This window comes from Choloepus didactylus, chromosome 8, assembly GCF_015220235.1.
Source record: "Choloepus didactylus isolate mChoDid1 chromosome 8, mChoDid1.pri, whole genome shotgun sequence".
Taxonomy (NCBI): Eukaryota; Metazoa; Chordata; class Mammalia; order Pilosa; family Megalonychidae; genus Choloepus; species Choloepus didactylus.
Genome location: NC_051314.1, coordinates 82,980,548 through 83,046,889, shown reverse-complemented (window position 1 = coordinate 83,046,889; position 66,342 = coordinate 82,980,548). Strand labels below are relative to the sequence as shown.

The 66,342-nt window shown below is 48.7% G+C and overlaps 5 protein-coding genes across 5 annotated transcripts in view; all 5 read right to left on the bottom strand.

The window, feature by feature from the left end:
* Window positions 1–2,819, bottom strand: part of KRT84 (keratin 84) — a 7,777-nt gene extending 4,958 nt beyond the window's left edge. Inside the window, exons 1-3 of the mRNA XM_037845649.1 lie at window positions 2,271–2,819; window positions 569–777; window positions 30–90 (exon numbers count right to left, since the gene is read on the bottom strand). Coding sequence (XP_037701577.1) covers window positions 30–90; window positions 569–777; window positions 2,271–2,819 — 819 coding nt within the window. The remainder of the gene's footprint in view (window positions 1–29; window positions 91–568; window positions 778–2,270) is intronic.
* A 7,442-nt stretch (window positions 2,820–10,261) lies between these two features.
* Window positions 10,262–19,869, bottom strand: KRT82 (keratin 82). The gene is made up of 7 exons (XM_037846804.1): window positions 19,465–19,869; window positions 17,521–17,729; window positions 15,150–15,210; window positions 14,445–14,540; window positions 13,875–14,039; window positions 11,113–11,238; window positions 10,262–10,492 (listed from the first exon to the last, which is right to left on the bottom strand). The coding sequence occupies exons 1-7, from the start codon at window positions 19,867–19,869 to the stop codon at window positions 10,268–10,270; spliced, it is 1,287 nt and encodes a 428-aa protein (XP_037702732.1). The 3' UTR covers window positions 10,262–10,267.
* A 3,688-nt stretch (window positions 19,870–23,557) lies between these two features.
* Window positions 23,558–35,599, bottom strand: LOC119542221 (keratin, type II cytoskeletal 5-like). The gene is made up of 9 exons (XM_037846803.1): window positions 35,132–35,599; window positions 33,159–33,367; window positions 30,869–30,929; window positions 29,660–29,755; window positions 27,428–27,592; window positions 26,430–26,555; window positions 25,745–25,965; window positions 25,159–25,193; window positions 23,558–23,760 (listed from the first exon to the last, which is right to left on the bottom strand). The coding sequence occupies exons 1-9, from the start codon at window positions 35,597–35,599 to the stop codon at window positions 23,558–23,560; spliced, it is 1,584 nt and encodes a 527-aa protein (XP_037702731.1).
* A 2,213-nt stretch (window positions 35,600–37,812) lies between these two features.
* On the bottom strand, window positions 37,813–46,473 carry LOC119542220 (keratin, type II cytoskeletal 75-like). The gene is made up of 10 exons (XM_037846802.1): window positions 46,148–46,473; window positions 45,444–45,627; window positions 44,659–44,873; window positions 43,592–43,652; window positions 43,183–43,278; window positions 42,183–42,351; window positions 41,342–41,445; window positions 40,967–41,187; window positions 39,541–39,575; window positions 37,813–38,051 (listed from the first exon to the last, which is right to left on the bottom strand). The coding sequence occupies exons 1-10, from the start codon at window positions 46,471–46,473 to the stop codon at window positions 37,813–37,815; spliced, it is 1,650 nt and encodes a 549-aa protein (XP_037702730.1).
* An 18,787-nt stretch (window positions 46,474–65,260) lies between these two features.
* The window catches only part of LOC119542219 (keratin, type II cytoskeletal 6C-like), a 4,795-nt gene continuing 3,713 nt past the window's right edge, over window positions 65,261–66,342 (bottom strand). The window contains exons 7-9 of the mRNA XM_037846801.1: window positions 65,845–66,065; window positions 65,592–65,626; window positions 65,261–65,496 (exon numbers count right to left, since the gene is read on the bottom strand). Of these exons, the coding sequence (XP_037702729.1) occupies window positions 65,261–65,496; window positions 65,592–65,626; window positions 65,845–66,065 (492 nt within the window). The remainder of the gene's footprint in view (window positions 65,497–65,591; window positions 65,627–65,844; window positions 66,066–66,342) is intronic.

The following is a 66,342-nucleotide window of genomic DNA, read 5'->3' as shown; positions in this document are numbered from 1 at the left end:
GTTTGCCTGGATCTGTTGCTCTGTCTTACCTTCTTCAGAGCCACAAATTCATTCTCAGCATTGGCCCGGAATACCACCTCCTCCTCATACCTAGGATGGCAAGCATTAAGAAGGGAAGTTCTTACTCTGAATTGAGAGTCAAGGATAACTAACTCCCTAGTGAACCACTTAAGATCGCTCCAGGTGGAAGCATGGCTCTCTGTTGCCACCCCCATGCTGTCATCCCCTCTCTCCCACCTTTACGTACTTTTATGAGCCAGTGGCCCTCAGTTCTCCAGTCCATTTTACTTTCTCAAATTAGGATTTGGGGTGTGAACATCTGGACCATTGTTATGCTCCTCAGTTAGAAAAGAATTAGCATCATGCCCTTGATCACAGGGGAGGACACCCAATTCAATGCTGAACCTGGTCACTGTTTTCAAGAGCTACGTAGGAGGAGCCCCCCTCTCACCATACATTTCGCTGACCCCTGCCCTGTCCCAAGGCTGGTATTGTAACTAACATTCAGCCCTGATCCTTCCAGCTGCTCTCATCTGAGTTTAGTGGCTGCAGCCCGGATGTCACTCACTTCTTCTTGAAGCCCTCCAGGACGTCCTGCATATGGTTCCTCTCTGCCTCAAGCCGGACCTTGTCGCCACTCACTGATTCCAGCTGCCTCTGCAGCATGGTGATGTAGTTCTCAAAGAGGGGCTCCAGATTGCTCCTGGTGCATTTCTGCTCTTGGAGGAAGTGCCACTTGGTCTCTAAGAGCTTATTCTGCTGCTCCAGGAACCGCACCTAAATTCAAAGGGGTAAAAAATGGCAATTGAAGTGACCAGTGGGGTCACCATCATGTCTATCAGTTCTTCAGATGATTTCAGATGACCCTTAACCACAGGTTGGCCTCATTCTCTCCACTGTTGAGTTTTATCCCTCATCTAACTCGGTAGAAGATAGAAGGGTGGGTCTGTGACCCCCTCCTCATGCTCAACCAGGCTCAGTCACAAATAGAAGCTTTTGAACCCAAACACTTCACCACCACTTCCCCTTCTACCATCTAAAGAATGTGTAAGGCAGTCTGTTAAGAAGTTACAAAGATTCGTTCTGCTTAATCATATGCTTTGCCTATATCTAAAAAAACAAAAAATCAGCCCTAGCAGAGAATGAAGAGCAGAGTGAAATTCATTTGGGTTGGGATGGGGCTTCAGAGATTGTAAGTCATACCCATCATCTCAGATATTACTTTGGCTGTAAAGCTGGAAGAAAACATAAAGATCATTTGCTCTACCTTCCTACCCCCCAATTTTAGAGATGAAGAAACTGAAGCTCACAGAAGTTAATTTCCAATATCAAACACAATCAAAGGGTTCCAGCTCCATGCTCATGGCTTGTGGGGTGTCAGTTCTTTTGGATTGTCTACATCACTCTTCCTTTACATCAGACTGAAGATCAGCAGCTACCAATGACCATTCCCTATAGTGTCCCCCACCTGAGGCAACTCTGGCTGAGTCTTGATACCCCAAGTAGGTGGGGCTGTGGCTACTCCCCTTTGTGGACTCCAAAGTGAATTTAATTTAGGCCTGAAAAGGCTTTTTTGCTTGTTTCTGAATGATATGGTTTGCCTCACTACATATTCCCAGAGAACAAGCTCATTATCTGAGCTTCACAGCTTGGAGCAGTTTAAACTCAGCCTGTGTCTTCAATACCGTAAGCTGGCAATGAGAACTAATAATCTGGTTCTATGGACTGAATACGTAATGTCAGATAATTGACAACATTTCATTATTAAAAAAATTCCAGATTATTGAATGAATTCTTTGATTTGTATGTGAAATTACTCAATTCCATTCTTCACTCTCCTAAAGTTGTACAAATGAGGTTGCCAGCCTCAGAAACAGAAAATCTCAAAAAGAGCATGAGGATCTCAAAAGATAAAGCCTTTAAAACATATATCAGTCAACATTTGGCTAAGGTTCTATCATTTCTAATTTGGGAGATATTTTTAAGTCCAGATGCTAGGTCTTAGTTTGCCCAAATGCCATCCTATTTGGCTGGAAGGTCCACTTTCCCCCAGAAGATACAGCCCCTGCCTTAGCCTATCCCACCATGCAGTGTTTCCGCAAGCTTGTCCATACCCTGCAGCAGAGTGACCCAAAAATCACACCACGATGCCTTTGATTGATACCTGAAGGATATGGGGTTGAGGTTTTGATGCCCCAGGCCCGAGCCTGTTCTTTTTAAGGGAGAGAGGGCCATCATCCCAAACCCAGAGATTGAGCTATCATAGGTACCTTGTCAATGAAGGAGGCAAATTTGTTGTTGAGGGTCTTGATTTGCTCCTTCTCATCCCTCTTCACTCTCTGGGCATTGGGGTCAATCTCCAGGTTGAGAGGGGTCAGCAGGCTCTGGTTAACAGTCACAGCTGTGATAGATGGGGCTGCTGGGACTCCAAGTCCTCCAACTCTGTAGCCAAAGCCAGGGCCGCCGAAGCCATAGCCAAGGCCACCGCCGGCTCCAAACCCCAGGCCAACACAACTGCCAGCGCCATACCCTAGACCAACGGCACTTCCATCACGAAAGCCAAAGGCTGCCCCACTGCCAGCACCGAAGCCAACTCCACAGTGGATAGGACGAGGTCCTACAGCTGCTATCCGGGGTGAGCATGATCCAAAGGTGATGCTCCGACTACCAAAGCCACCAAGGCCACGGAAGCCGAACCCACTCCTGCAGGAGACAGAGCTGGCCCGAAAGCGGTTCAAGTTCTGGGGTGTCACTGCTGAGCAAGAGCTGAAGCCGCCCACCCGGCGACCAGAGCTGACTCGGTAGGAGCGGCAGGACATGATGGCTTCCTGTGTGGGAGCAGAGGAACGATTGTCGAGCGGGGAAAACCGGAGCTAGGAGTCCCTCTGAAGCTAGTGGATCCCTCTTGCCCCTTTTATGTGTGTAGGGATCTGAGGATTGGCCCCATAAAAATGAAAAATGCCGTTTGCTGGCATTTATGAGCTTGGGTGGTTAGCAGAAACTCTTCATGCCTGTAACCTCCTTAACAATGAGGAAACCTCAGACACACCTGTTCTCATCAGGAACAGGGCTATAACATCAAGCCTATAAACGTTTAAAACACATAAACATAAAAATAGTCCTATTTTTTCCCCACAAGTTTACCATAATTGCCTTATGGGGACATTAGTTTGCTTTGCTCATAAATCCAACAGGCTTTTTCACTGCAAATGTGGCTAACCACTGGAAAGTTAGGATGGTAACAGCTCCAGCAAGAGGATCTCAAGGAATTAGGGGGCAAAATAGAAACAGGTCTGCAGAGCTTGAAGTAAGAAATGATACGGGAAAAATACAGTTTACTGTGTCTCTGTAGATGAGATAAATGGTCAGAAAATCTTCATGGTGTTTTCCCTATCCTCCATGATCTGGTTGGCTGTTTATATGAGAGTTGAATCTTCAGTTAAACTCATTTTTTATTTGAGACACTCAAAGAATATTCATTCATTCATTCATTCTTTCTTTCAACAATTATTGAGTGCCTACTTTGTACAAGGCAGTGTGCTTGATGCTGAGGATCCAGAGATGAGAAAGATAGTCTCTAACCTCATGGCGTGGAGGAAGATTTATCTTGAGGACTTCCACAAGTCAGCACTTCCTTGGCATGATTTGAGGCCAAAGCATGCCAACGATTTGGCCATGTAGCTATGTGGCTATGTGGAAAGTTAACCACATGATTTTGAGCCCCCCAATAAACTGTGGAGCTGATGTATTGTTCTGTCCTTGCAGTTTCCTTGGATTATTGATGCATCTTTGATTAGGATGGAGAGCACCAAGCATCTGGATAGAAAATGAAAATTTCTAAGCCCCTGGATGTTGTTATCATGTGGGCTGGTGTTTCCCCTTTCTATTCTAGTGTGGAACATGGTTCATTCTGCCTGTCCTGTGCCTGGAGGAACTTGTGTTTGACCAGAAGCTGGAGATTCTTAGTGATTCTGTTTGGAAGGGGATATGTGCTTTTGACATGAGCTATCCAGCTCAGCTTTGCATGATTTTCCATAAAACCAGCTATCAGGAGTATGCCTAAGAGCCAGAAGAAGCAGAAAAATAATGAGAGAATACTTCTTGTCAAGGACATCTGTGTTTCTGAATCCAGTGGTCTGTTCTCAGCCCTTATTTACATACCAGCCACCGCTGACTTATCAGTGGTCTTTGACACATGGATCATGCTTGAAACACTTTCTTCTCTTGATTTCCAGGGCACCATACTCCCAATTTTCTTCTTATCAATCTTCTTGGAAAGTTCCTTCTCATATCCCCAACCTCCAGACACCGAGGTGCACCTTGGCTTTTCCTGTTCTCATCTTTGTCTACATCCTTCCCCTTATCGTCAATGTCTTTCCCTTCCTCTCTTTTCCTCCTTCCTGTCCTTTCTTCTGCCTTCCTTCTCTTTTTCACTCTCTCTTCTGGACAACCCTTCCTTCACTTCTGAGCAGTCACCCCTGTTCTTCTGCAGCCTCTTTTCCCACCTGAGTGGCTGTGGCATTCATTATCCCATTAACCATTCCCGGGCTGTCCCCTCTCAGCTTCCTTCAACCCTAACTGGGCTGGGCAGGGTGGGGGTAATTGAGAGCATTCAAGCAAACCCCTGTGCAGGGATGAGCTGTCTCCATCAGCAGTTTATTGTTCCGATGATGCATCATGCCACCCTCAGCCCCAGGGTTTTTAGTGGAGGGCAGGTGGGAAGAGGAAGAGGGATTGCCCGGGCAACTCTGGGCTGGAGGTTTCGCTGCTGTGACAGTTTCTTCTGACTATTGCCAGTCAACCTGGAGGTAATCCTGGAGATCTGTGGGCTGCGTCCAGCCTCGGCTCCTTGGGGATGTTACCGTCAGATGGTTGCTGTGTCATCATGTGGAGGAACGAGGAGAGGGAGGGGGAATGCTGACAAGTGGGAGGAGGAGGGGATCCTGGCTCGGCTGGCCAAGCAAGGTCTGGGAACCCTGTGCATACCATATCTGGGTGTCTCTCTCTGTGTGAGGGAGGGTGATAGGGAAGCTCAGATGCTGAGGAGGCTTTGCTAAAAGCCACCTTCTTCAGAGCGGTTCTGTTTGCCTGGGGATGAGTTTGTTTTGAGGAGAGGCACTTACTGGTGAGGTTTTCATGCTGGGACCTGCCCCTGCTGGGAAACGGAAGCTCTGGGAGTCCCCCAGCAGGAGGAAATGCAGCGGTGGCTGAATCTACCCTTGTCCAATACACCTGCCTCCCTGCCCCCTCAGACTAGTGAATGCTTATGGGGAATTCAAACACCTCCCCAGGAGAGGTGAAGCATCCCCCTTTTGTTTGGTCCCACACCCCTTCCAGGGCTGTCAGATGACCTTTGCAGATTTAATACAAATGCCTTATATTGCCTAAGGGCTCTCCCCTGTCCAGAGTGAAAGTGTTGCTCCTTGTGGGCTTAGCATTCAGTTTGCTTCAACAAGGGTCTGTGGGTTGCTAATGGATGCCTGGCATTGCATTTGGGTTCTGGGCTGGCTGAGATGCAGTCCTCGTCCGGTCAGACTCAAGGACCCCAAGTTCCCCTCCTGGGCTCATGGTGCCATTTCTGAAACCATTTGTCCCAATTCCAGCCCCTTCTGGGGCTCTTCCTGGGTAGTCAGTAGCCACGGGATGGAGGGTGGCTGTAGCTGGTAGTCCTGGGGCTAGTGACGTGACTAGGAGGGGGCAGGGATCCTGGGGAGACAAAGGCCACTGGGGACAGAGGCAGGGGTGCCTGAGGGAGAGGGCAGTGGAGGCAGGAAGGGCCCCATGGGGAGAAGGGGGATCTGGCCGAGCACTTAGGAGGAGGAGTCAGGGGAGGGACTCGGGAATGGGAGACGTTCAGGGGAGACAGATGCAGAAATAAGAGCTTCATTCCAGGTCCTTCCACACTTACCAGGCCTCTTTGGGATGGTTCCCTGTCCTGTCCTTGCTGGGGCGCCCTGGATTTGGATTCCTGAGGCCAAGTCGATTGCCAGGAGGAATTGTTCACCCTCCCTCGCCTATGGCCTGTTCTCCCCTGTACCCCAGCATCCAGGATGGGGCTGGTCCAGAGGAGCTCAGATGTTTGCTGAGTTGACTGGATGGTGAACCGGCTGGGCCTCCACCAGGAGGCACTTTTGTCCCGTCTGCTTTGAGTCATCCCTTCCCGTGGGGAGGGGTGAGGGTTGGGGTGCACTGGGCAGCACTGAGGGGGATTTCCTGTGGAAGCCTGGAGGGTGGCATTCCACCCCTGAACTGGGGAGCCTCTGCTATTGGGGTGAGCAGTGCTTCGTGGATGGTTCCAGCATACACTCCCTGGGGGGCCCAGGCACTCCGGACCCTGAAGTCGCAGAGGGGTGGCTGCCAAGCCCAGAGCCCATCTCACCATGGGGGCGTGGGGGTCTTCCTTCCCTCCCCTCCTTTATTCATAAGTCAGTCAAAAAACCTCAGAGTGTGTTTCCTGGACGTAATCTATGGGATGGAGGGGGGTCGCGGGCTCCTTGGAATCTCTTTGTTTCTACTGACTCCAGGCCAGCATGCACCTGTCATTTTTGGAGTTCTGAGTTATTAAGCAGCAGGGAGCACAACTGGCGTCAGGGGCCAGGGGCAGGGTGCTGAGGCTTCAAGGGGGAGCCATGGCTCCGAGGTCCCCACGGTTCCCGTCCTCCTTGCCCAGTATGTGGATGTGCTTCTGTTCCATCCCAGGCTCTCACGGGCCCTGGGCCTGTGCCGTGGGCTCTGGTTCAGAACTGCTGTTCCTTCAGCCTGGAACACCACCCCCCACCTGCCCACTGTGCTTCCGGCACCTGGCTAAGTCCTCCTGTCCTTGGGGCTCAAGCTTGCCTGTCCCTCTTCTGGGAGAGCTTCCTGATCCCTGGGACCAAAGTGGGACCCCAGTCATGCCCCACACCCCGTCCTTGTGCTGCCACCTCCACAACCATCCTCACATCTGTAATTTCGTGTCCCAGTTTATATTCCCTGTCAGCCCCAGGAGATGTGGATTGGGGCCAAGTCCCTAATTCTACTGTTGTGGGCCCCTTCCACCATAAAAAATTAGTAAAAATTCTATCTGATGGCTATCATTGATATAAGGACTCATATAATCCATGCTGAACTCATTATAATATATTCATTTTTATTCTCTGCATTTTTCTTCTCTTGGCCCTGAGCCTCCTGGAAAAGCCAGCCCTGACTGGGCCTGTCGTGTTCATCTCCGGCCTGACCCCGGGTGGGTGCTGGGTAAGTACACAGTGAGGGATGACAAACCAAAAGGATGGGATCTTCTGAATGCTGCCCCCAAGTCGGGAACTCTAGATTTCCTTCCAGACTTTGTTCACCGTCTTCTCTGTGAACTTCTCCGACACCCTTTCCCAGGCATAATCCTCAGTTGCTTTTCCTTGCTGGCACTTGTTATTGTTTATGACTGCTCTGGGGGTTCCAGAGCCCCTCGGGGTTCAAAGGGTGGCTCATCACCTCTGTATCACCAGCAGAGCTTGGCACTGAGTAGATGCCCTGGGTAGGATTGTTGGGGAGAGGGAGCTACACCCCAACTCTCAGGAGAAGGGGGAGGGGGTCCCTGAGGAGGGCCTGTGACAGGGGTGGGGAGGCAGTGAGACAACAGGGAGGAGTACTGGGGCTTCCAGAGGGTGGAGCTGCTGCTGGCTGAGTCTCGCTTCCAGTCTCGGGGATCCCTAAAGGGGGGAGAGGAGACTGGAATGTCCTGCTTCTCTCTTGCACAGTTGCCACCCATTTTTACTGCTTTCTCCAGGCTGGGGCTGGCTAGGCACGGAGAATGAACCAGGGTTGGGGGAGCAGAGCCCAGGAATTGGCTGCTGATTATAGACGTTACAGGGGAGCCCTGAGGATTTTTTCTAGGATGTATGTAGTGAGGTGGACTGTGTCCAGTAGGCATGTGGTTTTTACCTGGCAGGTGACTGGCAAACTATTAGGGTGTCATATGTGGGTTTTTAGTGTGATTTGTGTGGATCTGTATTTATACCCCAGGCCACTTGTAAGTCATTCATATATAGTTTTCCTACTGGTATAATGAACTTCATTTCCACCCCCAAGCCCCCCTCACCCGTATCCCCAAAGGCTGCTCCTGGGCTCCCCGCAGCCTTATGGCAGCCCACACAGCAAGGGGAATAATCCTGAATACTGTAGTCGTTGAGCAAGAGTCAGTTTATTGGGAACAGAAAAGCCCAGAGGCTCAGGGCAGAGACCTTGGCTCCCTGGGGGTTAGGAGGGACATCTGTAGGATGCAGCGCTAGGGGCGGGGCCTCCAGGAGGTGGGGTCAGCTCAGCACCGCCTCCTGCCAGTGAAGGTAACCCCGCCCAGCCCCTGAGCCAGAGCCTCCAGGTGTACTGGGGCAGCCCCATGTCACGGTCTCAAGGAAAACCCATTCATATCAGACACAAAGCAAGAGAAGCCAAAGAGAGACAGAGCAGGATCAGAGGTCTGTCCAGTAAATATTCCCGTGTCCCCTTGCCCTTTGTTCTAGGCAGTTCCCCGGCAGCCTCCCTCCATCAGCTGCCCGTGGGAGCTCAGAAAAAAAGAGTACTTTTCATAGTTTGAGTTCAACAGACTTGAGCAGGTAAATTTGATTCTTTGTGCTAAGGAGAACACTGTCAGGTCTTGAGTGACCCCCAAATCCTGGCTGTTGGCTTTGGAATTCTGAATGGGATTTTGGGTGTCTCCTTTTGCAATAGCGTGTTTTCGGTGGGTGTTAAAAGAAGTTCACTTTTCTTAAGTGCATGAGAGCTGGAGGGAAGGGGAGTGGGGAGCCTGGTGGGGCAGGGGAGGCTGGCCTTGTGGAGAAACTTCTGAAGTTCAAACTGTGACCCTGGTCTTCTCATCCTGAAGAGAATTGCTTGGGGGCTATTGCCATTCTCTTGGTCACACTAGGGCTGGACTGTCACCAGTCCTGGGGACATGGGTGATGCATTCTTTCTTTGCACTCGGGCCCCTGCCCTCAGGGCCTAGCTCAGGGTCTGCACACAGCTAAGTGAAAGGTGACAATTGAAAGATGTGGGTGGACCTGAGGTGCAGCTCCCGGTGAAAACCCAGGGGAACCCTGGAATCAACACAGGAAGGTGGGAATTTTGGAACATCCTTGTCTTCTGCTCTAGGGGGCAGGAGGAGGGTGCAGAATACAGGGCCAGGGATCTGAGGCCTTTGTTTCCTGGGCTTCCCAGCCTCTGGGGAGTTGCTAACACTTGTGGCCGCAACCCCCAAGCCCTAGCTTCATGCTGGAGCTCTGCCCGCTCCCACAACCGAGCTGTCCCTGGGGCTCACAGGGAACATAGAGTTCGCTGGTGCCCATGAAGCTGCAGCCTGTGCCGCTCTGGAGGACGCTGGTACCCCCTGGGCAGTGCTCCGTCTTCAGCATGGGTGTGCTGACCACACATGGTTCGTACAGGACAGCACCTTTGGTTCTGCTCACAGCTGTAGGAATAGGAAGGGATGCTCAGGGCCCACACTGCATGGCCCTTGTCCTGAACATCTCAGCCAGGTCAGGCCCCACTTGCTGCTGCTTACCTCTAACGACACTCTCCATCCCAGCTACCAACTTCCAAGTCTCCCCACTCTAGCCAAACAAAAGTACTTAGGAAGGTTCCATGTGTCTCTCTCCTCTTTCCCCAGAACCTTGGCAGGGCCCAATCCTGATATCTGGTTCATCCTCTCTTTCTACTTGTCTCATCCTTCCTTCTGGAGCCTCCTGCAAATCTTTCTCCAGAAGAGCCTTCCCTCATCAGTATGGTTCCTTGCAGCTTCTGGGCCCTGAAGCTCTGAGACAGTACAGCATAGCTGCTGGGAGTTCTGACTTCCCAAAGACCTGGAGAGCCCTGCGGGAAGTCTTCTCCATCATACCAGGAGCTGCTGGCAAATTGAGCTCTTCCTTGGGGATGGGGGAAGCAGGCAGAGGTCTTGGTAGGGCTGATGTGGGCTGTTCAACCCCCCTCCCCCGCCGAGACCCCAGAACCCTTGAGGCGTGGCTTGTCTACTTACAGATATTCACCGGCCCAATGCCTTTGCACAGCCTGGGGGTAAGGGGAAAAAGAAGACACAAGGTAACCGCATCAAAGAGAACAAGGCAGATCAGCGTGTTTGGTGTTCCCTCCTACCCTCACCATGGACCATGGACCGTGGGCTTGCGTGCTGTATGCTGGCTGGATTGTGGATGGCTGTGGGATGGGCAGCAGCAGCAGCAGCCAGAGAGCTGGATATTACACACATGGGCTCCCATCCTTGACTTCGCCTCCCTCACAGAACTCACCGGCTCTCCTCGCCCTCCAGCAGGCGCCTGTAGGTGGCGATCTCGATGTCCAGCCCCAGCTTGGAGTTCATCACCTCCTGGTACTCCTTGAGCAGGCAGGCCATGTCCTGCTTGGCCTTCTGCAGGGCGGCCTCCAGCTCTGCCAGCTTGCAGCGGGCATCGCTGAGGGCTGCCTCGCCCTGCTGCTCCGCATCGGCTATGGCACCCTTCAGTTTGCAGCTCTGGTGGACAGGGCACAGAGAGGCATTAAGGGGGCCCCGGAGCCCTGGGCCTGACTCTCAGAACAGAGAGAACACGGTGGTGGTCATTACACGTCAGGTTCATCTCTGCTGTGGGCTTCTTCCCAGGATCGTGACCTCTAGTTCCTCCAGGGAACTGGGACCAATTTCTTGTCTATGTCTGTAACACCTCAAGGGGATCTGAGGTTTTCCCCGTAGATATACTGAGCAATTTCTTTGGGGCTAATAGATTTTAAATGTCTGGCTGGACTTCACCAGCCTAGGAGAATAGAGTGAGTCTGATACTGTGAGCTCCTCAGAGTCACCTTGAATTTCAGCATCATGGAGTTAGGTCGGAAGGAACCTTGGGGACCATCTGTTCTAACCCCCCCCCCACCCCAGTGAAGCATCCTTGCTATTTCATCTTTGATAATAGGTCTCCCAGGATTGGGGACCTCACTCTTTCCTGAGGCTGCTCATCCTGATGTTGGTCAGCTCTCTTGTAGACCCCACGCCACCCCCAGCAGCACCCACAGTGGGTACTGGACCTGCCCCAGGTGATCCTGATGGGTGGGTCAGCCTTGGAAGGGCTCTTGGAGCAGAGAGGTCTTCCCCAGTCTCACCTGGGCTTTGACATTCTCAATTTCTTGCTGCAGCCGCTGAATCAGCTTGTTCAATTCCAGGATTTCGTTCTTGTGGTTGTGGAGGTTGTCACAGTGATTCCCGGCTGTCAGCCTCAGCTCCTCATACTGCAAGGATGTGAGAAGTCAGAACCCTGCACCTGCCACTGTGGGATCTCCCGGCTCCCTTTATCACCGCCCCGAGTCTCTTCTCCACTGACTTCCTAGCTCAGGTGCGCTCTGGATTCTTACACTTGATCTCTTCTCTGTACCATTTCCCTTTTTGGCCATTTTGGGGTCCTCACACAGGTTGCTCCTTACCCTCCCTCCTCACCTCCCAGCCCTGCATCTTTAACTTGTTAAATTCCCCATCCAAGCTCCAAGTCCCCCTCTTCTATGTTTAGCTTTTCTGTGTCGTGTCCTTTCCTTTATACCCCAGAGCTGAGAGTCTCCCAAGGGCTCTTTCCCTTTTAGACAGAACTTGGAAGGGGTTTCTGTGTTTAGCCTGGAATGCCTTATCTACCAAGGACCAAGGTCAGACCACTTCTGCCCATGGGGGTAAGTTTTCAGGTTCTCCCTCAAAACCATCACAAACAAAATGCAATGTTACATCCTCCCTTGGCTTAACACTTTTTATTTCTTCTTTTTTAAAATTTTGGACTTTGAATCCAACTTCTGAATAGTAAGTGTCTAACAACTTACATTAATAGATTTTTAAAAGTAGATTTTCTACACATAATGAACAGGAGCATCTCACACAGAAAATCCAAAACAAGAGAGTAACTTGATGATTATCACTCTCTTTGGCTGTTTTGTTATTTGGCTACTGTGGGAGGTCCTGCAGCTGCCTAAGCCATATCTGCTCCCTCCTGAATTGTGTGGGATGGCAGTGAGCCCAGATAAAAGAAAATGTTTCTCAGCCTTCCTTGCAGCTAGGGAGGACTTGCAATGAGACTTCTTGCCAATAAGAACTATAGACATTGCTAATTAGGGCTTCTGAGAAAGCTCTTTAAAGGGAGGATGACTCAGCTGACACATTTCTTTTACCCTCTGTTCTCCTTCTTCCTGCCTTGAATGAGCATGCAAGATTGGAGCTATTGCAGCCCTCATGGGATATGAGGCAACCATAAGGATGAAAGCATGTGTTAAGGATGGCAGAGTGGAAAGCTAGAAGGAGCATGGGTCCCTCCCTAATGGTATCATAACATCACCATGTCATTCCCTAGGTAGCCTATTTCTGTGTTTCAAGTTGAGTAAAACATAAAAACCTAATTTGTTTTAATTATTATTTTTAAAAAAATTTATGATCCTCACAATCCCTAACTAATAGGGTTGACTTTCTGATTCTTACTTAGGAGGATGGGAAAATGAAGTTGTATTTCCTGAGCCCACTGGTGATTGTGGGAGAGGCCAGCTGGAATGAAACCCAACTGAGGATGACTCCAGGCCAGAATTGTCTGCAAGTGGGTAGAACAAAGCTGGGGGCACTTCTGGGCAGTGGCACCCATTGCTCTCAGAAAAAAAAACCCATAGTATGTAGCACAGCTCTGCAGGTTTCTTGGGACCTGGCCCCAAGGTACTGCTCCAGCCTGATCTTCTTGGCAGAACAGGCCCCGAGCCCATCTCACAATGGGGGTGTCAGTTGTCTTCTTTCCCTTCCTTCCTACTGCACTTCTATGCTTCTGTGTCCCTGCTCCTGCCACTCCTTGGCCTGACACACTCCTCCCCCATTCTCTGCTGACTGAAATCTCCTTGTCCTTCAAGATCCAGAGCAAAGACCCAAAAGTCTCTGCCTTTCGGATACAATTGGTTTCTTCTGTCATCAGACTCCCTTAACCTGATGCTCGACAGAGTCATTATTTCATGCTGCCTTGTATTTCCGATTGCTTGGTTGCCCATCTCCCCCTCCCCAGCCCTGGCTGTAATCCTTGAGGACAGGGATGGTCAGTCTCTTTGTGTCCTCCTGGTGCTACACCTCAGTGAGGCCATCCTCCCCTCACCACCCGGTTTAAATTTGCACACCCACAGCACTCCCTGCTTTACTCTGGTTTAGTTCCTTTGTCTCACTTTTCACTATTGAATATACATCAATCGTACTTACTTGTCTTGTTTTTTGTCTGTCTCCCTCTCCACCCCACCTCTAGAACAAAAGTAACATGCAGGCAGGAATTGCTGTCTGTTCTGTCCTGTTCGTTCCTGGGTCTCCAGCATCTAGAACCATGCTTGGCACATGATGGGTGCTCAAGGAGTAGTAATTGAGTGAGTGAGTGAATGAAGGAAGGAATGCACGTGCCTTCCACAGCCAGGGCAGGTGAGGCTGAGACGAGGACATTTGCTAAATTGAATTGCCCTCAGAGGCACCCCCCCTTCCCAGCAAGCCCCTAATTACCTAGGTCTGGGGCCACCTTAATCACCAGTCTCCTCCCATGCCTTGAAGCCCAGAGCCCTCTTTGCCATCATCACCAGTTAGTATTTATTGAATGCTGCTAAGAGGGTGGGGCTGGGCTGAACACTTCCAGTGAGTCTGCGGGTAAAGTTGGGGTGCCCAAGGCACTCTGATGACAGGCCTGGGTGGCCTGTGGGGTCCCCTCTCATGCACTCTCCAGGGATCTGGCCTGGGGCTTGGCAGAAACAACAGGAACTGGGGTTTATGGGGTTCCCTGTTGCTGTGGCATGGCATGGCCCTCATTAACTCCTCACCCTACTTCCTGGGGAAGAGTGGGTCCAGGGTCCCTCCTCTCTCCCTTGCCTGCCCTGAGCCTCACCCGGCGCTGGTACCAGGCCTCTGCTTCGGCTTTGCTGAGGCTGGCGATATCGTCATACTGAGCCTTGATCTCGGCAACAATGCTTTCCGCATCCAGCTCCCGGCTGTTGTCCATCTTCACGATGACTGACGTCTCTGAGATTTGACACTGGAGCAGGCAGATCTCCTGGGGGAGGGGCCGCAGGTGAGAATGAGTGAGCTCTCCGAGGATAAAGTGGGAGTGGAAAGTGGGGGAAGTTTTGGGAATAAAGGAGGAGAACCTGCTTAGATCTTCAGGTAACAGATTTGTATAGGACTTTACTATAGCCATTCTGCGCCCCCCACCATCAACTTGCTCCTTGTCGTTGCCTGCTAAGTTACCAGGGCCCCATGCAAACTTTCCCAGAGAGGCCTGAGAACCCAGGTCTGGGAGGTCCAGCCGTTGGTAATGTCCCTGCTGGTTTCCTTACGTGTTCATCGTTAAGGCCGCTTGCCCCGAAATCTACCCACTGGGCGGGGGCTTTCCCGCCCCGCTGCTCCCATGGAACTGGCCCCTGATTGACCACTTGGTGGGCAGCATGGCCGCAGGTACCTCCTCATACAGGCTTTTCAGGAAGTCGATCTCCTGCTCCAGAGCCTCCACGTTCGTCTCCAGGTCAGCCTTCATCAGGAAGGCTGTGTCCACATCCTGCGGCCAGAGCAGTGGCAGAACCGTCACCTGGGGCCGCCTCCCAGGCAAGCTGATGGCCGGCGCAGTCCTACGGTTCCTCGTTTACACCCGGGCAGGAGTGACGGGGTGATGGAACCAAGGCGGGAGAGAGGGCCCCCAGCCCCGGGACCCTGGGCCATGGCCTGGCCCCCTGACAGGAAAGGATCTGAAGGGAGCGGGGTTTAAAGAAGCCACAAATGTGGCTTCTCGGAGTTCACTCTGTGGAGCTCAGGCCTGAAAACGTCTGTCTGAGGAATCATCTCTGGGGAGTCAGTTCAAGTCAGAATTTTTGTTCTGTTTTTGATTTGGGATTAACCACATCTTTAGCTTCTCAGGCAGGGGCAGACACAACCCTTAACCTCCTTTGGTCCAATGAATTGGTTCAATCATTGCCCTTTTGCAAGGGGTAGAAGGAGGCTGACCTCCCCTTTCCTGGGGGCAGTGGGGCTGGCCCTGGAGTCTGAAGGGTGACTGGGCTTTTTTTGGGGGGCGGGCTGCAGACACACGAGACACAGTCCGGGACCTGGGTGTCCTGAGGCCAGCTGGGTCAGCTCAGGGCTCTTTTCCCTCCCCATCCCCCTCTCTCACCTTCTTCAAGGTAACAAACTCATCCTCAGCATGAGGACGCAGGGAGAGCTCCTCTTCATATCTGGGGGGAGAATGGCAGGAAAAAGAAGTTTTATGGGACTTGTGGAGTTTGGAAGGGACCTTGGTTTCAGGCCTGACGGAAGGAGCGTTTTGGGTACCAAATCATCATAGCTTCGCATTAGTCAGTTTTCAAGTTTATCCCCTCCCCTCTCCCAGTATCCCATTCTTGTGTACCCCTTGGAAGTCCTCCTTAGGGCTATCTTCGTGCTCTCTTGCTGCTGAAGAAGCTCATTTCATCTGGTTGTTTCCTCTGGGAAGGTGCAGAAAGGTTGGCTGGCTTTTGCTGGCATAGCTTTGTCTTTTCTGAGTTGTTCTAGAGTTGGCTGCAGTCACTGAAATTCCCAACTGACCCCATGTCCCTTCTCCACGGAGGCTTCTGAGCTTGGCCTCCACCTGGCACCTCGTTGCAGAGGTAGCAATTACCACTTTACCAGACCCAAAGAGACAGCCCAAGTATTTCCTCCTGGGGAGCTCCTCGGCCCCCTCATTGCTCCCCCAAGGCAGAGAGAGTCAGGTGCAGGGGGTCCAATCTGGCCAGAATGACTCAATTGCTTCCTGACGCCCAGCTGTCCTTTGTCCAGGAGAGTTCTGCTGCGGTACGAGCAGTGCACACTGGCATCTGTCTGCTTGGGTTTGAATGCCACGTCCACCGCTTGCTGATTGTGTGACTTTGTGTAAGTTACTTATAACCTATGCCTCAATTTTGTCATCTGTAGAATGAGGATAACACTGGTTCTGGCCTCCCAGTGCTGTTGTGAATTAATATATCACATGAGTTAATATCTGCAAGGCTGTATTAGGGCAGGGCCTGGCACCGTGTTTGCTATTATTTCAAATGCCACTTTGATCTCACCTTTCTCCTATGCCTCACTTTAAAAATCCAGAGTCCTCACCTTGAGCTGCAAACCGTGTCTCCTAACCATCTTGTATCGTACCTTGCTCCTTACTCCTCTAGGAAGGCATTGCTGCTGCTGCATCTTGCCTCTGTCATGGTCTTTGTCTGAGTTGTCCCCTCTAACTTTGACATGCTCCAGCCCTTCCTTGTCACTTGCTCCTGTCCCTCCCCCTTTCCAGAATCGCCTCTGGACTTCCTTGTTATAAGAAGCCACTGGAATGAAACTTACCTTTTGAGGCCCTCAGCAAATGGCACCTCCTCCAGGAAGCCTTCCTGGACTCTTTCCTTCTCCCTCTCTTGGGATTCCTCTCCTGTCTGCTCTGTACCTCATTGTAGTTGTTCGTGTGTGTGTGTGTGTGCATGTGTGTGGCCTGTGTATACTGGACTGGGGCATCCTGAGGGAAGGAGCCAGCCCTTCTCTCCCTGTGACACCCCCACCGCCCAGCACAGCATCTGGCACTGAGTTGGTAGAGGGGTGAGACCTGTGGCACAAGTGTCAACCATGTGGCTCTACTTGGCTGACCTACATCCCTTATGCCCCTTTGCTCTCAGTATGGCTGCGCATGTTTCTTATCACCGGACATGCATTCCTTTGGGGTACTGGGCCCAGGAACAGCCCACTCAAGACCAGCGATAGCAACTTATCTGGGCCTCAGTCTCCTGCAAGCACTGGATTCTGTTTGCCAGCAGGCTGTTCATTAACATGTGCTTACTGACTCCCTGCTCCAGGCTGTCAGTCAGCCCTAGGGCTTGGAGTCCAGCAGGATAGATGACTAGCTAGGGTGTGGGATAGAGATTATCCTGTGGGAATTCAGAGGAAGGGCTGATTATTTCCAGCTGCTCAGAGCTGGATGCGGGAAGCTAGAACTCAGGCGATGAGAGAAAAGGTGAGATATATTAGCCTGGACATGGGATAAAGAAATGTGGAGAAAGGGCTTATCAGGCAGAAGGGACAGCAGGAGCCAAAGCTTGGAGGGAGAAGGTATGAGGATCTGTTTGGGGAATAGGAAGCAGTCAGGTTCTGTAGGGGATTGCTGTAAGGTCAGGCAGAGCAGTCAGGAACCTGGAGTGCCTGAAATGATGGGTAAAAGAATTTATTTTACAGTGAGAGATAACAAGGACTTTATTTAGGCAGGATAGTGGGAAGGGAGAGGAAGACAGAAATGCACAATTTCAGAGCTCCCGCCATGTGCCAAACGGGCAGTATACTAGATGCTCTGCCTATGTCACCCCACTTAGCTGTTCTACCACCTAATGTACTAAGTTTTGGCTTCCCATTTTATAGATTGGGGAAACTGAGGCCCAGATTGCTTAAGTAGCTTGCCCTAGGTCCCCAGCTGGTTTGTGATGGGGTCCCTTGGCTTAGAAATTTGTACCCACCCTCCTCTATGGGGGGTGAAAGCAGAGCAGACTCACTTTTTCTTGTAGCCCTCCAGCACGTCCTGGAGGCTGCAGAGCTCTGACTCCAGCCTTGCTCGGTCCCCGGTCACGCAATCCAGCTGCCTGTGCAGGGCGCAGATGTAGGTCTCGAAGATGGGCTCGATGTTGCTCTGGCAGCACCTCTGCTGCTGCATGAAGTTCCACTTGGTCTCCAGCAGCTTGTTCTGCTGCTCCAGGAGCCTCACCTGCAGGGGACAGGAATGGGTTTGTGCTCTCTCTCCCAGCACACTGCTGCCAATGTGCTAGAATTTGCAAAGACTGAGATCTGCAGAAACTGGCACTGGAACATGTAAGTCTCTATGTTTCCCCTGCCTGGGGGAGGTTTTAGGGCCCCCATTTTCCACTTGGCAGCTACATTTTGTAGTGGAAAGAGTACTGCCCCAGGACGTCTGGGGCAGGCCCACATTGCAGCCCCACCTGATGTCTCTTACTAGTCCTGTGGCCTTGACCATCCTGCCCCTTCAAGCCTCACTTTGCCTTCTCAGGTGAGATAGTGTTTGGGAAGGTACTGTGTAAATCTTCATCTGAATGTAAGCTGGTGACATTATACTCCAGAAGGAAGTTGAGGCTTTCTTGTATCAGGCCCAGGGGCACTCAAGGGGAGAGGGTCAGATCAAGGATTTTGTCCAAGGGCTCTAATTGCTTTTTTGCCTACTCGGCTGCACTGTGCATGGCTGTGCCCCTAAAAAGTCAAGGTCACTGTACCATGGAAAGCTACCTTCTCCACTTCTGTCGACTGGAAACTGAGATTAGGAGAAGCTGAGTAGTTGACCACAGTCACCTGCCAGTCATTGGCAAAGGAAACAGGGTCTCCAGTCCTTGCCCTGGGATTTTCCATAATTGTGCATGGTCTCCCAGGAAAACTTTAGAAGATCTAATGTTGCCTACTTCCCATCACCAGTCACATCATCAAGATGCTCCTACCCTTCCCAAAGGTGATTGCCATACTGTTGGTGAGCAGACCCGTGCTGCTGGAATGAGTTTATACCAGAATTAATGAGCTTTAAAAATAACACTGTAACAACTCCCATCTTAATAAAATGAGTTCCTTTTGGAAGCACTTTTTCATATATTAGCCCCTTTAATTTCCCCACCATTGTATACCCACCCCCCACCTCCTAAAGGATTACAGGGTCCCTGAGGCAGCAAGGTGATTGGCTTGCAAGGGGCCCCAGGGTAACAGGCGTGGAGCCAGCACCGGGACCTGACCTCTAGCCAGGACACCGCTCTAAACCATGGGGCCACCAGAAACACTGGCTGAGCCCTTGCCGCGTATCCTGACCCCAACGGCTTCCCTGGGGCCTGGGGACAGTGGAGGGATGACAGCCCAGTTTAGCAAATTCTAAAGGCAGCGTGAATCCCTTCCCTGCAGATTTGCAGAGTTGTGGCTCTGAGGTTAAGCTCTAAGCCCTGGTTATGGCCACCTTGTTTCCCTAGCTCCAACTGTGCACCTTCTCCTTATCCCAGGCCCAAGCTGCTGGTACATTCTGGGATCCCAACATCCGCGCCTGCCTCCAGGCCCAAGGCTCTCAACCCCTCTCAGGCACACAGCCTGTGGCTCTCTTCTTAAAGCCTCTTCAGGAGGGGCATCTCTTGGCCTCTTTGGTCATTCCTTTCAGTATCTAGCATTGCTTGGAAGTTCCTCCTGTAGTCTGACTTCCGACAACCTTGGTGATTTTATCAGACAATATCCAGAGAAAGACGACATTTTAAAAATGGATCAGGAAACAAATATTTTGTGCTGACCTGATACAATCAGCTTTCAACAATGAGTGGTCGTGGAATACAGATGAGGCCAATGGACAAACCATGGTTTCTCTGTTGTCAGTCTCTTCCTGCTCCCGCTAGACCAGACACAGTGTGTTCTCTGCAATGGTTCTTATCCCGTGGCCCCAGACCACTTGGGCCCCAGCCTCTTACCTTATTGATGAAGGATGCAAAGCGGTTATTGAGGCTCTTGATCTGCTCCTTCTCGTCGCTCTTCACCCTCTGCACGGTCGGATCGATCTCCAGCTGGAGGGGGACCAGCAGGTTCTCATTGATGGTGACGGGGGTGATGCAGGGCAAAGACCCACAGGGGGCCCCCACTCGGTACCCAAAACCAGGCAGGCCACACCTGGAGGCAATCCGGGGCCTCCCAAAGCCCACGTTGCACAGGCTCTGTGAGCTGAGGCAGCCCAGGGCTCGGAGGCCCCCACTGCCCTCAGGCCGGCACGGCCCCTTGTTCACTGAGTAGTGGGCCACCATCCGGGGAATGACGGCTGAGCACGAGCTAAAGCTCCGACTGCCGCATCTGGAACCTGGGTGGAAGGAGGGGCATGACATGGTGCAGGAGGCCAGGGGCTGGGTGGCATGGATTACAGAGTCATGGCTTGGTTTCCCCCCTTTATCTGCTGGGGGACCGGAGGGCTGAGCTGGGTCAAACCCCAAATCACCATTAAATCAGGTTTATAAGCTTGGGATATTGGCAGCTGCTAAGTGTCAAGGTGGATAATTAGGGTAGCAAAGAGCAAAGAGAAGAAGCCCATGGTTAGAGCTGGCAGGCCCTATAAAAACCCTATTTGTCCTCCTTCCTTGTTTGTGGGGTGATGAAAGGGGACAACCGGAGAGATGTGTTTGATGTATTCGGTGGCTCAGCCTCAAGGAAGGGGAGAGTTGGGACTTTCTGCTTTTTCATAGGTGGGGAGGGAGGGGCAGCATGAACTAGAAACTCTGACTGTCCTGGGATTAGAGGCAAATTAGATATGTTTGAGGATGCTCTAGTTCCCTGAGGCTGTTTTGATGTTTTCCTGAGATGTTCCATATCCAAGTGTCCTCCATGGGCTCCTGGGTGGTCCTAGAGGTTCCCAGGAGGAAGGGATTTGGGAGTGGGAAAAGCCTCTCTCCAGTGGGCTGGACCTGCGCCTCCCCAGACAGTGGGCCCCAGCTCTGGCTTAGCTCCCCCTGTCCCATCAGGGTCCTCAGGCAGCCAGGCTCCAGGAATAGACTCTTCTCTCTGGGGCCTTTTTGTCAAAAAGTGGAGGAGACTCAGGAGAAGGTCCTTTGTGCTTCAGAAGGGGAGAAGGGGCACTCTCCCCAAGGCCCCCCCCCAGCACCCCAAAACATGCATTGATTTCAGCCATTATGTCTGGGGTACCATGTCCCCATTCCGAGGCAGACAGAGCTTGCTCTGGTCTGAGGCCATTTCTGGGGACAATCACCCTCAGGAATTTTCCAGGTGGAGGTGGGATACAGGCTTTCACCCCAGAACCCAGGGAACAGACACAGCTCTTTGGAGATGCTGGAAGCCCCTGTTTCCCTTTCCTCCTCCTTTCCATCACCCCCATCAGTGAAATCTCTGCTGTGGCAGATTGGTCTTTCCCTTCTAGGCCGTGATTTCTTTTTCCAGGTCAAAACTGAGCCAACAATAAAACTACAAACATTTAATGGGTGCAAGCCATGTGCTGGGACACACTGAGCACTTTGTACCCATTTATCTCATTTGATTCTTGTGACAAGGCCATGATGTAGTTACTGAGGAACAGAGTGGTTAAGTAACTCCCCAGAGTCACACAGCTGGGGTGTGATAAGCCTGGGGTCCAATCGTGGGTCATGCTCACTGCTCTGGTGGTGAGATGCCTGGGTGCAGAGCTGGGCATCTGCCACCAGGATGTATTATGTCTTCTCAGTTCCTCAGCTTGCCCATCTCTAATCAGAATACGGGACTCAAAAGTTCCTTGTGCTTGGGAACTCTCAGTCAAATTACGACATTTTACATTGTCTCCTTTTTAAACAGTTTTGACTTTGGGTCCTGGAGTAGTGGGATGGGAGTCTAGGGCCTAAAGAGGTGAGGGGCGTGACAAGAGCCCCTGGGCAGTGGTGGGACACGGAGGTTGGGTGGGTGTGGTCCTGTTGCATGGTCTCAGCAGAAGGAGATTCCCATCATGCCCTGGGGTAAGCGTCACAGAGGTGGGCCTAGGGAAGGGCATCGGTGGTGATGGAAACACTGAGAAGCCAGACCAGATTCCAGAGCTACTTCCTGCCAGAGGAAATGAGTGAAATATTGGGAAGGACTATGAGGGCAGGGCTCATGGGGACCCAAGAGAACAACCTCCACTGCATCCTCTCACTGGCGATGCTCTCCAGGAGCCCAGGACCAGAGCTCGGTCAGGAGCAGAAGGTAGGATGGGTCATGGAACTTGTGGGTGGAAGTCCCGTCTTCCCAGAGCCCACCAGTGCCAAGGTTGCCCTCTGACTATGAATTAAGGCACAGATTCAGCAGAGACCTAGGGAGCTCAGTGACATTTTATTGAAGCTGTTTTAGGAAATAGGCAAGCACAAGGGAGCAGGCTGCCTTTCAGCAGGGTTTGAAGCAATCAAAGCAGGAGTGACCTTTTTTCTGAAATAGTTAACTCTCCAGGCTTCATGTCAGCAGCCAGGTATACGATTCCTTACTTGCCTTTGGAATGCAGTCTGGTCTTGGGAAAATGACAGGTCTTTTGAGGGTTTATGATTCTTCAGTCTAAATAGGGAGACCACACAAGGCAGGGCAGCCACTAGAATGTTTCGGGCCGACCCCACTCCCCTATTCCATCTCATCCTACCTCTGCTTTTTAAAAAGGGGTGAGTAACATGTTCCCCCCAGCGTGAGGAAAAGCACCTCTCTCCTCCAAGGAGAGTTCCTCTCTCCTCCAAGTTTTCTATCGTGGGTCTCCCAAGAGGGGCAGGGAGTTGGGTGCACTGGGGTAAAGAGCTTCTGTTCTAGCCAGGGCTGGGTACAGGCAAAGCAACACCTCAGACAGACATTGTAGAGAAGGTAGACAAATTTCAGAAGAGAAAGAGAGCCAGCACAACATTACCAAATGAACAGAGTGGGTGGGGAAGAAGAAAGAAATAAAAGAGAGGAGAGGAAAGGAGGAGGATTGAGAGAGAAGACATACATGAAGGGGGCAGACTTAGGGAAAGAAAGGTGAGGGTAAAAATGCAGGTGGAAAGGGCAAGGTAAAAAGGAAAGGAGACTTTCTGGGGCTAGCACAAGGGAAAGAGAATAGGTTTTGAGCCTGGGGGATTATTTTGCAGGAGGAATCTCACGAGGAAATTTCTATTTGGGTTCCTTTTCCTGGCATGTCTATTGCAGGTGTTTGGGCTGAGCTGCCTGCCCCAAGCCCTCACATGAGCCAGCCTTCCTCCCCCTCCTCATCAGGACATTTCTGTTCAGGGGCAGCAATTTTAATCTTGGCTTCAATGAGACAGATTTGAAGGAATTTGGCTCTGGACTCTCATTTACTGTAGCCCAAAGTCATGGAGAACTTTGGGATTCTTGATAGAATCATTCCAATGTAGTGTAAATAACCAGGAGCTTGACAATATTTTAAAGTCTGTTGATTTCTCATTCAAATACTCTGCTCATGAGCATCGTCCCGGGAGGTGGCTGGGGACATTGGCTGAGATGGGAAAGGAGGAAGAGAGGAGGCAATGCGTGTGGTATGGCTGGCTGTGACATTTCCTGTCTGAGGGGGTCTGTAAGAAAAGTATTCTGCCTGCAGTGAGAAGACACATGAAAATTCTGGCCTAGACTGCACTCAACTTCTCTGGGGCACTGAGGCCGGTTTTAAGCCACTGTAGAGCACCGAGCAAGAGAAATGTCTTGTGATGGCAGCGGATTTGGGTTAGACAGGAGGAAGCAGCTCCAACTGCACCCCTGCTCTGGAAGGTGGTAGGGTCCTCACCCAGGTGCTAGCGTGGAGCCGTCGACTCAGTATTAGTTGGAACAGATGCCCGTGGGCCCTGGAGGGCTCCTAGATCAGGAGCAAGTGGTGTGGCTCTGTGGGGACCTGCCTGGAGGCAGAGGGATGCCCAGGTGATCTCAGACCTCACGGGGCTCGTCACTGCTCCCTGCAGAGGGTGGGATGGTTCACGGGACCAACCTCCTGCTCTCGATTTTGTGAATGTGGTGTCAGTAAAAAGCGGTGGGCCTTAGGGCTGCGAAGCATGGGGGCCTTAGCGGGGCGGCAGGCCGGGCAGGCGGGGCGCTTTAGCTCCTGAAACTCTTCTTGGTGGACGTGGACTTGGAGATGATGCGCATGCTGGAGCTGCTGCCGCCGCCGCTGCGGCCGCTGGTGGAGCTGAAGCCGCCGCCCCCTCCGCTGTAGCAGAGGCCGCCGGTGTAGCTGCCTCCACCCACACAGAGGCCGCTGCCCCCGCCATAGCCTGTGCCCCCCGAGGTAGAGACCACGGCTGTGGAGAGAAGGCACAGGGCACGTTAGCAGGCTGCTCCCATTTCCGAAGATGTGCGAGCCCCCGGGCTGACATCCTGTGCCCCCCACGTCTCCTTCCCCGGGGGCCTGGCTCCAGGTCTGTCTTCCTTCCCTGAAAGCCTCAGGGAGCAGGAATCTCCTCAAGACCCCGCGGGCCACGAGTCAGGTAGGTGGGCGTGGAGCCCCCTCCGCATCACCCACTGCCTCAATGTGCACATCTGTGCTGGGCATCACAACTTCCAGAATGCTTTCACAGCCGCGACCACACTGATCCCTACAAAGCACCTGAGAGGGCGCCATGGCCACGATCATCCCCATATTACAGACGCAAAAATGGAGGCACCAAGAGATCAAGTGGTGTGCCCGAGGACATGAAAGCTCACTGCCAGGCTGCGTTCACTCCTGGTCTATACTAGCTGTCATAGAATCACAGACTTCCATACTGGAAGAGGCCCTGAGACCATCTAGACAAACCTCTCCCCACTATGGGATTCCCCACTACCACATCAGTTGTGGCGCTGGAAGGCTCATTTCCTCAGGCTGCAGTTCTCCACCACCTGTTGGACATTTGAAGACGCCCATTTGGCCTCCTCTCTCAGGTGCAGCATCCCTGTCCCTTGCAATGGTCAGTGCCAAGCTCTCTCACCAGCCTGGTTTGCTGGGCTCCCTAATGTGGTCTGACCCACGTGGGGCCCGAGGGGATTTTATTTCCCATGACCAGGACTCAGGCTGAGATTTTGAGCAGACATTCCAAAGACCTGGTTCTCTTTTGTGTGTCATTCTGTGAGATTTATTCCTCATGGGAACCTTCCCATGAGTTATGGCCAAGCCAGGTTAGTCACTGCTCTATTTATTAAATTAATTTGTTTAAAATCAAAATACATGTCTTTACTTGTAACCTGTTTAAGAGCCTGTTGCTGGTTGAGTTAGTCTGTGTTCCTGTTAGAACTCAGCTGAGAAATTTGGCGTTCAGGCTGGAGACCCCTGCTCTGCAAGTAGTCCCATCCCATAACTGTGACCCTCTGGTGCCAACTTCCGGGGAAAAGTCATGTTCCTGTGGGCATGTGACCCCTCTGGGGCTGGCTCTGGGTGATGGGTCCCCTGTGGTCACTGGGGAGATTATCCCAGTGCAAGGAGAAGAGTCGCTGAGCTCCATTCCAACTCCTTTAGCCACGTAGGATGCCACGCTTGGGAGAAGTGCCCTTGGCCCCCTTGGGAGGAGGGGCCAAAGAAAAATGGGGTCCTCCACAGAGCCCCATGGGGGTATTAATGACATCTGTGCCCCAGTGGTTCATTTCCTACCCACAAGTCCTTATTAGTTACACCATGAGCTTCCACCCCATCTCCCACTCTTCTACATCCCAAGACATTTACTCACAGATATTCACAGCTCCGACACCTTCTCCGGTGAGTCTGTTACAGGTGAGGAGAGAAAGAGACATTTCATTTACTGGGCGGTTAAAGAGCCCCATGTACTTTGTATTTAAACAGTTAGCAGTACAGGGTGCCAGGCAGTATGCTAAGTGCTAAACAAGCTTTTCATTCATTTCATTAGCTTTAGAAAACTTGTGTCAATATGTGGGGGCAATCTGGAAGAGAAACCAAGTTAAACATATAGAGAGAAATGGGTAGAGGGACCCATGCCAACTAAGTAGCAAAGAGACAGTCAGATGGAAGAGCCTCTCTGGGAAAATACAGAGCCCCTGAGGCCTGTCTGGGTTTTGTTACAAGGCCTGGGCAGATCTGGTCCTGGCTATGGCCTTCCAGGTAGTCAAGGGCCACCTCTCCCTGACACCTCTGGCCATGGCCCCTTACCCTGGGTCCAACAGGAACTGTGGGAGGGGCTGGGACTGCAGGACTCCTCTAGGAGAGCAGCTGCATTTTAATCCTGCCTTTGGATTTCTGTCTAGCGCCTGACATTGTGGGGTTCCTGTGGCCCCTGTGGCCCTGCCATAGGGCCCCACCTATGCTCCTCGCCCTCCAGCAGCTTGCGGTAGGTGGCGATCTCAATGTCCAGGGCCAGCTTGGTGTTCATCAGCTCCTGGTACTCTTTCAGCTGTCGCGCCATGTCCTGCTTGGCCTTCTGCAGGGCATCCTCCAGCTCTGCCAGCTTGTGCCTGGCATCCTTGAGGGCCATCTCCCCTCGCTGCTCGGCATCAGCGATGGCGGCCTGGAGCGTGGCACACTACCAGGAGGAGATCAGAATTAGTGAAATCATTTGCGGAGGATGCAGTGTGAAGTGGGCTTTAGGTTAAACTCTCTAGAAGAATTTCCTGAAACGGATTTAATGCCAAGGAGGTCGGGGCATTGTGAGCTTTAAAAACAAGATTGATCCTTGTCCACCTTGGATAATGTGAGAACTTAACCGGTGGGGAGAAAATTATTTTGTGAGGTCCTTTTCAATGCTGAACTTCCCTGGACAGTGGGTTAGCAAAGCGAGTCAAAGCTTCACCATTTATGCCTTCAGAGGACCCAACCTTTCCTAGAGGAATTGTGTTTTAGAGAGATCGCAGAAGGAGCGTCCTGACATCCCGGCTGCACCATTGCATTAATGGGGTCACTCCCCTGGGCATGGGCTAGGGTGGGAGCCCTGCGTGGGTCAGCTGGGAGGCAAGGCCGGGGCTGGGGCCTCCGGGAGCTCAGCCTTACTTGCTTCTTCAGGTTGTCAATCTCCGAGCGCAGCCTCTGGATCACGCGGTTCAGCTCGGAGATTTCCATCTTGGTGGTGCGGAGGTCGTCGCCATGCTGGCCGGCAGAGCGCTGCAGCTCCTCGTACTGTGTGGAAGGAGACACAGGCCTTGGGTGAGGGATGCCGGCAGGAGGCAGGGATGGTCAAGGCCACAGAAGGGAGGGCTGGGTGGCGGCTTCTCCCCTTGCCCCCACCCCCCATCAAATCCATCACTGAGGCCTGGGGGCCTTTCTCGGAGTCCCTCTCTCGCCACTGCCAATCACTCTCCATGTCCTCGGGCCCCACCCCACCGCTGGACAGCTGTGGCTGCCTTCTTACCCTTCTCCCTGGGGCCTGTCTTTCCTTCCGCTCCCTCAGCACCAGGCCTGTCACCGTCACAGACCCGGCATCATACAGGGTTCCCAGAGTCCATCACTCTCAGATCTTTTAGCTCCTTTGAATCTGTTTCCCTTGGCACCTCCTCTCACCATCCCTAGGATGCTCCAGCTCAGAGGGTTTGCTCTAACCTGGGAAATCTCATTCTGTGACTCAGGCCGAGCCTTTGGGCTTTTTGGTCACGTGCAAAGTCCCCAGCCCCTCAACCCTAGCCAGTTCTACTTCCTTTTCTCCAGAGCCTCTCTCCACCCTCCTCTTCTCTCCCTCTTGCTGGCAACAATAGCCAGTCCCTTCCAACTGATATTGCCTCTGCCACCGGATCTTGCAGGTGTGTCCGCTTTCCTGGCAGAGGGCCTGGCTACTTCCCATCTTCATCTGCCTCTTTCCCCCAGGTCCCGAGGGTGCTGCCCCGAGGTGGTGTCCAAAACAGAGGGTGAGCCCACCCTGTACTCACAGCCCTTCCACCCACCAGCCTGGGAGGTCCTGGAGGACAAGGCCCTTGTCTTCCTTGCCGTGGTCACCTCAGGCCCGGCTTGGAGTCGGTGCTCTCTGCTAGTTGATTGACTTGAGTTCGATGCCTCACCTTGGTCTGGTACCAGGACTCGGCCTCGGCCCGGCTGCGGTTGGCGATGTCCTCGTACTGGGCCTTGACCTCGGCGATGATGCTGTCCAGGTCCAGGCAGCGGTTGTTGTCCATGGAGAGGACCACGGATGTGTCCGAGATCTGGGCCTGCAGCTGAGCCAGTTCCTGTGATTGGGCCCAAACAGGAGAGCTGAGGCAATGGCCTGCCCACCTCCTTCAGGGTTGGGAGGCTGTGGTCTGCCCCCCAGAGCAGACCCTACTTCAGTACTGACAGCCACTAGCCATGGCTCCTGATTCTGAATTAGCCGCAGTTCAGAAAGCCCCTGGAGGGGTTCACTTGCGCGGCTGGGGTGGGATGCTCTGAAAGGGCTGGGAAGGACATCAGGGAGGTCACTGAGTTTACACCTGCTCTTTATCGTCAGCTCCTCTGCACAGAAACTTTCTAGAAGTCACTCCTGTTGTCGAGGGAATGCACTGTTGTGACCTGCCAGTACCGCAGTGCCTCACGTACTGAGAATCCACAGCCCTTCATGCCAAATAAAGAAATCTTATGAAAGAAAACTGAGTCAGAAGGAGTCAGAAAGCTCTGCTGTTTCCTGGTCCTGTTTCCCAACTTCTCTCCTCCCTGTTTCTCAGGTATGGGAAATGGGAATCTGCCTGAGACAGCAGAAAGGGCACCAGACTGAAAACTTCAAGTCTTGGATCTGCCAGACAAGTTATGCAACATCTGAATCCCAGAGGGGATAATTGTAACACTGGTCTGTGCAACTGAGGATTAAATAAATTAATGTCTGTATTAATGTCTTTGAAACCGTAAACCCACTTTCCAGAATCACCTAAAGCAGTGGACCTCAAAAGGTGGCCCTTGGACCCACAGCCTCAGCATCCTCCGGGAACCATTGGAAATGTAAAATTTGGGGCCCTGCTCCAGATCGACTGAATCAGAATCGGTGTTTTAACACGACCTCCGGAAGATTCTGATGCTCTTTCAAGTTTGTGCATCACTAATCCAAAGCAAAAATCTAAGTAAAAACATCCCTTTGCTCTCTTATCTTTATGAATGATTGCTTCATGCATTTCCTGCTTCAATGAATTATTAATGCAATTTTGCTTTCCCCCAATAATTTTTCCGGGTAGCTGACCTCGCTTGAGGGTCTCAGCAAAGGGGCTTTCTGAACTGAGGCTAATTCAGAATTCGGAGCCATGGCTAGTGGCTGTCAGTACTGAAGGAGATATGCAGAGCTAAGGAGGCCTTTCTATCCCATGTGGGCTGTGGAACCTGTCATTGAACCCACCCAAAGACTACAGTCACTCCTGGTTTCTGGAACAGCATGGCCAGCTTCTCTTGGGTACTAAACGTATGTAAGCCCATGCATATGTATCACCTGTCCTTCCCAGGCCTTCATGGTAAACCTAGAGCCCCCACCAACCCACCCCCACCCTCCACTCCTCTGATCCCTGCCACACTCCCCATTGCTCACTGTGCTCCGGCCACATGGGCCTCCTCCTCTGTCCTCGATCGTGTCTGGGGGCATTTGCACTTCTGATTCCCCCTGGCTGGAAATCCCACCCCCTTATTTCTTTCTGGCTCATGTCCTCAGTTTCTTCAGGTTCTCTTCAAATGCCACCCATCCTCTGCCTGTCATCACTCCCTACTGCCATTTTTCTTCATTGCCCCTATTGTGCCTGAAATGCGAGAGTGATTTGGTGATCTGTGTACTGCCTGTGTCCCACCCTGGAACACTTGATTGTGTTTGCTCAGCACTGTCCCTGCAGCCATGAGAATACTTCTGCACAGAGGTACTCGACAAAAACCCTGAGAAGCAGCCTGCTGTGTTGTAGTCTCCTAGAAGCACCGGAGGGCTCACTAATTGCCACTCGATTTGCCTAACTGCACCACCCTGCAGTTGCTCTAGGAAGAGCAGCCAGTAAACTCAGGGCAGGCTGGGTGAGGCAGGTTCTCAGACAATCCTATGGAAACTACCCGCATGTCAATGACAGGGAACCAGTCTTTTTTCTGACCAGCATGGTCCAAGTGGTCAAGGCAGACTTTGTCACCTCCCCTGACCTGCCAGCTGCCCCAGGGAACTCCAGTTCTTTCCTTGGTAGGGGAAGCAGCGTCTGCCCCATGAATACAAGCCAGGTTAGGGTGAGGAGCAGAGAGAAAAGCAGGGAAGTTAACCAGCAGCCTCTGTGCTCACCCAAGGCACACCAGCCCCCAGCCCTCCTCACCGCCTCGTAGAAGGCTCTCAGGAAGTTGATCTCGTCGGTCAGGGTGTCCACCTTGGCCTCCAGCTCCACCTTGTTCATGTAGGCGGCATCCACGTCCTGGGGTACAGAGCATGCTGTCACTCGGGGTCCCCTCCCTCCTGGGTCAGCCAGCCCCTGGGATCCTGAGTGCTATGGGTTGTGTCCCTCAAAAAGAAATGTTCAAGTTCTGATGCCCGGTCCTGGGCGTGTGATCCTATTTAGAAATAGGATCTTGGAAGATGTTATTAGTTAAGATGAGCCTGAACTGGATCTGGGTGGACCCTGATCCCATGTGGTTGGTGTCCTCATAAGAAGGTGGGAATTGGGCACAGACACAGAGAAGACGGCCACGGGATGGAGTTATGCTGTGGATCGTCGGCAAAGCCACTGACAGAGCCCTACAGATTCCAGACGGAGCCTGGCCCTACTGACACCTTGATTTTGGACTTCTAGTCCCGCAAACCGTGAGACAATAAAATCTAATTGTTTCAAGCCCCCCGGTCTGTGGTACTTTGTTTAGGCAGCCCCAGCAAACTAGGACAGTGAGTGAGGTGGGAGAACTGCAGCTCCTGGGGAGGAGCAGGTTTACCCATTACTGGCCATCAGTGGGTGCCACAAGGAAAGTTCTCCGACGTCACCTGTGCCTGATGAGGCCACCCCTGAGTCCTTGGGCGTCCGCTGCCTCCGGACACTCAAGCCTCTCCCGAAAGCTCACTCCTTCCCCCCTCTCGCCTTCCTCTCCTCCACATGTCACTGCTCCATACTTCCTCCTCCAGCTTAGCTGCAATGCTGGTTGCCCTCCTCCCTCCGCTGCCTCCACCAAGCAGAAAGGTCCAGAACTTGGCAGAGCTGATCCCTGTTCTGTCCCAAGCCTGACTTGCCATTCTAGAGACTCGGCTTAGGACAGAGCCCGTTTCCCTTCCCTTCTCGCCTCCCGGGGATCGGCTCTGGGTGGGGCTGGCAGAATGAGTTACAGATTGGACCTGGGGGTCTGGGTGCCGCCTCACTTCTGATTCCCTGGGTATCCTCGAGCAACTTACCCTCCTTCAGCCTCCATTTGCTCACTTTTAAAGTACAACCTGCCTCCCAGATTTGTTGTGCAGATTAAATAAGGCCATGTGTGTCAGCTGGGACTACCCGAAGCCACTGCTTGGGCTGGGGGGTCGGGTGGGAGCATCCCTCTCCCCTCACCTTCTTGAGCACCACAAACTCGTTCTCGGCCGCTGTGCGTCTGTTGATTTCTTCTTCGTATCTGTGGAAAGGAGTCAATTGGCATAAGGAGAGCGGGTTCTGGGAGCGAGGTTGGAAAGGGGAGGTTGTGGGTGGGCAGCTGACAGGCCTCCAGACCAGAGCTGGGAACGTTCTGCTATAGCATGACCCTCTTGGTACATGCATACTCTCCCCAAATCCCAAATAAAACAATCACTCAAAATAAAACCATAGCCCCAAACAATAACAACAGAAGAGCACCACCCCTCATCTTTCTGAGGTTTCTTTACTCACAACTTTGCTCCCTAGAGTACTTGGGTCCCATAAGGGGGCAGGCATGCTTCCCATCGGAGGGTGGTTTTTTTTTAATGATTCTCCCCAACCCAAACAGAGGCAGAGAGAGGAGGGACAGAGATGATGGCAAGAGGCAGGCAGCCCTAGTCTCGGGCTGGCTCCACACCCCATGGTGCCCTCCTCTTCTCTCGCTGAGTCTGAATCGTGGCTTAAGAAGCATTGTCTTCAGGCTGGATAGGAAACTGCCAGATTTTCTAACTTTTTTATTTGACCCTCACCAGCAACCGCACTCCTCTCCTGCCTCCCAGATGCCCGCGTGGAGGCACTTCCCAGCTCACTCATCTCTGAGAAAGAAGTTTTACTTCTTTCTACGTGATCCATTCCCCATGCAACCCTCCTGAGCATCTGCAAATCCCACTCTCTTAGCATTGCTGGGCAGCTGTGGTTGGGCCTTGGCTTTCTGCCTACGTGCTGAGTCACCCTGGGCAGGTCACTTAACTTCTCTGAGGCTGGTTCCTGACTATGAAATGGTATATAGATCTTCTTTTAAAACCACAAAGTGCAATCACACATTGCATCTACTACCAGAACCTCCCCTGCCTTCGTATTGCCTCTGATGTCCAGTAGGATCTGAGAAATTGTCCTTTATAACATCGAATCTTCAGTACCAAGCCTTCTCCCATGTTCTCTGGGAAAATTGATTTGGTTTTCCTTATTGTTTCCTCTAGTCACCTTTTTATTCAGTCTGGACATCTTTCCTCACCTAACTCCATGCAGCTGTCCCAGTTCAGTGTCCTGCCAGATGACTAGTGTTACCTGGCCCTACCCAGGCTTTTTGGACTCCTCCAGCCAGAACACTGCCAGTTCATGCCCCAACAGACCTCCCCTGTCTCTGCTTCCTTCTCATCCTTGAGCTTTAGTCTCCTCTTCCAGGAGGGCTTCTTTGATCTAAACACTATTACTCCATGTTTAGATACATATTATAAATTATCCATTTGCCCTGGCTTCTCTTGTCTGTGTCTGAAGCACTACAAACATATACCTAATCACAGACACAATTAAAATAGCTGACACTTATTAAGAACTTACCGTATGTCAGACATTGGGAACACTACCAAGTACTTTACGTGCACATTTGATTTAACAGATAAAGGAGCTGGGGCCTAGAGACATTCAATAATTTTCATGAGGTCATTCAGTTCCTAAGTGGTTGAGCCAATATTCTTAAGCTATATTCCATAGTGCTGTCAAAAAGGACTTTCTCTGCTGATGGAAATTTAATTTTAAATAATTTAAATTTAAATCTAAATAGCCACTTGTGGCTAGTGGCCATCACAACTCTAAAACCTGAACTCTCACTGTATTTTATAAACAGAAAAGAAAACTCATTTTCAAGTTACTTATTTTGTTTGGACCAAAAAAATTGAAGATAAAATAAGAAATTGCATAGACAGAAGCATGCCGTTATGTTTAATGATGTGTGTGTGTGTTTGTTTTCCTGGGAAAAGGCAGCAAATATGTCTCTTACCCTTGGCCAGGGTTGGGGTGAATGCATGAAAACTGTGTAAGTTAGCAATGGGATTTAGCTGAAGAAATATGAGAATGAGATTCTATTGGTTTAATTCTTGACTCATGAGTTACCACTTATGTAACTTGGATAAGTCAGTCCCTATCTCAGAGCCTTACTTTCCTCATTTGCAGAGTTTAAAGGGTTGTTGTGTATAGCTAGCTCTTTGTACCCATGTTAGTTATCATCATCTCTATCCCCAGCCCCACTCTCAGCATTTTTGAACACAGTGTACCAGTTCTCTTTCTACTTTTACTATTTCTGATTCTGCATCCATGCCTAAGTGTGTGTTCATTTCCCCACTGGGCTGAGCACTGCTGGAAATCACAGACTGCTTCTCCTGCTCTCTCTGGCCTCCCCAGGCCCCCCAGGGAAGGAACCTGTTCCAGGAGCTGCTGAGCATCCACTCACTTGTTCTTGAAGTCCTCCACCACGTCCTGCATGTTTCTCAACTCCATCTCCAGCCTCGACCGCTCTCCACCGAGGCAGTCAAGCTGCCTCCTGAGGTTGCTAATGTAGGCTTCAAACATGGGCTCGATGTTGGCCCTGGTGGTTTTATGGTCTTGTAGGATACTCCATTTTGTCTCCAGGACTTTGTTCTGCTGCTCTAGGAAACGCACCTGCACCAGAGATAAAAGAACATGAGGGCTTCTGTGCACCCACCTCCTGGAGGTTTCTGAGGTACGGGACTCCCATAGTGCAGCTAGGCCCTGCAAGAACTCCAGGTCCAGGTAGCACCCCCCACCCTTTCCTCAGCCTGGAAGGAGCCTGGAATGTGGAGACCCAGGCAAATGTTGATGTCATGGACCTGGGAGAAAGGTAGTGGCTTGGTTTGGATGAGGAGAGAAGCAGAGAGGGCCAGAGGGTCTGGAAGCCATCTGAATGCACCAAACCATTCTGATGCATGGTGGCTTAAGAAAAGAACACTTTACCATTACATGACAGGGCGGGGTTTTGAGTCCCGTTAAATGGATGGGAGGTTGCTGGCAGAAAATCCAGTCTGCATGTTGTAGGTACTTGGTACGGATCTAGACTCAGGACCCAGTTGCCTGCACGCTCCTGAAATGCAATCATGGGTCACTGCGGGGTCCCACTGAAGGTATCATGGCAATCCCAGTCATGTCTCTCACTTGCTGTGTGGCAGTGAGCAAACTCTTTCCTCTCTCAGTACCCTTGTGATCCTGTGCTGCTAATTAGGTTCTATTAAATTACACCCATCTGCTCCTCAGCCTGGGAAGTAGCCTTGGGGAATAAGCATAAACTGGCCTCCTAAACAAAGTCCTTCCATTGGGAATAGCTGCAATGATACAGTCTCAGAGATGAAGGAACTCAGCCTCCACGATCTTGGAGATGAAAATATGCCACTCCAGTTATCAGAGGAGGGAGGGACGCTCTGGCTCCAAGTCCCTCCCTAATCACAGCCACACACTCCCCACATCCCCTTTGGATGAGCCAAGGAAAAGCAGAACCACATTCTTTCCTTCACAGCCCAACTCCTGGGAATCTCTCGTCTATTGGTGCAGATACTGGGCAAAGGGGGAGACATGAAGTGATAAAGTTTAAGAACCACTACCTCAGTGGTCTTTCTGGTTACATCTGCACCTTCAATGATCTAGGCATTTCATAGCCTATTAGACCTTAGAATCCATCAGTGCAATCTACCCGTGGCTTGAGAAGCTATGTGGCTCTCCCAGCAGTAGAGCTAAAATTGGAACTTGGGTTGGTTCCCCTTAGTTTAGCCCTCTTTCTTCCAAATCCCAACACGGAAACTGCATTATCCCAGGAAAAACAACCAGCTCAGGTGTGTGACAGAGGCAGTGAGAAATAGAAAGTTGCTTGGAGGGGCTCTATCCCATAGCTGGGGTGATCTCTGGGTTCCAAGCTACTTAGCAGGGGAGCTTAGGGCTCAAGTCACAGTTCTCCTTTCACCACAAGGAAAGTGTGAAAGGGTTTGAGTGCATCCCTTGCTGACCACTCAGTTTCCCACATATACTCAAATCTCTGGGAAGGTGTCTCTTTTCTCGGGAGGAAACTTGCTCCACTTCTGTGTATTGAACTTGTGACTTTTTTCATTCCTTTATCCCCCTCCCTCCAAACGCATTCCCTTTTGTCAACTAATTTTAAACCAAGTGCATGCTCATGATCCATCAAAGGGGCAATGTCCTTGCAGTGGCTCAGACAGCTCTTGAGCCTGGGGATGGAAATTCTCCATTCCCACCTCCACAAGGTGGGAAATCTCCCCACCCCCACCCTGTCAGCAGACCATCCAGCCACAGGATCTCAGGCCTTGGGCAAGTCACAGTTGGCCTCAGAAAAGCACAGAAAGCAGAGATCCTACTGGGCACCAGCTGCCTTCCTAGTGGGGGACCCCACCTGCCTCTCACCTTGTCAATGAAGGAGGCAAACTTGTTGTTGAGGGTCTTGATCTGCTCCCGCTCCTCCTTCCGCACCCGCTGGAGAGAGGGGTCGATCTCCAGGTGGAGGGGGGTCAGGAGACTCTGGTTGACGGTCACCTCATGGATGCCACCGGCGCCAGGCATCACCCCCTCTCCAAATCCATACCCACTGCAGACGACCCCTGACCTGTACCCCATGCCCCCGGGACCCAGCCCATAGCCGGCACCCCCATAGCTGGCCCGGCTGGTGCGGTAACCCCCACTGGCGGAGATTCTCTTGCCACCCCCAAGGCCATGAAGGCTCCTCGTCCCAAAGCCGCCCCCAAGGCTCTTCCCGCCCTGGTGCACAGAGACAGAGCTGAAGCTGGTCCGGCAGCCGGGGAGGAGGTTGGCTGAGGAAGCACTGAAGTTCCTCGTGCCCCCTGACTTGATGGTGACTGAGGATCGTTGGGTCATGGTGGGAGCTGGTGCCAGAGGGTCAGAGCAGCGAGGATGTCAGAGGAATGAGGATCCTTCAAACTCTAGCTCTCCCCAACCCTCCTTGACTTTTATCCCTTTCAAGAACTGGGCTTGGCTGGAGAAGATCAAAGACCACTCTGTTGAGTTCATCACAATGGTATGTCTGGCCACGGCCCGTTTTCCTGCCCTGCTAATCACCGTGGGGAACACCCTACCCAGGGCAGGACCAGGCCTGGGGATGCTGGCTCGGGCCAGGCCTGGGTTCCCCAGCCCCTCACCCACTCAGGTTCTCAGCCCCGCGCTGCTGACACCCACCACGGCCTCTCAGCAGCTCCACCCCTCTCTATTCCCAGTACTTGGACCCTGAACCCCAGCGCTTAACTGTGTCTTTCCCATCCTGGCATTTATAATAAAAAAAATTCTGTCTCTTGAGAATTCAATATATGCCAGACCATATACTGGATAAATCATAAGCATTTTTTCTTTCAATTCTCATAATAACTTTGTGAATTGGGTGATAATTACAATCCCCAACACTTCTTGAGCACCTACTATGCACAGCTACTTTACCCCTGAGCTGTCATTTAATCTTTACATAACAGCGTGGAGTAGCTATTACTAGTCTTGTTTTATGAGGCCCAGGGGAGTTAAGAAACTTGGCTAAGGTCACCCGGCTAGTGAATGACTGAAAGGGGGTTGATGCTAGAACCCAGGAGGTCTGGCCTCAGGCGATGTGCTCGGAATCACTGCGCTCTACAGAGATGGGGAAACCAGGCTCTGAAGGGCAAGGGGAGTGGTTTGGGTAAGAAGCAGTCAGGAATCCACTGCAAGTTCCTGTGCTCCCTGCTCCTCTCCACTGCCTGCGCCTCAACTTGCCCCTCCCTCTGGGGACTAGGGCCATTTAACAATTGCCCTCAGTGACATTTCTCTCCTTCCTGCCATCCTCTCCCACCCAACCATTCCAAATATTAGCCCCTTGGTTTTTGTTCATCCTCCCTCATCCTTCCCTGCCATTTAACTTCCTGTGCCTTCACCCTGGGAGATTGTTTGTCAGATCTGTGGCCTTGAACCCTCTCCCTCCAAGCCCACCTGGGCTGCCCGGCTGTGGGTGAGCCCACTGGGCTACGGGCTTAGGCCTGATGAGAGGTGCGCAGGAGACTTGTAAACTTAGGAATGTGGGAGCTTCCCGGATGTCTCATGGCTACCTACGATTACGGGCCTAAATGGCTCTTCTCCTTGGAGAAAGCACTGCCCCCAGGGCTGACTTTTAACTCCTCTCCATGGCCTGTTATTTCTCTACTCCACCTGCAAGTTTGAAGCTGTCAGAGAACAATCAGCCCCTTTGCTGGTGGCAGGCTGGGCCTACGTCAGTGTCCCCGGAACACAGTCTGAGTTTGGGAGGGGACGGCATCGCCCTGTATGACATACAAAGTGGGGAGCCTGGGCAGGGCTTCTACCCGGGGGCTTGGGCTTCCCAGACAAAGCATCCCAAGGAGAGGTGGGAAGGAGGGGGCAGAAGCTAGGGGAGGAGGTCCCCCAGGCCACCTGCCCTCCCCGCTCTTCTGCACTGCCGTCCTTCCCGTCTTCCTACTCCAGCCTCTTTGACTCTAAAGGAAAGAAGAGGGAAAGGTGCGGTCCTTGTGTGGCTCCTGTGCTGGGAGGAGGCCTGGAGGGGGACGACAGCCGCTCTGTGTTCCATTACCACCCCAAACAGAGGGCTGGAGACCAGACTCATCACACACGCATTTTAATGGGCACATTCCAGGGAGGGAACAGAGGCGGCGCTCACTCCCAGCAGACAGCTTATAAGCGCCTTGAGCCAGGCTGGATGTCAACATGGCACCGAGATGGCCTCGGAGACACAGACTCTCCCTTCTCTGCATCTGGAGGGAAGGCAGAAGCTGGCCCTGAGGTGGGGAGTTTTGAGACTGCCTGCAAGATAAGCCCAAATGGGAATCTTGAAAGAGAGCGGGCATGTCCAGCACAGAGAGGGGTGTCATGAGCAGTGGGGAGATCAGCTGTCAGGAGGGCAGGAGCTGGATTGAGCCAGGGAATGGGGTTTAGCCAGGACTCGGGACTTCTCAGCACCACAGGGGGTCCTTACAAGGGGGAGGAAGAGAGGGATCCAGTGTCCAGGGTGGGTTCAAATGGGCCAGGTCAGCCCATGAAGCTGGCTCCAGGGCAGGCGTGAGAGACTGAGGTGGCTGCATTTAGTGCTTGTAGCTCTTCTGGCTGGAGGAAGTGGTGGAGACAAATTTGATGCTAGAGCCACTGCCCCCAAGGCCCCGGCTGCTGCTGGCACTGAAGCCGGAGCTCCCCCGTCCTGCACCCAGGCTGTGCCCACCACTGGTGGTGAAGGAGTAGCTGCTGCGCCCACTGAGACCCAGGCTTCCACCTCCAATGCTGCTGCCACTCCCGTAGCCACTGGAAATGGAGGAGGTGACCACAGCTGCCGGAAGAGAGGAGACATGGTCAGAATCAAGGGCAGAAGAGAAGACTCCAGTCCTTGGAGTCCTTGGCCTGGCGGATGACCTTGTCAGGGAGGGGTGTGCCACCTTCCGATTCCCTGATTCCCTTCCCACTTAGTGACATCGCCACCTTAGCTTGTTTTTCTCTGCTCTGTGGCACCGGGCGTTTCAGTCTGGAATGATTTCCTGCCTCCCCTCTGTGCTACCTAGTGCCTCTTTTTTCCCTCCAGACCTTACTGGAGCCATCTCTTCTCTGGAAAGTTGGTCCAGTCCACCTTCCCCTTTGACGCCATCTCATTTGCCCCACTGCTCCATCCATACCTGTCTCCCTCTGTGGGCCTGGATCCGGTGTCTCCCTTCATTTTGGGAGTGTCTGGGGGACACATGTGTCCCCCAGCCTCTGCCCACTGCACACTGAATCCCCCTCTGAATCCCAGAGGAGGGCTAAAATAGTCTTGATAGACCAATTGATAGACAAATTGATTGGCCAGTCAACTCTCCCAACCTACTCTTTTCCTAACTTATCACCTTAATCATCCTAGTATCCTACTTTGCACTTTGTGAAAGAAAAATTGGGGGAAAGAAAAGGACTCTTAGATGCTTTCCAGAGAAAGGAAATTTCAGATGTTATGTTATCCATTCTCAAAATCATCTCCGAGGATCTCTGGAACACTAGACCAGGATGTCAAGGGAAGGATGACACTTGGTTGGTTCTCTGCCTTCTAGAATCATTGGCTAATATAATCCATTACTTTTATGAATCTCTCACCAAGGAAACCAAATGAACTTGTAGAGTGTTAGTTGTAAAAGTCATTTCTGTAGGCCTCCCGAAGCCAGCACTGAGCTCTGCGATGGCCTCTGCTCCTACCGGCCCTGGAATGTGCCCGCTTGCTAACGCTCCGAGAGGACTTTCCTGTTTTGGAGCAGCTGTGCCCAGCTGCCATGTTTTATGGTCTTCTCACTGCCTTGCAAATCCTTGGTAACTTTCTACAGAGTTAGGCCAAATGGGGGTGGGGGGTGTCCCCCCAGAGTGCTCTGGGGAGGGACTGCCTAATTGGCAGACAGAAGGCTCCCAACAAAGGCTGAAGGTAGACCTGAAGTTTTCACAAATCTTGTCTCCATCAAATGCTCACCTCTGAGCTAGAGTTGCAACCCCAGCAAGAGGGGTGTGGAATTCTGGCAGGCAGGAATGTGGGCTATGTGTGTCTTCTAAACCCATGCAGGGTGATAGCAAACCTCCCACCACTTTGAAAGTAACACTCTCTCACTTTCAAAGAGGTAAGAATTTATGTGACAGGAAAGACCCTCCCCTAATTGGACTCTCCTTAACAGACTCAATACTTCAAACCTTCTCAGAATGACCCCTATCTATGGGGTTCTTCTAATGCCTCATGTTTCTGACCCTTCTGTGGCACATTACCTTCCCAACCACATACCCCCCAAATGACACAAGAAGGATTTCATACTCACAGATGTTAATTGGAGAAACACTCTCTCCATTCAGCCTGATTGGGGAAGGGCAGGACAGGGGAAGCGGGTGCAGAAAGGAAGGTTACTATTTTGTTCAGCAGTTTATGGGATTAGAAATGACATTTTTGCAATTGGTTAAAATGCATTTTAAAATTCTTTATCATTTTTATTGCAGAAGTCCTGAAAGTTGAAATTATTTAAATACTTGTAGCATTAAATGAATGAAATGATACAGAGTTTGAAGTACATAGTAGTAAAACCTGTAATCTCAAGAAGCATATTTTCGGTTTAAACTAGTTAGATGTCTTCATGAATTTAGAACTAATCATATACTGGCCTCAGAAAAGGCAGGCGTTGTCATACAACAATAGGCTTTCTCTCTCAACAATGGACTATTGTCAGGCACTGGGCCAGTGCCGAGGTTATTATAGATATGGAAAAAGAGTCTGAGTCATAAAAATAATAATAGTAATGATCAGTCTAGTATTATCTTAGCTAGAGTAATTTTACTGAAGTTTCTTGAGGACTGAACTGGCATCCATTCATAAACACCTATATAGAACATCAAAAAGAGCAAACATTTTTTGAGTGCCTGTTACCTACATTATGCCACTTAATTCTTTCAATAACTGCATTAAGTAGGTAGTATCTCATTTTACAGATGGGAAAACTGAAGCTCAGAGATGTTAATTAACTTGTCTGTGGTCACAAAGCTGGATTTGAAGCCAGGTTCATTTGACTTGAAAGCGCATGCCTTTGGTCACTAAACTGAATGATAGTTAACATTTATTGAGCCCTTGTTGTATACAAAGCAGTGTTCTCAGAACTTTTTGTGCATTTCTTTATTTTAACCCTCGTAATAACACATGAAGTAGAAACTATTCTTATCCCCATTTCATGAGTGAGGACACTGAGGCACAGTGAGGTTAAGTAATTTTCCCACCATTACACAGCTGGTAATTGAGATTTGGGGATCAGGTCATCGGGATTCTTCTTTCTATAGTTGAAGAAATTGAGGTCCAGAGAGGGAATACTGACTTCCCCAAAATTGTGTAGCAATTTAGTGGTAGACCTGTAAACCCAAATCCTAGGAGAGTTTATTCTCAAACCAGAGTTTCTTATACCACATATCCAAACCTGCCATGTAGCCAAATTTCTCCTTTTTAGAATTTGATTACTTAGACATGATGAGAGCTAGATTTCAATGGGGTGTTAAAAGTAGTTGCACCTCAAATGTAACCTGATAATGACAACTAGCCTAGAAGTAATCTTTGCCGTATTCTTTGTCATAGCCCAGTTGCACCTGCATTTTGTTGCCTTCTCCAGGTTAGGAGGGCTCTGCACCAACCTGAGCACTTAGGAAAGCACAGGTACCTGCAGCGAGCTCAACTTGCTTGGAGGATGGAATTAGTGCATCTGCCCTCACCTGCACTCCTCGCCCTCCAGCAGCTTGTCGTAGGTAACGATCTCCACTTCCAGGGCCAGTTTGATGGTCATCAGCTCCTGGTACTCACGCAGCAGACACGCCATGTCCTGCTTGGCCTTCTGCAGGGCCTCCTCCAGGCCCACCAGCTTGGCCTGTGCATCCTTGAGGGCCAGTTCTCCACGCTGTTCTGCATCAGTGATGGCCGTTTGCAGGTTGGAGCACTGTAAGGACAGGAGGAAGCCATGCACCCTATTTGGGTTTCCTCTAGTAGCCCCTGGAGATCTAGTGCTTCTTGGATAGGAGTCCTGTCAGCATGGTAGAACAACCTAGAACAGAGGAATGTACCAGGAGCTCTTGGCCCCACCCAAACTCTACCTGCTTCTTGATGCCGCCAATCTCAGCTCTCAGCATCTGGATCGTGCGGTTCATCTCAGAGATCTCGTGTTTGGTGTTGTGGAGGTCGTTGCTGTGACCTGCAGCTCCTCATACTGACAGAACCAGAGTAGACTTAGTTACCCAGTCAGACAACTGGGTTGGGTGCACCCTTGGTATACAGTAGAAGCTCACTGGCCGGATTGTCCAGTCTACTAAAACCTTCCAAAGCCAAACCTCCTCCTGAACCTGCAGACAGTAGCTCTCTATGATCACCCAACCTCCTCTACATGTTCTCTGCATTTTTTTATTTTGGCAACGTACCTATTCCTGCCTTCCCACCCCACAGGACCCCTTGCTCAGCCTTAAATGCCTCCCCTCTCTTTGGCAATCTTCCAACTGGAGTAAAAACCCACCTATTGCTGGAAGCTTTTTATTAGTGTTGTCTTTTTCCCCTCCATGACTGTCCATTCACTTCATGACCTCCCAGACCTTGGGTTCTGCTTGCAGTTTATTATTTGTTACCCTGTAACCCAGCTCAGCATATAGTAGGAGCTCGGTAATATGTATTGAATAAATAAGCCCTTTAGAAATCGCTTTATGACTGTTCCTTGGTTGTCTGGTGCAGCCCCCCCAAGCAGTGTGGGACTGCAGTTATCCTCCTGAGCACCCAGTACATTGCTCTGACCACTGAGCTAAGGGTTCATAGCATCAAAAAAGCTTCTGCCACGTTGGAAGAAATGAAAACACTCACATATTTCCTGAGGCTTTTGACTAAGAGTTAAATGACAATACAGGGTTGCCGGGAATACTGACCCTGGAACCTATGATGAGGTGTCCACACTCATCTTGGTCTGGTACCAGGACTCAGCCTCAGCCCGGCTGCGGTGGGTGATGTCCTCGTACTGGGCCTTAACCTCGGTGATGATGCTGTCCAGGTCCAGGCAGCGGTTGTTGTCCATGGTGAGGACCACGGACGTGTCGCTGACCTGAGTCTGCATGTGGGACAGCTCCTGCAGGGCCAGCAAACTCAGCATCATGGAGGAATAAGGCCTCTGAGATGGAAGGGATCTGGAAGCCACTCAGTTAACTACCCATCTAGGTCAGGAATCCCTTTGTTGGCATCCCTGGTGGGTACTCTTCCAGCTCTCCCTTGAGCATACCCGGCCATTTAGGGGGTCCATGCCAATGCCTGGGAAACGTCTAGGCCATAGATCAATGTGATGGGAGCATTTCCCCTGGCCTCACTTCTCAAGCCCCCAATCTGTGTGCTTTCCTGTGGTATGAAGGGTGGGCAAGTGTTCTCTGTACCCAAACTATGTGGATTTGAATATGGCATGTTTATTCATATACCAGGATAGAAGGATGCTTCAAGACCAGGTGATTTTGGAGACTGCTTCCTCCTGCATATTGTGACTTCATCAATCCCTGTTTCCACAGATCAGGTCTCAGCCTGCAGAGTGGTAGTGCCCAGATGAGGTATCTTCGGGGGGCAAGAGTCATCCTAATCAATGAACTGATGGGCGTCTTGCCTTATGGAACTTTTCTGGGAGAAGGAAGGCAGAAATTGGATCTTGATTCCTTGGGAATATTTCCATAGGACCAGAATCCTTGCTAGGGGTTGTTCTGCCCTGGGGTGTGGGAGAAGCATCAGAGCTGGGGTGCAGTTTAGTATAGCAAGATTTTAGCAGTTCTCCCAGACCCCTTGACCCCAAAAGCTCCAGCCTGGACTATAGAAGGGCACAATGCTGGATAGAGGCACTAAATGACGGGCACTCTCTAGAGCACCTGTTTCTTTCCAGGCTCCAAGACTAGGAGGAACAAAAACATTTGCAGGCTCTTACTGTTTCATAGAGCATGTGGAAGAAGCTGATCTCCTCGGTCAGGGCATTGAACTTGGCCTCCAGCTCCACCTTGTTCATGCAGGCAGCATCCACATCCTGGAATGATAAATAGTGAGTTATAAAGAAGCTGGGCAGACTCCTCCTTTAGCCTGGTTTTCAGAAAACCCTGTACCTGCGAGGGTTTGAGGTAGGGGGTGGGTAATACACTGAGAACTGGCAACTTGCGTTCCCAATGGAAACCCAAGCAGGGTCATTGGGGACATAAACATGGAGGGGCTTTTGACAGGCTTGAGTTTTCTCGATAGTCCCAAGATTGATGTGACATTTCTTGAGTGGCTCAAGTGTTAGGACACCTCATACCCCAAGATTCATTTTTGAATCATCCCCTTTGAGACACATTTCTACTCACCTTCTTCAGAGCCACAAGTTCATTCTCAGCAGCCGTGCGCCTGTTAATTTCATCTTCATATCTGTTAGGGAAGGAGGAGTGTGTGTGCTGCTGAGCAAGTGTCCAGCCTAACTCTTCCCCAGGCTGAGAAGGATGGCAATGGTGGAGCAAGAGCAAAGAGACCTCGAATCCTTTCCAGCTCTCCCACTGACCTGTGTGTGACTTTGGGTGAGTCACTTAACACCCCTCTTCTTCCTCCTTCTATAGAAGGGGAATAATTTCTTCTGCCAGAATTTTTTTTTTTTTTTTTTTTTTTGGTCAGACTAGAAGGTGAGCATGGAACTTATGGGAATAGAAATACGTACTTATACAACTCGACTTTTTTATAGATACAAGATTCCATTCTGCTAAAAATTTTCTTGCCTGAAGTGCCTGCTGCAAGTGTGGAGTAAACTTGATCTGTTCAGGACACTGTTCTTAATAGATTCTGATATATTTTCACTGAACCTTAGGGGGCAATTGAGTGTTTTTTGTTTTTTGCAACTAGGTGTAGCTCAAACTCAGAAACCAAGGGCAAACCAGCTAAGTGGTTAGCTAGAACCATTCCTTTCCATTGGGTACCTCACCTACTGCTGTCAGAATGATGTGCAGCCAAAAATCACCTCCCTGAAGAGGATCAGACTGCCTTGTTTATACTCCCACGTTTTCCTAGCTAGCTCTCTTCACTCTCTAAGGTGCATCCTGGAAATGCAAGCCATCTCAATAGCAGAGGCACACGTCCACGGCATTAAATAATATGCTGACTGTGGAATAACAGTATGCTCTCCAGAGTGAGTAGAAGTGTCTTGTTAGATGATATCTGGTATCCCTTTGCAGTCACGAGGACAGATAAGAATAGAATCCTTGTCAGTAGTGATGCATGAGATGAGAGTCCCTTGGTTACCCCACACCATGCTGCCTTCGTCTTATGGGACAATCACTGCATGTTCCAAAATCCCAATCTGACACTGTCATTTGCTCCTTTGCAACTCTTGGGTCTTTGTTAAAAGGAGCCCTGGGAAGACTCCTGAAGCCTGACTGCCACTTGCCTGACTTTGACATCCTCCATGATATCCTGCACGTTCCTCATCTCAGTGTCTAGCCTGTCCTTCTTAATGGTGATATTTTCCACTTGGCTTTGGAGGCCATTGAGGTAGTCCTCAAAGAGGGACTCCAGGTTCTGCCTCACAGTCTTGGAGCCCTGTTCCTGCAGCAGGTTCCACTTGGTTTCCAAGACCTTGTTCTGCTGCTCCAGGAACCGCACCTGGAAAAAGAATTAAATCTTGAGAAGATGAGTAGGCAGAGACAGACACTCCTATGGACTAAGAAGGTAAGAAAAAGTTGGTTTTCACCTGACACACATCTGGCAGCTATATAATTGACAACTCTGACCAAAAATGAGAAAGCTCATGTAGCTATCCCAACGTTCTCTAGGAAGTGGGCACAGGGCTCCTATGGAATTAGTGTAGTGAGGCTTAGAGCCCTCTATGGGAAACTATGTTTTTGTGTTGAGCGTCTCAATAACTCTTTCTCTGGATCAGGTTAGTTTGCTCAGAGGAACTCTTCTCCTTTATAGAGAATCAATTTAATTCTTCCTAGGTGTTGACTTTGAACCAGACCACATGGTTCCAAAGGAGGACAATGGGAAATTTCTGCAAGGTCCTTGGGGCAAGCTGGCTGATTGAAAAATGCTTTAGCCCCATGGACTTACTTGGTGAACAATGCACTTTCTCAGAGGAAGGCCATGGCACAATTGCTCTCCCCTCTAGGTCTGGGCCCCTGCAAGATTTCATTCTACCCAAACCCAGTGGAAGATCTGAAGCTCTTGTCTCACCTTGTCAATGAAGGAGGCAAACTTGTTGTTGAGAGTCTTGATCTGCTCCCGCTCCTCCTTCCGCACCTGCTGGATGATGGGGTCGATTTGCAGGTTGAGAGGGGTCAGGAGACTCTGATTGATGGTGACTTCTTGGATGCCACCAGAGGAACAGACGGGAAAGCCAGTGCTCCCAAAGCCCCCTTGTGCCAGTTTGAGTGTATTGTGTCCCCCAAATGCCATTATCTTTATAGTCTTGTGTGGGGCAGAAGTTTTGGTGTTGGTTAGATTTGCTTGGAGTGTGCCCCACCCAGCTGTGGGAGATAATTTTGATGAGATGTTCCCATGGAGGCGTGGCCCCACCCATTCGGGGTGGGCCTTGATCGGTGGAGCTATATAAATGAGCTGACTTGGGGGGAAGAAAGAGAGTGCAGCTGGGAGTGATGTTTTGAAGAGAAGCAAGCTTGCTAGAAAGGAACGTCCTGGAAGAAAGCCATTTTGAGGCCGGAGCTTTGGAGCAGACGCCAGCTGCCTTCCTAGCTAGCAGAGGTTTTCCGGACACCACTGGCCGTCCTCCGGTGAAGGTACCCGATTGCTGAGGTGTCACCTTGGATGCTTTGTGGCCTTAAGACTGTAATTGTTTAGTAAAATAAACCCCCGTTTATAAAAGCCTATCCATCTCTGGTGTTTTGCATTCTCCAGCATTAGCAAACTAAGACACCCCTCCAGCCCCACCCCCATAGCCAAATCCACTGCTGACCCCACTTCCAAATCCAAACCCATTGCTAGCCCTGCTGCCAAAGCCACTTTGGAAATTGCTGCTGCACTCACCAATTGAGATCGGTTTGGTACCCCCCGGATTGTAGAGACTGCAGCTTCCGAAGCTGGCCCCAACACCATTGATCCTTCCCAGCCCTCTGCTGCCCCCCGAGGTGTGAGCCACTGAGACAGAGCTGAAGCGGGAGCGTCCAGCTGCTGGGGTGGTAGCTGAGGCACTGGTGAAGCCCCTGCGACTGCTGGTCTGGAAAGTTATGGAGGATTGCCGAGACATGGCGGGGTGAGGAAGGCTGGCGAGAAGAACCCCTGAGCAAAGGCAGGTGTGAAGGTGGGCAGAGAAGACACGGTATCTGGGGAGCCCCAAGCCCCCCTGCTTTTATGGACCTGCAGGAGGGGTGGGGCACTACTAATGAAAGAGGACTTGCTGCTGATGGCATCCCCTAGGTATCCGCCAACCCTGAGCTCACGTTCAGGTCCCCCGTTGGAAATGGTGCAAGAGCCACTAGTTGCTTCCCTGGCATCTCTCCCCCATGTGGAAGCTCCTTTCCAGTTGCAACTTGATCAGCAGACGAGAGAGAAGCATGTTAATTGCTATCAGTCATGTTGTAATCATGCATCCTATAAAGAACTCTAAAAACACTGCCTCATTTCTAAACTGCTTTCTTAGGTCTGGGACCGACTCCCTCCTGTCCAAACATCTTGTGTCAACACAAGCTACTCCTATTCACTGTTTCCTGTTCTTTCGTGTGTTGCCTATTCATGAGCATCTTCTCAGCAACTAGCCCAGCTCCCCCCTCACCACCCCCAAGCTGTCCCTCCGGATCTTGAAAATCCTGCTCTACGTTCATCTTCCTTTGGAATCCATCCATTTTTGATCGTCCCTTTAATTTGCTCTTAAGCTTCCATTTCTGTTGGTTAGGCCATAAATGATTTTCTGGAGCATGAGTGCATGTGTGTGTGTGTGTGTGTGTGCGCGTTTGTGCCCTGCTTACTCCAATATAATGTGATTTTGAATACTATGTCCTCTGTCTCCTGTTGAGAGAAGTTTTAGGGTAAAAAGACTTGAGTTTGAATCCCCACCCTGCCACTTTCTAGTTTTGGGTGAGTCATGACCCTCGGAATCTCAACTTGTGTGTCTGTAAAATGGGGTTTTGCAGTGAGAATTAAATGAGTTAATGTATGTGAAAACTACTTACAATGCCTGGCACATGTAGGTGCTGAGTAATTGTTTGTTGAGTCTTTTCTTCTAATACAATTGGGTATTAGGGAAGTGCCAGCTGTGTGACCAGTCCTGTGACAAGTCCTATGGGGATTCAAAAGAAGAACAATACACATTCTTTTTCTTTAATAATAAGGTTATGGTCTTGTTGGGAAGACAAAACTGAAGCACATTAAATAATTTATGAACCAGGGCACAACCTCCAAGCTTTGCTTAAGGCTCCTTATCCCTGACAGTTCCCAGGCTAGCCCTTCCTGGGAATCCCGGACTGTTTACTCTTTCAATGAGAGGGCTCTGGGGGTGGCACCCAGTAGAAGGGTCCCCACTTCCCATTTTTATTCCATTAGTCTTAAGTCTTATTAACCATACCTTATACCCTATTAGTCTACAAACTGATAAGGAATCTACAAGGTTCCTTGCCCTGTTTTTTACTGCCTCCCAACTCCCCAACTCCACCATTTGGGAGAATCGGAGAGGGGAATTGTTAGATCTTCTCTTAGGTTGCTGACCTCTTGCTTTTTGCAGTGGTTTTGAAGGATGAGAGAGTGAGAGGGTGTCGCTGCCCATGGGGGCTTTGCCAGTCCGGAGGCCAAAGAAGACCCCGGGCATTGTCAGATACATGAACTTTTATTCAGGGCTTACCAACGGGGTGAGAAGCCGCAAAGAGATCATGACGGCTGTCTTAGGCCGGGCAAGCATCGCGTTTGCAGGGAAGTTGACTAGGCAATTAAAAAGAGGACAGCAAACCAGTTATAAGGGTTTGAGACAATGACATTCCTGAGGGTACAAGCGCGGGAAAAGTCTTGACTGGGGAGGGGTGGGGTGGGGGTGATGGTGATCCGATAGATAACCACAAGAGTGATAACACTGGGAGCCAGGAAGCAGGTAGACTACATTAACATTTGACAGTGGGAGGTCTGGGGTACATTTACATCTTGCTCTTTTGTGAGACCAAGAGTTTCTCACCTCCTGCTTCCTTCCCGTTTCAGGTTTTAAAGTTACATTGTAAGGTTAATTTACCCTTTTCCTCTTTCCTGGCTTACAAAGATGATAGGTTAAACATCAGCTGCCAGGTCACGCAGACTGCTGTGCGCCGAGGTCCGCAGGCCTGTTCTGTTCAGGCCAGGGGCTGCTGCAGAGGGGAAATGAGATGCATTCAGTCTTCATTTTCTGGGTAAGGAGACTGAGTCCCTGAATGGTTTCTTGATAACACTGACTCGTCAGTGAGAAGCAGAGTCAAATTCATGGCCTTTCCACACAGGAATCCTTTCAGAAGCTCAAGGCTAACTAACTGATAGGCTGGCAGACACTCTTGCGGGCAGCCTGGCATTCGGAATGGTGGTTCCCGGTTATCTGAACTGTTCCTTCCTTGGGGTTGTGGCCAGGGCATGGGCCTCTCCTCCTTCCAGAGATTGTTTGAGAGTCTCAGTTTCCACAGGGAATTATGAATCACGGCTTTTGTTGACACAGGCCAAAAGGAGCACAGGAGTTTTCTCACCTGGTTGCCAACGTGCCCAGTCCTGGAGTGGAAATAATAATTGTTTTGTGTACTCCTCATTACATGGTAATCTTTCTCCCAGAAGAAGGGACATTTGTTTCCTGAGCAGTGCCAAGTAAACCTTTGCAGAGCTTGCCACATAACAGAGGCTGACAAGGGAGTGCCTTATCTGACACGCCCATCGGAATGGACACCGCGGCCTCCGCCTCCGGAGCATTCTCCCACCATCTTCCCCTGTGGGAAGCTGGCTCCAGGCTGCCTTCCCTCCTGGGTCCTTCCTTTCTTTCCCATACTCTGTTCTAGGACCCCTATTCCCAGGCATTGTCACCGCATTTTGTTTCCATCCTTTTTCTCTCAGCCATCTCCTCTTATGTGGAGTTGCTCCCTTACTTCTTTCCCTCCCATGCTCTCTCTAATTTTTCCATGAGGATTAGAGGGTGCCTCACTCACCGAATTGAGTGAGTTTCCCAGGCTAGAGGTGTCTCATTCACCAAATTTGGTTGTGACGAGATTGAAAAAGATAAGCCTTTCCCTTCTCTTCTTCCTTCATTCCTTCTTCTCTGAACTTTAGCCTTCACTGCAACCTTTACCCTGGTGGACGATGTCTGTGATGAGTCTGTGAAGGCCTCGGACACGCTGGCCACCCCCTCCAAGATCTCAAAATTCCACGGACTGGTAGCTTCCTCTTTCTCTCTGCCAAGGAAGGTTTTGGTTTGGTTTGGTTTTTAATCTCCTTTATGATTCTGCTTAGCACTCACCGCCAAGAAGCCTCTTCAGGAAAACTGCACCCAAGTGCCCTGCCTTGTACACCTGCTCCCTTAGAGGCCCCGTGTTTTGGTGTCACTTCCTGTACTTTGACACTTGCCTTGACTTTCTCGTGTTCTAGGTGTCAGTTTACCTGTGAGGGTTAGTGATGTTTCTCCTTTTCCCCAACTTGCCTCTTGGCACCCTGAATGGAATTGTGATAGAAGCTCATTTGATGTAGGCTGTCTTATTTTCAAAAGAGCTGATTTCCAGTCTCCAAACATTCCTGAGTCTCTCTGTATATTATTGGGTCAGTCTAGGAGGAGTTTTCTTGAGGTTTTTGGGGAGTGGTGTATGTGCTCAGGTGCCTTGGCTGGAAGAGCCAAATATTTTCAGTTTCCCTGTTCTCTGACCCTCCTGTTGGGATGAGCTCTCCCACCATGTGAGGGATACTAAGGCCCTTGGCAGGGGAAGAAGTCCAAGGAGACTGGGCTGGGGAGGTGATCAGGGCTGTGGAGGTTGGTGGGGAAGGAAAAGAAGGCACAGAGACATGCCTCTCAAGGCTGAGGAAGTGGGGGACACACCAAGGAGCCTTGGCTTCCGCTCAGGCAGGCTGGCTCGAGTCCCTTGGGACAGAGGTGATTACCTTCCTAGAGCAGGCTGGCTGAATGCTCAGAGCAGGGTTCCCGGCTCACAGCCGCCTATCTCAAATTGCTCCATGTGCTAGATACCAGCCAGACTTCTCCTACTTTCTGGGGGAATCTTACCTTTAGTTATTTCTTAGCACCTGTTACGTGCCAGGTACTCACTGGTCTAGGCATAGGCAGTAGCTCAGTGAACAAAACAGACTAAAATCCCTGCCCTCCTGGAGCTTACATTGAAAAAGAAAGGGGAGTTGATGCAGTTTGGAGGTGCAGTCACCACCTGGGAGTGAAGATAGAGAAGACGATTCTGTTGTGATGGTACCTGAGACATCCCAGCAGGAAACACCTTTCTCCCTTGACTGGCTGCACATCCTCAACATTTGGCATGTCTTACAGATACCACCCCCCTGCTTGTAAGGAGGTCAGACCCTCCGCTTCACAGTCCCCTTTGCTCTGGCATTCACTGGCAACAATTGCTCACCAAAGGGCGTGATTGATCTCAACAAACTACCAAGATTCAGGACTTTGGACGTCTGCTTGCACATGGCCAGAGTTCACCTGATCTGACCCTCACTGCCAACATAACCAGGAATTTCACATGGGCCCAAATTTGATGGGAGGCAGTCAATTTTAGTCAATTTTAGCAGAAAATTATATGTTCTTTTCATTCAAACTTCGTGCTTAAGAGAAGCAATATGGAGCAGTCCCTTCCCTCCATGACCAAGTCAGAGAAAGGGAGCACCTTCAGACATACCCAACCGATGTGCATGTACAAAGCTTACACCCACAGACACGCACAGGATGACAATCTGCACATAAATGTAGTGCCTACTGGGTGCATATGGATTGAGAAGGGAAATGAAGGAGCTGAATCAATCCTTTAGAACCTGAAGGAGACTTTGAGATGAAACCACCAAGGCCAGCGAGGGGTTAAGAACTGTCGAAGGCCACGTGGCCACCTGGTAGCCAAGTCAGGAATCTGGATTCTTTCTACTGCTCCACGTTTGCCCCCAAGCCTCCCTCAGTGAGACGAAGAGTGAGAAAAGCCCCTTGTTCCCTAGGAAGCAGAGTGTGAGCTTCACAGAAAGAAACAGAAGGGATTTACACAAGGGAGAATTCCAATCACATCTTGGCACCTCTGACCCCTTTAACCTTGTCATTTGTCTCCAGGGCTGAGACGCTTCACCAGGTCTCTGTGGCTCAGGCTGATGGTGCATGGATGAACCATCAAATGGGGAAACTGCTGGAGAGGAAAGTGGGGAAGAAATGGGAAGCCTCTTCATGCCTTCCGTGGAGATGAGAATGAGAGGCCTTTTCTGAACAAGGAGCACAGTACCTAGAAGTCTCTGCAAGGTAGACACCACCATGCAGCAACAGTCCATGGGCTCAGGCTGGGTTGGCTGGTGATGCTTCCTGTTTTCTAGTCTGATTCTCCCACCCCCTGTCATAACCGGGAGAGGCTTTGCATCTGAGCCTGCAAACAAGATGTATTTGTTCATTCTTTCAACAACTATTTATTGGGCACTCTTATGAGTTGAATGATGTCCCCCAAAAAGACATGTTCAAATTTTAACCCCCGGTCCCCTGAATGTGAGCTAATCTGGAAAAACAGGGTCTTTGAAGATATAATTAGTGAAGATAAGCCCAAAATGGATTAGGGTGGGCCCTAACCCAACATGAAGGATATGGAATGAGTTGCTACATGGTACATCATGGGAATATAGCCTCAGGACCCAACAGAAATTCTCAGCAAATGACCGCCTTACTACTTACACAGCACAAAGTGTCCAAAAGAGCAGGGGAAGAGAGCCACTGTGTCTGGTCGCCTGGGGAGGCCAACAGCTGCTCAGGTCTATGCCCCATTTTGCATAGAAGAAGGGCCCCTGCCACAGAGAATTCCTGCCTTTATTAGCATCTGGGGCTGCTTGTTCCCGGTTTCCAAGTTTAAGTTTATCTCCCCCAGGCTGTAGAATGGAAACAGTCTGACACCTCGTCACACAATAGAAGAGGAGACAGGGGGCAGTGAGGGCTGGGAGATGGTGGCTGAGCTCATGTCCGTGACTTCCCCAGCAGAGAGAGAGTTTGGACACACAGCAAACAGAGAGGAAAGATGGCCCTATGTAGACAGAGGTAGAAATGGGAGGTGTGCTACCACAAGCCAAGGAACGCCAAGGATTGCTGGCCACCGCCCAAAGCCAGGAGAGAGACATGGAACAGACTTCTCTCTAAAGACCTCAGGGGGAACATGGCCCCACAGACAGTTTGATTTCAGGCCTGTAGCCTCCAAAACAATGAAACGATACATTTCTGTTATTTTAAGCCACCCAGTTTGTGGAAATTGGTTATGATAGCCCTAGAAAACTAAGAAAAACATGTTCAGTGTGCTGGGCATGGGGATACAACAGAGAATGAGGCCCAGTCACTGGGACAAGGGAACAAACCATTAGGATCGGATGTCCCTGTGCAGGTGAACCTGGCACGTCACGAGGCGCTCCAAGAGCGCTGGGAGGGTGCCTCCTCTTTGGGGGCATGCTGTGGCCCTGTGGTTTCAGTACCCAGACTCTTGCTGGTCTTCTCAGAAAAGTTCAGAGGGCACATTGCAGCCGTCCCACACTTCATGGGTGAGGAGAGTGAGGCCCAGAGTCCTAGGGGAAGCTGGCCATTAAACTGGAATGAGGACAGTTGCCTCCCAATGCCTTGACACAGTGTTTCCCGTGCCACACCAATACCTTATGTGCTAGGGTACAAAATAATTATTCTACATGACTCCTGCCCCCTAGAGGCTTGCTGGGCCTTGAGAAAGCTACAACAGACACATATGAAACAATAAAAAGTCATGAAATAGTCTATAGCTTAATTTAAAAAGATGAAATTCAGACAGTGAGTGGCACTGACCCGAGGCTTTCAGATGAGCCCAGCTCTCCATGTTGACCCCAAATGCCACATCTCAGGTATACGCCAGAGGATGGAGGAAGCAGGCTCCAAAGCATAGGTTGGGGAAGGAGAAGGTGGGACTGAGGTAGCTGAAGAAGTCAACAGTGTGAATCCACCCACAGATGCCTAAGGTAGGATTGTGTTTATTTGCTGAATGCATACCCACCTTGTCTGTGTAAAGCTTTCTACCTATGTGAGACATCCCGGTGATGCGTGAGGTACCTGGGTGTTTTGAAGGACAGGAGCATCTGTACGTGGGACTGCATTTTCCATGGTCTTTAGGAGGACCCATCGGGTGGCCAGCCTTGGCCAAGGAGTCCCTGCCTCATTCTGGGCTGCATGATGCACAGCTTGACCTGAAGCCACTGAATCAGCACACTGATGATGAAAATGGGACAATGACAAAGGGATGATGTTGGGACACCATGAGCCATTAAGTTGGGAGTCACTGATTCAGGGTAACTGGAGAATGAGAAACTCTCCATGCTCTGCTTTAAGAAGGGTAAATATAGTCAGAAGTCCAGGCACACAGGAATGAAAAGTTAGGACTCATGACTTGCAATTACAAAAGAATAAGTCCCTTTGAAGAAAGACTCAATAGAGGGTTCTTCCGATTAGCCAGCTCCCCTTGCAAGCTTTCCAAGTGCAATTAATCGGTATGCAGCTTCACTGGAGGGCTTCTAGGGTGCAAAACAAGATATTATTTCTGGAGTCAGATGGAGTGAAATAGTTTCCACTGAACAGACCAGTGCCATGTGTGTGATGATGTTACATCTGAGTAGCCCGGACACTTCTCTCCCTTCCCTTCCTAGAAAAGGGCAGAAACAGCCCACAACCCCGCCAAGCAGATGCCCAATGCCCTTTGCATGATTTCTACCCTGCAGCACCCAGATATTCTGCATAGGCTCCCAACAGGCCAATGAGAGAGAATAATTCCTTTTAAAGGAAATGCCTGAAAGTGCTTTTCATTCACAGCTGAGCACTGGTTTATGAAGCAACAGTTGGCAAACTTGGAGTGAGCCCAGGCAAATGAAACTGATGAATGAATTAAGAAATAGGAGGTATGAGGAAAGGGGAAAGGAATTATTATAGGAGACCAATCTGTTTCTTTTGTTGTTGCTGTTGTTGTAGTAACCACAAGAAAGTGAACTTAAATTTTAGCAAGAAGAATTCAATTCAGTATCAAAGGTTCTAATGGCAAACGGAAATATTCTGCCCAGGGAAGTTGTAGAGTTCTGTAGGTTCTTTCTGGAATGATTTAAGAGGTTGTGCTTCTGCCATAAACAATTTTTTTTTCTGGAGCATTTAACATATCTATGAGATAAGCATGTATACTCTGTACCTTGATAATGCTGTTTAGGCATCATGGTATTTTATAGATTTGGTATGAAAATTGAGTTTCCCTAATCCATAACATTTCCTCTTGTAGGAACTGGCACTGCTTAGCTTCTCTGAAATTGAACTTGTCAGTGCTCATGTACCTTTATACCTTGTCCCCATTGCCCTTGCCTCTTGGTTTATGTGAGCTACCTTTTCTTTTTTCTTTTTATGGATGCGATTCTGGATTGGTAGTTGATTGGTAGTTGATTGGTAGTTGAAAGGGATTCTCCAGGGCAGGTATATAATCTAGTTGAATTTGATACCATTTATAATACTGTTCTGGACTTTCCAGAACCCAGCTGTGCCATGGGTAATCTTAAACTGCTTTGTTGAGTGACTTTCCTGGGTTGTTGAGTGACATGGGGCACATTTTTTGTGTGTGTATATGTATGAGAGAATGACGGGGTTTTGAAGACATTTTTTTGAGGCTACGGTAACACAGGCCGAAGGCAGTCACATTCCTTTCATCACTGCCTCAGAACAGGGAAATAAGGGTGAAGAGATGGTAAGGGCTCTCAGAAAGAGGAAAGACAAAAGTAAAGCCAAGAGCTTGGGGAGGAAGGAAGGGTAAGCTGTGCCAGTTTGGGCAAAAGCAATAATTTGTCTTCTTCCCAGTGTGGGCTGGACTTCTCCAGCTAAAGGGCAAGCATTGCCTGGTGTTTGCCCTCAGTGTGATTATGTCACCACTGACGTCATCGTCCAGCTGATGCCCCATTTAGGGGAGGAACCTGCTCTTGGCATCTCCACCACAGGGCAAGCCAACCAAGAAAGGAATAGACTGAAGGGAACACTCAGGCCAGTCCCTCCTTGTTTATGATGTCATCTCTTCCCATGGCCAGAGCTGGAGGGGATGGAGCCAGACTACCCTGGCAAATCCACACCTCCCTGTCGGGGGTGCCTAGTGCTGGGGAAGAGCACAGGCTCTGAAACCAGGCACATCCATCCTGGAATCCTGGCTCTATCCCTTACTGGCCATGTTACTTAACTTTTCTTCTGAGGCTTGGTTTCCACATCATTAAAATGGGGATAAAGTGTAGCAAGGTGGTGTGTTGCAAGATCAAATGACAGAAACCAATAATTTTCATACACTACCTTTAAGTTATCAGAAAATATGACAGAAAAAGATTCTAATTCACAATGCAAAAACTATAAGATATCCAGGGATGCCCAATAACAAAAGAAAATGCACAGGAATAAACAGAAAATTTTTGGGAAAAAGCGAACAATAGGAGGGACTTGCTGTATCAGGAACCTACACATAATACAAAGCTTTAGTAATTACAATGGTGTGATTCTGGAAAAGAATCAGATAAAGCAATCAGTGGAACAGTAGAGAAAATGCTTGAATTTAGTGTGTAACAAAAGTGATATTTCAATTGGGGCTGGGTGAGAAGGATAAACTACATAGCAGAAGAGTACAAAAAGGAAAATGACAAATAAACCAAAGCGCCACCCTTCAGAATCACCTGCTATTAATTTTTTGGTCCACTTGCTTTCATATTTTATTCATGTTAATATATTTTAATAAATTACACAGATAATAAATAAATGCATTGTCCTTTAGAAGGACATGGCTTACAGGTCCTCCCAAGGTGGTAAACTATTGGAGATACGGTCTCCCTCCTTCAGGATCAATTCTGAGACATTATAGACACACATAGGAGGCATGGATACTAGGATCTACCAACCGCAGCCACAGAAACTATGAGAAACCCCTGGGGAGCTGAAGACTGCCAGGAACTGCTGTATCTGGGCAGGTAGGTAGCTGCAGCCTGGAGCCAAGGTTTAAGGAAGCAGTGAGGGGATGAGATGAAGGAAAGGATCTTTTTAAAAAAAATTTTTTTAAATACATTTTTATTTGAGAAACTGTAGATTTACAAAAATATCATGCAGAAATTCAGAGTTCCTATATACCTCCCCCATACATGCAGCTTTCCTTATTATTAACATATCACATACATATGGGAGCTTTGTTACAATTGATGAAACAATATTATTATAATTTCACTATTAACTATAGTCCATATAGAACATTAGGGTTCCAAGTTTATGTTTTTTAAAGAATTATTCTGATATATTCAAGTGGATAGGATAACCTGTTCTGTGGATATCAGTCAGCCTCTTTTCCCAGCCACTCCTGTCATTGCCCAATGAGATCATGAACAAGGTGGCCATGGTGAAAGGGATGGAAGTTATGCATGGGCTCAGCAACATGGACTTCCACTCACCGGCTGATCTGGCCAACAGCAGAGACCCACACTCAGTCCCCAATATGGCCCCATTCCCTAAGGTGATCAGCCTGCTACCTGGTGGCAGGTTGATTACGTTGGACCACTTCCATCATAGAAGGAGCAGTGTTTTGTTATTACTGGAACAGACACATACTCTGGATACAGATTTGCTTTCTTTGTACACAGTGCTTCTGCCAAAACTGCCATCTGTGGATTTACAGAATGCCTTATTCATCATCCTGGTATTCCACAGAGCATTGCTTCTGATTAAGAAACCCACTTCACAGCAACCAAAGTGTGGGAATGGGCCCATGCTCATTGAATTCACTGGTATTACCATATTCCCCATCATCTTGAAGCAGCTGGACTGATAGAATGGTGGAAAGGACAACTATGGCACCAACTGGGTACACCTTGCAGGGCTGGGTATCTCTGAATCAGTATCATTCTACAGTGCTGCTTCCCCCATAGCCAGGTTCACAGTCCAGGAATCAAGGAGCGGAAATGGAAGTGGCACCACCCACTATTGATCACTAGAAAAATTTTTGCTCCCTGTCCCTGCATCCTTAAGCTCTGCTGCCCTTCAGGTCTTAATTCCAAAAGGAGGAGTACTTCCACCAGGAGACAGAACAATGATTCTGTTGAACTGGAAGTTAAGACTGCCACCTGGCCACTTCAGGCTCCAGGTGCCTCAGAATCTATAGGCAAAGAGGGGAATTACTATACTGGCTGGGGTGATTGATCCTGACTATCAAAGGGGAAATAAGACTGCCACTGCACAATGGATGTAAAGAAGAGTTTGCCTGGAATACAGGAACCCCCACTCCTGGTACCAAAAACTGATTTAGTTTTCTGGCTGCTGAAACAGATACCATATAATGAATTGTCTTAAACAATAGAAATTTATTTGCTCATGGTTGAGTCATCAGCAAGGCAATGCTTTCTCCCTAAAGACTGTCATTCTGGGGCTGGCTGGCTGGCAGTCCTTTGTCCTTGGCTTTTCTGTCATATGGCAATATGTGGTGGCACCTTCTCCTTTCTGTTCCAGGTTCCATTGATTTCTGGCTTCTGTGTTTCGCTCTCTTTGGCCTTCTCTATAAGTTTCCTGTAATAGAATTAAGATTCATCCTGATTCAGTTTGGCCACATGCTAACCAAAGTTACCTCATCAAAAGGCCTTTTTACAAACCAACAGGAATGAATAAAGATTAATAAGATGTTTTTCTAGGGTACATAACTTCAAGCCACCACACTGAGTGTAGTTCTCTTTGAGTTTATCCTCTTTGGAGTTCATTGGGATTCTTGAATGTGTATATTCATTCCTTTTGTTAAATTTTGGAAGTTTTCTGCCATTATTTCTTTGAATATTCCTTCTTCCCCTTTCTCTCTTTCTCTCCTTCTGGGATGTCTCAAGTTTGCCTGGTACATATCTTGCCAAAGATAGACTCAGCCATTTATCTGAGGCATTTTGGTCTCTTTAATTGGGAAGTGATATTTATAAACCAAAATCTGGATGCTATTGTGTTGTATTGGCTTTGAAACTTTTGATGGACAGAGCTAGGGAAAAAAGTAAAAAAAAAAAAAAAAAAAATTGTTCAAAAAGGAAAGGAAATCAAATTTATACTGATATTTCCAATTCAAATGTAAGAATGTAAAATTACAGGATGATTTTATACCTGTATTTTTCTCACACTGGAAAGCTTGGTTCTGAAGGGCATTTAGTTATTACTAATTTGCTTTATCCCACAATATACCTCAGATAGTCTCAAAATAGCAATACCAAGATTAATATTAAAAATAAGGCTACTGAAGGAGGTTTATGATCCCTTCATGGGTATGTTAGTTCTTAGAATATATCCTAGCAGGGAAGTAAGTCTAAATCATGTATTTTAAAGTCACTTGAAGGAATCATTTTTTCTTTGTGGTTTTACTATATAAAGTTAATTTCATAGCTTTCCATTCGTTTTCAGTTCTTAGGAACGTGTTCTCTTCCTTTTGGTTTTTAAAAGACATATGTAAAGCATTTACATGGTCCCAAAGTAAAAAGAAAAAAAAAATAGGTTACATTCGTAGAAGCCCTAACTGCCATTCTTCTACCTCCAACTCGTTCCCTCCCTCCCCTATATGTAATCATTGTTGTTAGTTTTTTTGGTTTACCCTTTAGTTCGCTGTTTAAAAAATACATAAGCAAACATGTCTCTCTATATTTTATTCTTCATCTTTATGAATCAAAATTAAACATTCTATAAATGCTGTTCTTCAACTTGCTTTTGTCATCTAATAATATACATATATATACGTGCACACATATTTCTGCTTTTTGAAGTGGTCTTTAGAAGATTTGTTTATTATTCATTAATTCAATAGATATTTATTGAGTGTCTACATATGCCAGCATGGTGTTAGCTGTGGCTGAAGATGAAGTTTACTTCCCATTGGGAAAACAGACAATCCACAGGTAAATATATGAAAGATATAGTTAGTGAGAAGACTGTCCTAATCCCAATCAGCCTGCAGTCCGAAAAAGATAGTTATGGGCTCATTGCAAAGAGGGAGGCACACACCTGTGGACCTATGGGACATATCATCAAATAAAGGGAAAGTTAGGGCTCTCATAGGATTTCAGGGAAGGGTGGAGTTTACACAAAATTGCAGTAGTGTTTTGATAGGTTCAAAGCAAAGCAGAGCTGTGGGTAAAGCTCTAAACTTTGGGTCTAAAATGCAGAGTGGACTCTGGATCCCATTTCCTTGGAAACAGTAAAGCTGAGATAGATGTGGGTATCCAGAAACTCTTTAGTTGAAGCTTTGCACCTGAGTTGGAAATTGAGGCTGTTTCTTTGTGTGTCAGTGACTTAGATCCTCTAAGCACTAGTAGAATATTTCATTGCTTACAAATATAATTTCACACAGTACAGTTTCTGAGAGTCGGCGATTTTTGAGAACAATGTTTCTCAGTGGGTAGGAGAGCAATTGCCATTGGACGAAGGGGGTTTTTTATGAGACTTTACCATTGCAACCTACCCTTGGGAGAAATACTATTTTTTGCTTTTTATATGGCTGGTTTTATCTGCATCATTTTCCCAGCATGATGAATGGCAGAGCAGTTTTACAGTCCAAGCTTTCTTTTACTTTCTCAAGTGCTATTAAAAAAACTGAAATAGGCAAAGGGATTGGAGAGTTGGGTGTGTTAGAAAAAGGAGGTGAAGAAAAACCTTCATGAACATCCATATTAATTCAAGGAGGGCAGTGTTCCAACAGGAGCAGGAAAATCAGGCCCTCCATTATTACAAAAGATATAGCAGAGTCTAAGTAAGGGGTGACAGATATCTGATGACAGTGGGCTTAAGGAAGGTTCTGCTAAAGGAGCATGGGGAGATGGAGGTCAATTAGAGAGTTGGGGGAAATGGACATCCATGTGGGTACACCTTGATGCCCTAAAAGAACAAGGCTTATTCTTCCCCATCCCCACCTTCTAATGCCCTGAGAACCATGTAGACAGATAAAGTCACAATGTTTGGTTCTTTGATTCCACAGAGCTTTCATAGAAAGAAAAGTGTAAACCTCTGTTAGAGTTCAGAATGTGGGAGTTCTGGAGAAGATAGGAATTTTAAGATCTGTATGTAGATTCATTTATTTATTTATTTATTTTGCAGATTAACTTCTAATTGTTCTAACACCATTTGTTGAAAAGACTATACTTTCTCCATTGAATTGCCTTTGCTTCTTTGTCAAAGAACAGTTGACTATTTTTGTGTGGGTCTACTTCTGGATCCCTATTCTGTTCCATTGATCTATGTGTCTATTCTTTTGCCCAAGGCACATCAACTTGATTACTGTGGCTTCATAGAAAGTCTTGAAATCAGGTAGCGAGTGTAAGTCATCCAGCTTTTCTCAGCTTCCTTAGTATTCTGTTGGCTATTTGAGGTCTTTTGTCTTTCCTTATAAACTTTAGGATCAGTTTGTTGATATCTACAGGATAGCTTGCTGGGATTTCAACTGGGATCACACTGAATCTATACAACATGTTGAGAAGAGTCAACATTGTAATAATATTGAATCTTCTAATCTGTGAACACAGAATAGAGCACTATATCTTCTTTGATTTCTTTTATCCATGGTATGCAGTTTTCTACATATAGCTCCTGTACATATTTTGTTAGATTTATGCCTAAGAGTTTAATTTTACTTCGTGCTTTTGTAAATGGTATTGCTTTTTTAATGTCAAATTACCTTCATTGACTGACAGAATATAGGAAAGCAATGGGCTTCTGTATATTAACTGTGTATCCTGTGACCTTGGTATATTCACTTCTTAGTTCCAGAGTGTTTTTGTAGATTCTTTGGGATTTTCTATATTGAAAACATGTGACCGGTGAGTGAAGGCAGTTTTATAACTACTTTTCCCAACTATATACCTTTTATCTCTTTTTCCTTTATTATTGTACTGGCTCAGAATTCCAGTACAATGTTGAATCAAAATGAGAGGGTACATCATTACCTTGTTTTCAATTGGAGGAAGAAATAGTCTGGTCTGTTACCCCAAAGTACAATGGTAGTTATCAGACTTTTTGCGGATGTCGTTTGTCAATTTGAGGACATTGTTCTATTCCTTGTTTTCTGAGAGTTGTTTTTTTTTTTTTATCATGAATGGTTGTTAGATTGTGTCATATAATTTTTCTACATTGATTGATAAGAACATGTGATTTTTCTTTTATTAGCCTGTTGATGGGGTAGAATACATTGATGGATTTTGAATGTTAAACCAACCTTGCATACCTGGAATTATTCCCACTTGGATATGGGGTGTAATTTTTTTTTACATTGTTGGATTTTATTTACTAATTTGGGGGATGATTTTTCATCTCTGTTCATTAGAGGTATTTGTATGTAGTTTTCCTTTTTTGAAATGTCTTTATGCAGTTTTTGTAATAAGGTAATGTTACTTCAGAAAAGGAGTTAGAAAGTGTTTCCTCTGTTTCTGTTTTTTAGGAGATTGGTATAATTTCTTTTTTAATTGTTTGTTAGAATTAACCAATGAAATCACTCAGGCCTTATGCTTTCCTTTTTTTGGGAATATTATAAATTATTGATTCAAATTCTTTAATACTTATAGGACTATTCTTATACTTATCCTTTGTGAGTTTTGGTAGTTTGTGTTTTTCTAGTTATTGGCCCATTTCATCTGTTATCAAGTTTGTGGGCATAAGTTGTTCATAGTATTTCTTTATTATCCTTTTAATGCTCATTCACCATAAAACTAAAAAAAATTATTAGAGAAGTTGTGGGTTTACAGAGCCAATAGGCATAAAATATAGGATTCCCATATACCACCTTATTATTAATACCTTCCATTGGTGTAGTACATTTGATATAATTGATGAAAGCACATTTTCATAATTGTACTATTAACTATACAGTCCATGGTTTAACTTAGGGATCACTGTTGCTTTGTGCAGTTCCATGGATTTTTAAAAAAATTTTTATTCTAGTAACATATACAAACTAAATTTTTTCCTTTTAACCACATTCAAATATATAATTCAGTGCTGTTGATTACATTCACAAATAAGATTTTAATATTAATAAAATCCACATAAATTTAATGTTCGGTAGCCTGTTTTTTGTTTATATATCCCTGATAATTTTCCGTGTGGCTATTTTCCTTTCCATTATTCCTTAAGTGTATGTAAGAATAGGTGTGGTAAGTGGGTTTAGATTTCAGAAGCCAGTTATCACCTGTCTGCTGATGGAGGAGTTCTGAGCAGAAAGTGAGGTGGTGCAAACGCGAGCAGCCAGCGTCACACGTTGCTGGGATGTTACAAGTGAGCACAACAGGATACTGATACAATGGGATCCACAGTCATCCTCTATGAATCTGCCGATGAAAAAAATTTCTTGTGTGTTGTGAGAACCGGGATTGGGCAGATAATGGCTTCCAGGAGAAACAGGGCTGTGGAGGCTGTGGACTGCACAGGTTGACAGACCAAACTCGCACCACGTTCTGAGTTTGTCTTTACCCATTTGTGGCAGTCAGACCAGGTGGTTCCTACCAGAGAGAGGTCCAGAACGTCCCTGCGGAGCCAGACAGACTTGGTCCTTTCCGAGGCTCCATGAGAGGCTCGTACTGTTTTGGTGGCTAAGGGTATGAAAAGGAGGCACTTTCAATTCTTGTTTTGCCTGCACACTTTAAGAAATAAGCATTTGAGTTTTGTGCCTGCAGTTTTTCACACTTAATTCAATACACAGCAGTGTTCCTGACTTTCCCCTGTTGTGGAGATACCTGTGTTACACATCTAAGTATGTACTCCTTTCTATATCACTACCATTTCCTCAGGAAATGTTTCTCTAACTGTACTTCTGGTTGAGACGCATGCACATTTTTTTTTAATGCACTTGTTACATCTTTTCAAGCAAGTTTCTTGGTCATACTGACAATTCTGAGTATAATAAAAATTCATTCCCTTGTCATATATATGTATTTTTTACTCTCACTGGCCAAGAATGTGTTTCTCTTAGGCTTAATGGGTGAAATTGGGGCAGAAAGTGGAGTGGTTGGGAGACCGAGGCAGAGGAAACAACTGCTGGTATCTGGAAAGTATAACACAGCAAAATGCAGAGTAAACAAGGATGGGAGACTTGTGAAATATTTAGAAAGGAATCCAACTTGTAAAAGGACCCCAAGCCAGCAGAAGATGCCAAAGTGCTGTTTGTTAACTTCTGAAGCAAGTGGGGTTTTGGGATATCATTCAATAATGAAAAGGCATTGAAATAAAAAAGATTAAAAATCATCTGTGCCAAAGCAAAGCAATATTAAACAGTGTGTTATTATATACACCTGTTTATTTAGCAATGGTGAAAGTACTATATATTCAACATTTAAAGATTCAGAAAGTATGTTAGTTTCAAAAGAAATAAAGTTTACTTGGGTTTACATCCACCAGAGATAACCAACGTGGATATTTTGGAGTATACTCATCAGTTCTCTTTCTCTTTCATCCTCTCTCCTTTTATCTCCATGCATTAGTAGTTTCATAATTTTGTTTACAAAAGTAATGTTGCTTGAAAGTACAGATGTTACTTCAGGGCCTATGCCTTAATAATTTTTTGTAATAAACTTTTTTATTAGAAGAGTTACATATTTATGGGATGCTTGTGAAAATAGTACCAAGAGGCTCTGTATGTCCTACACACTTTGCCATGCTTCTTGATATCTCATAATATTATGGACCATTGTTCACAACTAATGAACCAATGTCAATATATTACCATTAACTAAAGTCCATAATTACCTAGATTTCCTTCCTTTATCCCCAAAGTACTTTTTCTGTTCCAGAATCCTGCCAAGGTACCACATTATATTTATTCATCACATCTTTAGGCTCCTCTTGGATGTTCCTCAGGATTTCCCGGACATAAACCAAATGTTCTATTCTCTTTTCAAATATTATTTGCTCAGATTGCCCAGGAATATGCTTCTCCAGCACGGTATTATGGGTGAGCACAGGCACAGGGGGTGGAGTGATACAGAGCCCAAGACAAAGGGACAAAAATGCTGGTATCTGGTAGGGGAAGAAAAATGCAGAAGATACCAAAAAGGTAGGTCAGATCCCTCCCACTCCACCTGGTAAACATTTAGGATGGGATCTGATCTGGGAAGGAACCCTGAGCACTGGGAAGATGCCACACTGCTGTCTGTTAAATTTCTGTGAAGGGTGTGTGTTTGTGGGGTAGCTAAAAGCCCATGGGGATCTGAGTTATCTTTCTAAAAGGAAAAGGCATTATTGAGATGAAAAAGCATAAGAACTGTTGGTACTAAGGCAAGGCGATATTCAACAAGGAGTTATTTTATAAATCTGCTTTATTTAGCAATTACGAGAGAGCAAGAGTAGAGGAAACAGTACAGGGACACAGACTCTAGATCATTGGACTATAAACTTGCGCTTTCATGGCCATGGTGAGGGATGCTCACAACACTTGTAAAATGGGGTCTCCTTGGCACTAGAATCAAAGGGAAGTTGTTCTGTTCTGAATTAGGACCATGCCAGGTTTTTATTGTTGCAAGGGTATGAAGGCATTTTCTTATAGTGCTCGGCCTCAGATATCAGATGCGGGTTGCAAGAAATAGATAATTTAGTAACAAAGTGAAGATTGCAATTTAATTATTTGTGACTAAATTCTTACATAAAATAGAGGTTGACATCCTGAGGTTGAGCAAAGGAAGGTGGAGCTGTTTAAACAAAGAGGAGAAATGAGGGCTTAAGCATGTGGTCTCTGACTCACAGAGAAAGAGAAGACCAGCACCCAGTAAGGAAGAAGCCACCTGACATCTGCAAGACCCCTAAGGGGTAAGGGGGCACTAGTCAGCTTGAGAGGGGGCCTTGGCATTAGGGATCCAGAGCTGGAGGTGGAACTTCAGTGCCTGTAGCTCTTCCGGCTGGAGGATGAGGTGGCGGTGTATTTGATGCTGGAACTGCCGCCCCCGGAAGAGCTGAGGCCGCCGCCGATGCCTCTGCCACTGCCGGAACTGAAGCCACCTCCAAGGCTGTGACCACTGCTGTAGGAGTAGCTGCTGCCTCCACCCAGGGCTAAGCCACTGCCGACACCACCGGCGCCACCATAGCCACTGGAGACGGTGGACTGCACCACTGCTGTGGTGAGGACGGGACAAGAAAAGAAGACACAGTGAGACTTCTGCATCCCGAAGAGTGCAAAGGAAGGGAGGAAGGCAAGCAAAAGTACTTACAGATGTTGACCTGTCCAACGCCTTCCCCTTGCAGCCTATGGGAAGAAACACAGGGAAGATCAGACCTCACAGGGCCATTAGCAGGATAAGGGTGGGATGTCTCAATTGGTGGAATAGACTATGGGGAAAACAAACTCTCAGCTGTTTCTAAGAATACCACTCATGGCCTTGACCATGCAGCCCTAAAATTGTACTCAGTGGCCGGATGCTTGGCAATACACCTAGAGGCTGAGGAAGGGCTGAGAGTTATTACCTGCACTCCTCGCCTTCCAGCAGCTTCCTGTAGGTGGCGATCTCCACGTCCAGGGCCAGCTTGACATTCAAGAGATCCTGGTACTCCTTCAGTAACTGGGCCATGTCCTGCTTTGCCTTCTGCAGGGCATCCTCCAGACTTTCCAGCTTAATCTTGGCATCCTTGAGAGCCATCTCCCCACGCTGCTCAGCATCAGCGATGGCGGCCTGCAGACTGGCATTCTAGAGGGTGAAAAACAGGGAGAATGAATGTATGCTCTGGTTTCCAGTGGAGATCAACCCTGGTTCTTTTTTCTCAGCAAAGAAGAAATCCTACAGCCCAGGGTTGATGGATAAGGAACACTTATTCTTATTATTCATTCTCTTTCTCTACTACAAAACTTGTCAAGTCTGGGAACCACTTGAGGTAAACCTGTGTCGCTTTGTGTTGACTACCCTGCATGAGAATGTGGTCTGACTGTTTGATGACTCATGAGAGACACTAGTGGATGTAAAACCA

Bases quoted from the DNA above. Each gene is read 5' to 3' on its own strand.
- KRT82 (XM_037846804.1), bottom strand. From the start codon at position 19,869: ATGTCATGCCCCTCCTTCCACCCAGGTTCCAGATGCGGCAGTCGGAGC. The intron at 11,239-13,874 runs GTGAGGCTCAGG...ACATCCTTGCAG, and splicing joins AGGCCTGGTACCAGCGCCGG to TATGAGGAGCTGAGGCTGAC. The intron at 10,493-11,112 runs GTGAGACTGGGG...CCTGTCCACCAG, and splicing joins TTGAGAATGTCAAAGCCCAG to AGCTGCAAACTGAAGGGTGC.
- LOC119542221 (XM_037846803.1), bottom strand. From the start codon at position 35,599: ATGACCCAACGATCCTCAGTCACCATCAAGTCAGGGGGCACGAGGAAC. The intron at 33,368-35,131 runs GTGAGAGGCAGG...TCTCTGGTGCAG, and splicing joins TTGCCTCCTTCATTGACAAG to GTGCGTTTCCTAGAGCAGCA. The intron at 27,593-29,659 runs GTGAGGAGGGCT...GCCCAATCACAG, and splicing joins TGAGAGCCTTCTACGAGGCG to GAACTGGCTCAGCTGCAGGC.
- LOC119542220 (XM_037846802.1), bottom strand. From the start codon at position 46,473: ATGTCTCGGCAATCCTCCATAACTTTCCAGACCAGCAGTCGCAGGGGC. The intron at 45,628-46,147 runs AGGGGTGTCTTA...CAAACTGGCACA, and splicing joins GGCTATGGGGGTGGGGCTGG to AGGGGGCTTTGGGAGCACTG. The intron at 42,352-43,182 runs GTAAGAGCCTGC...CTGGCCCTGCAG, and splicing joins TCCACATGCTCTATGAAACA to GAGCTGTCCCACATGCAGAC.